Source organism: Porites lutea, chromosome 10, assembly GCF_958299795.1.
Source record: "Porites lutea chromosome 10, jaPorLute2.1, whole genome shotgun sequence".
Classification (NCBI taxonomy): Eukaryota; Metazoa; Cnidaria; class Anthozoa; order Scleractinia; family Poritidae; genus Porites; species Porites lutea.
Window position 1 is genome coordinate 20,129,003 of NC_133210.1, and position 72,089 is coordinate 20,201,091.

General features: G+C 38.2%; 3 protein-coding genes across 6 annotated transcripts in view; 2 read left to right on the forward strand and 1 right to left on the reverse strand.

Moving 5' to 3' along the window:
* LOC140950331 (neural cell adhesion molecule 2-like) overlaps positions 1-1,719 on the forward strand; it is a 7,472-nt gene extending 5,753 nt beyond the window's left edge. The window contains exon 7 of the mRNA XM_073399551.1: positions 538-1,719. Within this exon, the coding sequence (XP_073255652.1) occupies positions 538-552 (15 nt within the window). The 3' untranslated portion in view covers positions 553-1,719. The remainder of the gene's footprint in view (positions 1-537) is intronic.
* A 3,451-nt stretch (positions 1,720-5,170) lies between these two features.
* LOC140950275 (hemicentin-1-like) lies at positions 5,171-21,828 on the forward strand. Its single transcript, XM_073399493.1, has 13 exons — positions 5,171-5,470; positions 7,867-8,205; positions 8,869-9,123; positions 10,444-10,704; positions 11,486-11,743; positions 12,642-12,905; positions 13,783-14,046; positions 14,272-14,541; positions 14,996-15,298; positions 16,445-16,567; positions 18,351-18,381; positions 19,920-20,001; positions 21,324-21,828. Exons 1-13 carry the CDS (start codon positions 5,386-5,388, stop codon positions 21,339-21,341), a joined length of 2,553 nt encoding a protein of 850 aa, XP_073255594.1. The 5' UTR covers positions 5,171-5,385; the 3' UTR covers positions 21,342-21,828.
* Positions 21,829-34,190: 12,362 nt separating this feature from the next.
* Positions 34,191-52,223, reverse strand: LOC140950296 (uncharacterized). 4 transcript variants are annotated; one of them, XM_073399524.1, is made up of 11 exons: positions 52,038-52,223; positions 51,844-51,927; positions 51,381-51,746; positions 47,253-47,513; positions 45,678-45,802; positions 45,253-45,323; positions 42,806-42,981; positions 39,608-39,784; positions 38,701-38,734; positions 36,890-36,983; positions 34,191-35,461 (listed from the first exon to the last, which is right to left on the reverse strand). In XM_073399524.1, the coding sequence occupies exons 2-11, from the start codon at positions 51,920-51,922 to the stop codon at positions 35,381-35,383; spliced, it is 1,464 nt and encodes a 487-aa protein (XP_073255625.1). In that variant the 5' UTR covers positions 51,923-51,927; positions 52,038-52,223; the 3' UTR covers positions 34,191-35,380. The 4 variants fall into 4 exon arrangements, with proteins under 4 accessions (XP_073255625.1, XP_073255624.1, XP_073255626.1 ...); XM_073399523.1 differs by having other exon boundaries at positions 38,701-38,737; positions 51,844-51,923; positions 52,038-52,222; XM_073399525.1 differs by having other exon boundaries at positions 38,701-38,737; positions 42,845-42,981; positions 52,038-52,222.
* Positions 52,224-72,089: the final 19,866 nt, after the last annotated feature.

Genomic DNA, 72,089 nt, shown 5'->3' on the forward strand with positions numbered 1-72,089 from the left:
TGCAAAGGTCCGACTTTGCACGCGCTGTTGACCGCTATATGCGCCTTTTTCGCGTATGAAATGATCAGTCAATCGAATCGTTTGAATGGCTTCCTCTCTGCCACTATTCTCCTTGATCCCAAGAACAGGTGATACGTATCGTTAGCAAAAAGAGAGGTGAGCTTCTCGCGACTTGCTTCAGGCTTGGTATTGGCGAAACGAGTGGGTAATTGCATGGTAGAAGGTACCCCAAAGGATCGTTTGGAGGAGGCACCAAAAACATAACGGACAGCACCAAGTCACCTATTAAATATTCCCTTATGGTCATTCTGACCTAAGGATATATGTCTGGTGCATTAGAGGTGGATAATAGGGAAGATAAGACGTATTTCTTAAACTATTAATTACTGCAGGTTGCAGCACAGCAGTTGTTGTTGTTTGTTGAACTTCATGCTGTCCTTCAAAATGATCAAAAGAAGCTTTGTGGTCCCATATCGTACCCAGTTTTTCACTCCTTTAGAACATGCGAATTGAATTTACCATCTCTTTTGTTTACAGGAGCAACAAGTATAATGGAGAGCTTAGATAAGTGGAACTACAAAGAAGGCTTGTCGGGGAACGGGGTCCCGCCTCAAGCAAGCCTTCAATGAAGATGAAGGACATCGGGTCGATAGACTGAAAAAAGTCATTATCGAGTGTGTATCACAGATTTTGTCAATGGGGTTTAGTTTTTACCCTTATTAGTGAGATCAAACTTTGTAAACACTTTTAAAGGATGATATTTGTAAATATTAGCACTAAGTTTGATAAATATTTTAGAAGGTAAACAGAGGAGAACCTAATTTTACGTGCCACTGGTACGTAACACCCGTAACAAAAACTTTTAAATTGTATTTCTTAGAAGCTACGAGCAAATTCTTACATCTAGCCATGGCATGGGAAAATAACAGCCCCCTCCTCGTGGGGTTTTGCGTTTTTTTGTCCACCTTATTTTAATTCTCATAACTAGAGCAGGAGATTTTCGTCAGTCTATGCAAAACTATGTCTCAGAAGTAAATGATTGGCTATTATTATTATTATTATTATTATTATTATTATTGGAAAAGGAGGTTTGGAAACATAAAATAGCAACGAACAATATACAGGTCGATGTAGAACCCACTACACACAAATATCATGGCTGCACTGACAAAACACAGCAATAATCGTTATCTATTATTCTCATACGAAGGGTGACAAAATAACTATCAATAAAACATTTGAGCAAGATGAGTACCTCCACGCTTATAATTCACCCCACCGACCCTGAAAATAATGTTCATCTAACTTGTTCAAGTCGTTTTCCAACTGAAAGCAAGCCACACACAATATGGAAAATAAACAAAACATGTTGGCATGAGTTTAAAACCTTTGCCACCAATCTTTTCTCCAGAGCCTTCATTACCGCAGGGAAACTGGTAACAGACGCTCTGGAAAAATCAGAAACCGGATCTGCAAAGTCCCGGTTTCGGTTTAATTACTTCCTAAAGGAGTCGTTAACTAGCTACTGACCAAGAAAGGTCCCCAGGGGAATTTTTTTGGAAACCACAATTTGAATAGGCGCCGTAGTGCCGTAATAGTCACGAGCAGATAAATTTACGTTACCTTCGATCGCGACGAATTTAGTAAAGAAAGCATCTTTAGTTAAAGAAGACCGAAAAATATCAATGCAATAACGCGGTGACAAGCTTGATCCTTGTCCTGTAACGACTGAAACATTCGTGAGTCATGACGGAACACATTCTTTGTGTTCGCTCCATTACGGCTGCCAATTGTGCGAATTTTGAAAGCTTTCGTCAACTGAACTGATAAGAAGCAACTTTGGCAGTCACTTGTAATGTGTGTTATTCATCTTTAAGGTTTGTTACTAATCGTTCGGAATTCTCTGACCCAATCCCCCCCAAAATTCTCTTCCCTTGCAGGGAAGAGAATTATCTTGAGCCACCATTTTGAACCACGGCTCCACGGTATTTTTCCCGGGAAAATTAGCCCTATTCAGACCGGGGGTTTTCGAGGCCCTCCCTCCCGCTAATAAGATGGATAACGCCAAGACCGTTTGAGCTTTGACCAACAAAATTAGCCACTATTCCCAGGAGCCTATAACCCGGAGAGGGTTGTGCACATGCAACTGTGTTTCTATTTAGCTCAATTTTCCCGCAATTTTGAATATCAAATAAGTCTTACAAGTCGGGTATCAAGAACTGGAGAATGGAAAATAGTATATCTGATGTTTTGATAGCATCTAATTTTTCTTTTTGTCATTATTATCGTACTATGGATGGGCACACATACGGGACGTTGCTTCCATTTTCCCGGGAAAAAGTACTCCAAAATGATACTGAAAATAAACTTATCTGTGGAAACGCCGTTGCATGTACTAAGTATGGGAGTGGCACTCCTCCAGATTATGAGCGTTTGTACACAGATATTGTTTTTTCCCACGATTACCAGGAGTTATACGGTCTGTATAGGTAATAGCATGATTTGTAGTGATATTTGGTATAAATAGCACGAGTGATGTTTCCAAATTGTTATACGTAATTTCACGAGCCGTTAGGCGAGTAAAATTTGGGACAATTTCGAAATGTCACGAGTGGTATTTATGCCAAATATCACGTACAAATCATGCTATTATTTGTTTATACTACTACCCACAAAGGTTTTGTAATTTTAACATGTAGGTATTTCAAATTAAGCTGAAATACCACTGCTCTAAGCCAATCAAATTACATAAATTTCTCATGTAGTAGTATAATAAGTAAAATAGAATACAGTTACTGAATTCGAAACGGTGGATCCAAGATGACCGATGATTCCAGTTCCTTCTTTTTTGTGATAATAATTGACGTCAACATGAAAGCACTGCTTTTGTTAAAGATTATTAATATTTTAGCCAACTTCTTCATTTTGTCCCACACGTCACTATTTATGTTTCACTTAAAAGGGAATAATGCGGGGGCGAGGCTAATGCGGGTCAACTTCTTTGCAAAAAAAACACTGAAAAACAAACATAGATAATTTTTTGCTGGAAAACTATAGAAATCTTAAAAATAGTAAGATTTCAAAGCTTAAACTTGCCAGTAAGCCAAAAGGTTATCTGTTGTAAACAACAAAATTGTGGAAAAAGCTGATCGTACTTAACAGAAGAAAGGAAAAAAGTGACGAAGCCAAAAGAAGAAGTAAACTTTTTAAGCTTGAAAAGGGTAATTTTTGTTAAAATGACAATTTAACACCAACAACAACAAATTTTATTGAAAATTTGAAAAATAACTAATTACATTACTTTCCCACCCGCAAATAGCTTATAAACTAATCGAGGCGGTGGGGGAGGGGGGGGGGGGGGATGGGAGAGCTGAAGACATATTATTGTTTCGTAGTATTCTATTTTTACTCTTGTGTATATCTGTAAAATGGAGTTTAAACTGATCAGTATATCGTCTTTATAAAATTTAGTGTTTGAGTTCTTGTCGAGTGAAATGTGCGTACGTTTTTGACTGGATATTTTGATAAATAATGTACGCTAGCTAAATGTAAGCTTATGTATAAATAAAAATGCAATTTTAGTCAACTTCGTTTAAACCAATTTAACTTCCTTACAGTGCAAAGAATTTATGCAGAAAGTCTGCCCGTTAGTTTATTTTTTTTTTCAAATACACATGATTTTGCATTCGCTCCTTTAGAAAAAAATGTCAACTAAAAAGAAGGTTTCAGTTTCACTTGCAGGCTTTCGACAAGTAAGTACACTCCAATGAAAGGTAGGCCTAAAGTAGTTTTAACCATATATCGCTGAAAATAACATTAAAATGGCTTCAGGATATTGCCTTGTTTAAGGATTTTGAAACCATCTTCGCATTTTTATTGAACTGATTCACCGACCACTATTTCGGTAAATTTCTGGTTAGTCTCATTTATTTTCTTAGTGACGACGAGCTGATTTTCCTTTTTGCTGTTTGAAACAATGATTTCTAAAGCCTGTAAGCAAGTTTGAGACCTCTAAAACCTTTCAACGTTTCAAAATTTCAAAATTTTTTCATCGATTTGTTAGTCTCGCTTTCGCGCAAAACAAGCGCTCGTCCTAGGTCGCCCGGGAATACGAAACTCGCCTATTCTGGTAGGTGGGCCTCCAAAGCACTCCCTTGGCATGAAGCAAAAAAAGGAAGAAGGAGCCCGGTCTGAATAAAGTTTTAACCCTATTCAGCTAATACAATTTACTCCTCCCATTCTCATCATTGTTCAGACAACTGTGTTGAACACTGTGTTGATATTAGGGAAAAGAATACACAGCCGCTTCGCCATTTAAAAAACTCGTGTTAATACTTTTTATCGGTTAGTTTTACATTTTTGAGTGGAATAATTAATATATCCCTTCAACTGACTCAAAACTGACCATGCATGCTATTTTACACTTTCTAGAATAGCATGCTTGTGTTTGTGTCATGGGTCATCAGCCTTTTGATTATCATAGCGTTAAGATTATGAAACTTAAGATCAACGTAGGCACCATCGTCTGTTTCTCTTTATATTACATGGAGAAGAGAAGGAGGTGATGGTTTAATTTTCATACCATTGCGCGATAGGAGATCAAAGAGGGAGTAGATTCCTTGCTTTCCTCCCATGGGGAACGCTACTCCTCAAAACCTTTGTGGTTTGGGCGCAAACACCAACGTTTAACCTGATCAAAGCTTAAATATGTTGCTATTCTTATATTCAAAGGTCATATAGCGCCTTTATCGACATCGCACAAACAGCAGATAAAAAGTATATATACCAACGAAAGTATCAAGGAAGAATCAACTCTATTACCTAGAAATGCGTCTTTTATTAAAACTGACAGAAAGTTAAAATATATCACTTTTCTGCGGAAGTATTAAATGGTATTAATAACTGAAGCTAGCGAAATGTCTCTAACCGTCTTCATCAGATATCATTTCTGCTGATTGTCAGTGGCAAGAGATGTTAAGGTTGGTGCATTTGTAGCCATTTTAAAATTATGACTTTATGCATTCCTCCGCACAAATGTTTTTCATCTTCCGGGTATCTAATAGTTGTTTCTCGTAATTCCGAGATTATTAATTTGACAAGACACACTTTATAGTTTATTAGACACGTGATCTCGTCCAGACCACCAATTATAGCTGTCATCGCAAACAATACATTAGTTGTTTGAGAGTTCAGATGTAGGGAAATGCAGTTCACTCGGCTGTCAGCTGTTTATCTGCTGATGAAGTATCACATTGCTATGAAAAGATTTTTACTAGCTTTGTCAGAACACTGAGAAAAGAAACACAAACAATGCAGTGAATGCAAATTGTCCATTAATATTATTACTTGGGAGTTTCCCTCGAAGTCCATACCGACGACGAAGTCATGAATTCTAACTTATCTCCTCCAAGAAAACCGTGGAGTCACTCTGTTTTGATGTTCTTGGTCACGCTATTTACCTTTTCCTTAGGTAAGTCTTCACTTTAACTAAATATGTCTTGCACTCTACTTTAGGACCCTTAAGGATCTATAACTCTCGCAATTGCGCGGTTATTTCCTTTAACTCACAAATTAAGATCCATCACGTTTATATAAGGACGGAAACAAATGACATTTGACAGCCCGTGCACACGGGCTTGATACAATACCCAAGCTACAGCTGTATGTCTCTTTTTTGAGGCAATATGAACTATCAACAGTATGTTTTCAGATCAATTTTTGAGCAATATAAAAATTTCTCCGTGATCTGATATCTATACTTTCAAATCCCAAGGATTTTTTTGTGGTCTCTATAGATTTGTTTTCACCCATTTTCTGTAACTGTACTTTGACCCCAATAACTCTGTTATCAATCCCTTTCGAGAATTGATCTGAGGTAAACCATAATCATTTACGTTTCGATAAATATCGTCTGCCATTGTTAATGGTTGATTTATGCAGCTTACAGCACGGCTAGGTATGGAGAAATAATGCATTAGTTTAACCGGAGAAAGCATCTCTCTCCTCCCAATTTTGTTCCTTCTATACTCCCCCTTACATTTAAAAGTTTTGGCATCTGTAAAGCGGTAGTGGACAGCAATAATTTAAGGATTTATTATACCTATGACTAAACTTCTATCAGTTAAGGGCTCATTACTGTACTACGCCTACACAATTCGTATTTTCAACACTAATTGCTGCGGAGCGACCGTAGGGAGCGAGCAGCAACATAATCAGGATTTAAGGGAAATATATAAGGGGCGACGAATTCTCGAATTCATCACTTTTTACCACAATGCATTGCATTTAACCACACTTTTTACCACAATACATTGCATTTAACCAGAGTGCATTGCGCCACGAACAAGTCAAATAAAAACACGGGGAAGTTCGCATCGTTCGCTGCCCAGACTCAGAGTTTTCTTTGTAGCAAATTTTCTACAGCACGGTTAGAGGTCTTACCAAATTTAAGACACGCAGGAGTCTTTCAGATGAGTGCGATGGTTAACTTGGGGATTGGATTTCAATTCAACAGCCTTTGACTCGTCCAGGTGTTAAACCTGACGAGAAGATGAGTATTTGCTCTTCGACTCCGCAACACGGGGGATATACAAATTCCAGCTTGCTAGAAGGTGATGTGAAAGTGAGAAAATGTCATCCATGCTATTCTTAAGAACCTGTATGAGCCGAAAATGGATGTGATTTTGACCATTCGCTTCAAAATAACAGCGGAAATCGAGATAACGGGCGCTTTCCATTTAGGAAAAAAACCCGGAAATTTTGGAGGTAGCAAAAGTGGAATTTCCGATTGGTAAAAAGTTGTTCCATTTGGTCGTAAACCCCGGTATGTGGCGGTGCCCGACCGTGGACCTGGAACTGGTACAAAGTACGAGAAACGTAAATGGAACACGACATTCCGTTCGGAAATTCCAACCGGGAAAACGGGACCACCTTTTTAGATTTTCCACTTTTTCTGGGAATTTTCCAGTGGGACGAACCGATGAAACGTGTTCCATTTACCGCGGAACCGGAAATTCCGGAAATTTTGACTAAATGGAAAGCGCCCAACAAAACATATGTATTGTGTCCTACGTTGCAGACGAGGACGTGTATCGGGGTTTTGAAAAGCATAATTATGTTCTCTCATTCATTCATTACCATGGAATATGCGTTTAAATTGTTTTTTTGCTGTTAATAGCTCGATTAATGCGGCTGGCGATCATCTTGCCGGCGGAAGTTTCACGGAAAAGGAATTAAATTAAAGACTTTTCCCGAAATTACGCATTCATTCTCCGTGGTTTAGTGGTGAGGTGTAGTCGCATTGAGTCGATGGTGCCGGGTTCGACTCCTACTGAACTCTTTTTTTCCTTCTTTCTTTTTTTCTTTTTCTGTTTTTTTTTGTGTTGTTGTTTTCTATAAATATATAGCTAAATAACTGTTACTTAATAAAGTGCAATAAACAGCAAGAAAAGTATCATGTTTCCAGAGAAAAGATAGTACACCCTATATTAAATATATGGATAAACAATCTGAATTTCTATCATTTCCTACAAATTACTGTGGGAAAACCAGAGTTGATAACCATTTGATCATTTTTTAAACAACGTTCCCACGAGTTCTTTATATAGACTGATAGTAATTATTCTAGGACTTTCCAACATGTAAATAGCACATTCAATGTCATTTTCGATTCTTTTAAGTCCCACTGCCTAACTAATGCCAGTATCAACAGAATGTGCCGCAGCATTACTATCTTTTAGATACCCTAGTTGTAACCCTGATAATTATAGAATGCAACTAACTTACGATTTTTCACTTTCAGTGTGTAACATTTTCTTTGAATGATCACACCCTTTTCTTAAGTGATTTTCACGTTTGTGTTTTTAGGTCAGGATATAACTTGGGTAAACCAGCCACCTAATCCAACATTCGGAGTCCGCGATGAAAACGTTACTTTAGAATGGCAATACAGGCTCAATGCTAGTGACAGACTTTCTCAGTTTTTCTTGAAAAGAAGAGAAAACAATGAAATGGAGGAATTGGTTTCGTACGTGGCCAGCAATAATGAAAAGACATATTTTAACAAGAAATTTGTGATGTTGAAGCATGCAATTCCATCCTTCATGTTAATAAATGCTCAGGAAAGTGATGCCACTAAATATTGTTGTAGAATTCTCACAGCCAATGGCAAAAAAGGAAGGAGTTGCGTGGAGCTTAAAATACTAGGTGAGTCTCCCCAGATGTAAATGACACACAGTGCTTTATCTAGAACTTAAGCAGTGATTTTTAATATATTACTTCATTCTTGCTCATTAATCGCCTCCAGAGCGCAGAACGCCTTCTTTTTTCGTGTAAACTAATGTGATTTGGATGGGCTAGAATTTATGGAAAAGCGTAATAGACTTGAAAGAAATGTTGCCACAGTACCTTATGGGAAGTGCGTGCGTATGATATTCTACACGCAGGGGTTGTTGACCCCTCAAATTCGAACGTACGGATGAGATTCTCAAAGAAAACCAATTCCTGCCCTTAAACCACTTTCGGTGTGTTAATTCGTGCATACTGAATGACCTTAAAACAATCCTCGAAGTTGGGAAACCTTGGCAAGAATTTCATCATTTATTTAACTGGATCAGTAGTCTTCCTCCTACCTGAAAACAACATCGTTCGTAGTTCTTAGTTAACGAGCTATTTTTCAACATGCAAATGCTTATCTTCATTTTAAGCGAGTTTTTTTGCAACTCATTTTCAACCGAGACTGCTTTTTAGCTCATAACAAACGTACATCTGTACACGACCACTGTGTATAAGATTAATCTTTACATCTACAAGTGTAGCAGCCTTTTCTTCATCACTCAATCCCCTAACCTCTATTAAAATCTTTTTTAGAACGCCCCATGATAATTTCTATCTCAAGTAACCAAACAGCGCCAGAAAATGAAAATTTGACACTTTCATGTAACGCAACTGGCAAACCACCCCCTGATGTGACTTGGACCAAACGAGGAAACAAGGAATGGAAGCATCTGGGAACAATTCTGTCCATAATAAACATTAGCAAAGTGCAACATGGAGAGACCTACTCGTGTACTGCGAAAAATAATGTTAGTTACGCGATTGCTTCTGTCACGATCGCTGTTAACTGTAAGTGTATCTTAAAGTCTACTCAGATTGCAATGTGATAGTAAGTATACAGCTTAGACTTCACGATAGGGCATTTTTCGTTGCAGTTTATTGATTTGCATTTCAGTTATGTCTGTTTTGTTTTGCTGTCTTCATCAATGGAAAATGAAAACAAAACAGAACAGAACAAAACCAACAAGGATCCGGATCTTGTGCCTGTTATGTAACTAAATAGTTATGGCCTTTTATGAGTTGACTGTTTTTTTTTTTGGAATGGCAAAGCAAAATTGGAAATGATAGATTGAAGAGTGGAAACCGAGGGGGAAAGATCTCTACCCTTTTTAGGAAACTAATAGCCACGGGAGGTCTAGTACTTATTATGCAGGGGCTAGTAGCATTTTAATTACTTATGCGTTAGTCAGTCAGACCTAACAGCTAACATCTTTGGCTGAACCCAGTCAAAGTCTTAATTTTAACGCCACAATGCCACTGAGGCGTTAGCAATAAAGTCTGATGTTAGGTGTTTATGACCTGGATGGCTCCAGAATTAAAGGAGTTGAGAAGTAAGTGTTACTATGGGGACTCTCAATATAACATTTAACAACTATAGAATGAGGTTGAGAATGATCTGAAGAATTATGGAGATCGAGGATGGCATTATTGACAACACCCTCCTCGATCTCCATAATTTTTCAGATGATATGAAAGCCGAATCTAATCATTGTTTTATTATTCATTCAAAATAATTCTAAGTTTAAAAACAAGCTAAAACATGCTTACCTTGGTAGATGTAACGTTTCCGTCTTCCATTCTCCGCTTCTCGGCAAGTTTGGAAGATAAATGGATGTTCAAAATAGCAGATGTCTTCCGTCGAGTCGCATTCTTGCTGTTCTTGCTATGTTCGTAATTCGCTTATTTCCTCTTCGGGAAACGAGTGAAATGTTCTGCCATTTTGTACTGTTCTACCCTCGTCCCCAGGGCTTCTCGGTTGCCAGTCCACTTTTCTGACAATTATGCTGAACTACTGTCGTCATTTTCCACATATCGTAAACATCTTCCAAATTTGAACAACGCTAGCTCGGGTTATGAAGAATTACCCGTGGAATTTGAGCCAATCAGGAACGGAGAAACATTTTGCATGAATAATAAAATACTTTTATATCAGACAGCTAGCGCTCGTTAGTGAATTAGATATGAATAAATGTTTGAAGATTGTTCTTGAGAGACTACCCTAGGTCGTATATAACTTAAGCGGTAGTATCAAATCAGTTTTAAGTATGTTGTTAATATGCTGTCATTTCCTTGAGGTCTTTAAGAAATGTGCTTTTGAAATCATTGTAGATGCACCTTTAATCAGTCTACCTTCAAAGTCATACAACGTTACTGAAGGCGCTGATACAAGGCTTCTTTGTCCCAGTGATGGTAGACCTCCTCCTATTGTCACGTGGTCAAAGATAAATGGTTTCAACAACAGTTCATATCCACCCGGTCAAGTGCTTAATATATCGAATATAAACAGGACTGAAGCTGGCAAATACCAATGTACCGCCAAAAACAGTGTAGGAAAAGAGGCGATTGCTACTATTTACATCAATGTCATTTGTAAGTTTTAGCTGATATTTTAATGTTTCAAAGAAGTTTTAGGACGAATGAAATTGTGGCCTATGTTTTGTTTGGCTTGATATCGTTCTACTAACATGAATCTGTATCAAAGTCGGGAACTACAACCAAAGTTAAAAATCATTTGGAAATGTAATAGGCTCTTTGCAGCAGGTCAGTCACGTGGTACAAATACTCACTGGGACGAGACAAACTGTTTTCACAGTACGTTTCTTGCGCCCCAGCATGGCGCCCCCAGCATGGAGGTTTTGTACCACACGTAATTTACTAGCTGCATAATTCTTTAGATCATCCAAATGGAATAATTAACGAGGCCTCTTTACATTGTCCAAGCAGCGCCGAACCAGCAGTTCTTGACTGACAAATACTCTGTGAAGTCGCGAATCGAGCTCAATAAACGGTTACATCATACGCCCTTAGTTCCGTTAATAGTCCTCCTACTAGTCCGTTCACCACTGTCCTATATGCAAATCAAGGGTCTCTTTTCTTAGAGTGTTAACGCTCATTTCGCATCTAATTATCCTTCACCACTGTCCTATATACAAATCAAGTCCCTCTTTTCTTAGAGTGTTAACGCTCATTTCGCATCTAATTATCCTACATTAAGTCCCTTGAGACCCGACACTACACACTGGAGACCGTTATTCGATAGCAACGCATTTCCGTTTTTACAATTTTCCTTCATCTTGTGACTGAATTCTTAAACAGGCTATATTTTCGTTACTTAACAAAATGTTGATCGCAAGACTTTCCCTATCCGTAGATCCACCTACTATCGTTAGGAGAACCAGTACCCAAATATTGAACGAAACTGGGGAACTGCGTCTAAAATGTTACGCGACAGGTAATCCACGGCCATTCATCACGTGGACTAAAGTACCAGACCCTACAACTCTGGACTCACCAGACGGTGTTCTTACTATATATAAGGCGAACAAAACCCATTCTGGAATTTATCAGTGCAGAGCTAGTAACGGAGTTGGAAGAGATGCAACTGCACTATCTTCAGTAAGATTCAATTGTAAGTTTGTTTTCAATTATTTTTATTCTCGCTTGACCCATTTTTTCATTTTGTGTTATATGCACGGTCTCCCTCGCTCCCGAATTTAAATATGAGGTCCTTTCATTTTACTGTTTAGCGTGAAATGATCTCTAATCAGGTGACTTACTATGTGCGGGAAGACATAAGAGTGACTGGCAGATGGGTTTGTTGAGTGTTACCGTATACTGCTGCTTATAAGCCCTGGGCTTATACAAGTTCGTAAGGGGTTTTAGGTGGGCTTATAAACGGGGGAGCTTATATCCGGATGGGCTTATAAGCGGACGAAAAAAAACGTTTCAAAATGAGCAACAGCACTGTTGATCGACGTATGATTTAAATTTATTACTCTTACAACGGATACAGTTTGTCAAAAGTTTTGTGAAACGCACTGTAACACTACAGGAGAACAATGAACAGTTACTTCAAAGCATTTGGCGATATGTTGAAATAAAGATTGTCAATAATAAAATGGTAATAAAGTTATTCTTCCGTAATCTTTTCCAGTTATTTGTTGAAGTAATAGTGTTCTCTGAGAGTGCTTAATATTAATAAAACAAGAAAAACTGGAGGGGGGCTTATATCCTGATGGGCTTATAATCGGATGTATTTTTTTGTTTGCACGTAGGTGGGCCTATAACCGGGGGAGCTTATAAGCGGATGGGCTTATAAGCGGCAGTTTACGGAGAGGCATATTTGCTGGTCGACTACACTTTTTAAAGATCCCATTCTATTTCATTAAGTGTTCTGGGCTAATTGGGTTTGTGTGCCAGTTAATATGAAATTCAGAAACATTCTTGGCTCATTGGTAATAGTAAACCAAGAGACGACCTTATGGATTGTGATTGGTTATATTTATACTCCTGTGTCTTTTCAACAGACAAACCAGTCGAAACTCGCCTAAGATCAGACACCAAAGATGACAGAGTGATAGCGGGAAACTCTGTAACTTTTTCGTGTACTGCTGAGAGTAACCCACCTCCAAACCTGGAAATCCGCTTGAACAATGTGTCGTTGGGTTTCTTCAAAAACAATACATTCACTCTTCAAGACGTCAACACGTCTTATGGTGGAACCTACGAATGTGTTCCATGGAACATGTTTGGATACGGCCCCATAGCAACTGTCAACCTGACTGTACAAGGTATATGTTAAGCTGCTAAGCAGGAGATTAAAAATGGAAAAGGGAGGGAAAGCTAATACTTCCACTTCATTTCCTTACTTTTTGGAGCCTGCCAAGGAGCCTAAATAATGACTTAACGTTCCACTGTCCAGTTTATCTGCGCTTTTAAGAAAAAGAACGAAGAAATGAAGTTTGGTCCTTGTCCCTTATCTATCAGTATGGGTAACTTTACTTAAAAAATGAGGCTAATTTACCCTTATTTGTTTACCTTTCTCTAGCAAAGTGAAGAAAGCAATTTCTTAGGATATTGAGAAAAAGCAAAAACTTTATTTGCAGTGTGAAAACATAACCGAAAATTATAGAGCGTTTTTACTCACGTGGCCAGCATCTGTGCAAATTTATTGGAACAAAACAAGGCGTTTGCATAAGAAAGGAGATCAACTCTCACGGCATTGGTTTGGGACACCAACATGGCGCTGTTTCTTTGTTTTGGAACACCAATATTATATGGCCGCCGTGAGGTCATGTGAAAACGCTCTATAATTGGCTGTTGTTTCTGGTACACGGTAGAATTTCATGATTCAAGATTAAAAACGATATAAAAGTATAAAGTCATATATTAATTTATACATTATTCTCTTCCTTCTAGAGGTGGTCCGGGGCAGGAAAGGAACAAATACATAATAGTTAATAGCACTGCTGTTGACTGCTTTTGAAGTGTCTATAATTTTTTGGTAGCCCTAGGATTGTCGAAAGTTTCATTGCCTGTTTCTTTTAGGATATCATTGGATTAAACTAGGAACAGCACTAAAATTATCCCATCCTTAATTTTCTTTCCACGGTTCCAAAAAGCTAGAGTTGGATAATCGCTAACATTGCCTTTTAAAATTTGTTTTAGTTCCGCCTTCGATTGACTTTATTTCCCACGAGGTTACTGTAAACGAGACTGAAAATGTCACCATATTCTGCAATGCATCGGGGATTCCAAAGCCAGTGGTCACCTGGACATTTCTGGGCAGCTCATCGGATGGTATGGAATCTGTTAACTTGGAATCTCTCTCGTTACCACGTATCAACAAAAGAAAAGCTGGAAGATATCGATGTACAGCAGCAAATGGCGTCGCAAATCCTAAATCCGCTCACGTTGATATAAAAGTAAATCGTAAGTGTGAACAAATATAAAGTGACATTCACATTTCGCTAAAATCCGCGGTTGTAATTCCCAAAATTCCAGGTAACTCAAACCGGCAACAGTCGGAAAATTGTTTGCCCTTAATTTGACTTCTGATTGCTGAAGAGAAACCCATCGATGGTTGACCATGCTAGAGGCTTAAGACGATAACGGGTACAAATGTCCCTCAAAATATTTACAACTTTTGTCTTTCAGATAAACCAGAAATAGAACATGTTGGACCTTCAAGGGAAATCACCTCTTGGCTAAACCATGAAACTGCATTAACGTGCAAAGCAGTAGGATTTCCATTGCCAGAAATTAAATGGAGTCATGATGGCGCAGTAGAATATTCTGTCCAAGGTTACTCCTGCACCAGTATTCTCAGGTTCACACCCAAACGAGCGAGTGATTTTGACGTTGTAGTGTGCATGGCAAAAAATATTCTTGGATCAGCAGAAGCCAAAGTAACTGTTAAACAACTTAGTAAGAATACGTCCAGTGTTCTTTTTTTATGGTAAAGTTAAAACATATCACTTATTATTCATTTAAAAAAACTAGTATATGGTATGCTCAATTGGACACAAGGGGTATGTATTTTGTAAGACGGGCATAATTTCTTGCCGAATTCCTGTTTGTTTGATATACGTTTGGAAAAGGCGATTATTTGTACGGTGTTTGTGTGTAAAAAAGATCTTCGTTCTCTCGTAATTAAAGAATTTCTTTTACTTTTCAGGAAAACGACAGTTTCTGCTTTAACCAATTAAGAGAAAAATTGTGCCTTTCTCTATTGAAATTCAATTTCAAACAAACTTAATGGAAATTCTTCGAGAATGGTGCGCGTTTGAGAAATTGCCTAACTAAGGCAAAGCAAATTCGCTCGTTTTTTTTATCATACATATTAATCATATGCTAGCCTTGATTTCATTTTTTTCCACAGGTGTTCCAGACCCCCCAAAGATCCTACGAATTGACGAAGGTCTTAATAACCTAAAAATTCACTGGAAGGAGTCTACCGCTAAACCAAAATTTTCGATTCTCGGTTACATGGTACAGGTTAAAGAAAAGGGAGAATCACATGAGTGGATAAACTGTACGCAGATGGAAAATCAAACAGGTTCCATGATGTGTCTCATGGATGAGTTGAAGAGCAACACCGAATACATTGTAAGAATATCTGCAAGGAATGTAGTGGGTTTCAGTGAGTTTACTATGAGGGAGGTTTCAACAAAAGAACCAACAGGTAACGGCTTCCCCTTCATGTGCTAATGCCTATTAGCAACCTTTCAAGATTTTGATAAAATATTCTTCTCCACATTCTTTCCCCAGATAATTCGCTCCTGTTAATTTAAATAGCTAATTAATATCGTTCAAGGCTAGTGCCTTAATTGGGAATGATGACACGTGAGACATAATGACGAGTCGTATTACAAAATACATGGTTCCAAGCGCTGCTAAAACAACAGTGCTTGTATCTCAGTTTAACATTAGCACTTATACGTCCTGTAATTATGATATTTTTCGATGAGCCTAATGTAGTGAAACCCCTAAAGCAATAATCTAGGCCGCGATTTATAAGAATGTGTTAAATAAGTGTAACATGTATAGTTTCTTAGCATCACACAAAACGTTTTTAAAATAGCAATTGAAAGTAATCTTGTAGAACACATCACGAAACATCGAGTTTATAAGACTTTCGCACAGTAAATTCTAGTTTTATAGTGGGGGTAAGGGTGGAGTAAGTCTTTTAATCTGAAGAATCATAGGCTTCACGCTGTGTGATACTACCGAAGAGTTCGTCGTTAATTTCGGATTTAGCAGCCAGGGTCGCTACTTTCGGGTAGCTAAGACGTGCGCCGTACATGGTACAAATGTGAAAACATCCACACTTTTTACTTGGGAAAACTTATTTCATGTTTTTTCGTTTTTAAATACAAATTCAAAAGAACTGTTCGATTACGGTCTGGATATTCAAAAAACGAAAGGAAGACTTTTGGAATTAAAGAAAATAATGTAATGTACCGTTGGTTACATAAACTCTCAGAAGGAGTGTCACAAATAAGATCTTTATAACCTTTTAAAATAATCCTCGGATCAGTTTGGTAAAGTTTGTTGTATGTTTAATTTTCGTTACTTCTTGCGAAAAGGGAAATTATTTTCAGGCGAAGGATCGTTATCTTCGGAGGGTCTCTACCTTTGGTATTTTCACACTTTTGAAATTCTATCGCTGCTTTCGGGGCCGGGTTCGTTACTTTCGGAACTTCACGGTACAATTTCGCTAGTTTATGCACGTTTACCGCGATATTATGTATAGCTGTACACTTTATTGCAACAAACGGGCATGCTTGAAAAAAAACCCAATCAACTAACATGTAAACCTATTTTGTAGTAAAAGAGAAGCAGCAAGGCCTCCCTGGAATTACTGTTCACTGGATAATTGCAGGAGTAACTATCGGCTTCTGTGTTGTGTTACTGTTAGTTGCTGCTGTAGCATTGAAGAGACGCTCTCGAGGTTTGTTTACTCCGAAATACACAGACTAATTAATATATCATTGCGAAGCAGTAAACTATAAACAACTGAAACATGGAGTTTAATGCACTTGTTTTTAAAAATACGAATTTGAATAACTACTACCGGATGCAATTGTTTGTTTAATTTTTCAGGCAAACAATATAATCAAATTTCCTCATCATCATGATGAGATAAATAAAAAAGTTAATAGAAAATATATATTAAATAGTACAAACTTGGAGGCATAAAGCAAGCTTTCATCAGTCAGCGAAACTCGTGTTACACCCTTTTTTACCCTTGCATTCAGTTGTACATTAATTTATTCACCCGAACGTTCCTTGACCAACTGAAACAAATTTAAACATTGTGAAGTGACATCCTATTCAGTACAGCTCTTAAAGAAAACATCACAACTAACTTCAAAATAGATTTGAACCGTTTTGAATTCTACTGACAGCGCCCGTCTATGGGATTAACGATTTGTGGAAAATCAAATAGTCAAAATTATTCTTCAACAATTCAAGGAAGCAAATGGCTTTTTATTGGAGTATCATTTGCATTTTGTTCTATTAGACGGGTTTTTATTTCTATTTTTACTTATTTAGGATTATATCACCCTTAATTTAGCATTATGTCAATTATAACTGCTTGTGATCCAGGCCTTTTAGTGACTAATTTGAGAAAAGAAAAAAAGAAAAAAAAAGAAAAAAAATCATAATTTTAAGATGACCTAATTGCAGATGCTGGGTTCAATTATCAACAGTATTCATTTCTCTCGTTATTTCATACGTTACAGATTTTTTTGGCTTCGTAATCATCCTTTCATACACAGATCAACATTTGTATGACGATTTACCCGGCGAATTGAACGCGTTTTTGATGAAAATGAAGTTCATCTAATCAATTCAAAAGAGCAGATCCAAGACGGCCGATGCTTTTGGTTCCTTCCTTAATGATAAGTGAGGTCATCATGCCATCACTTCTATTGTTAAAGTTTATTTTAAATGTTTTATTCAGCCTCTTGTTTTTATCAGACCCCTAAAACTATTTAAGTATTTTTGTCGCTTTATGGCCACTTAAAGAGGGAATTTGGATTCTACTAATAAATTCAACAATATGACGTCATAATGACGTCAAATAACGTTACTGTGTCAGTGAAGTTAAGCCTAGATTTTGGACATGTATTTATTAAGCAAAAAGAAAAGCCAGTTCTGAACTAGCCTCCTCCGCAGGCTTCACTGTCCTGTTTTAGAGAACGAGTGGCAGAATGGCGCAGAGAACGGAGAGTGACAGTGATACCTGTCAAATATCTACAAGGTGATGACCTTCTTGACATTTTGGCTCGCGCATACAAATCCAATTTGTGTACGGGGATATTTTGAGAGACAAAAGCCGTTTACCGTGACCTACAGTAAGAACTAATAGTTTTTTAGTTTGTTTTCTGGATTTGTAATAATTTGTCTGACGAAAACCCCCAGAAGGGCCAGGGTCTTGTCACTGATCCACAAGGGTGAAGGACGGGGTCCTCACTCTTCGAATTTTGGCAGGCAACTCCATCACATTTTTTCTCCTTTTCTCGTCCTGAGACTACTCACGGTCAGTGTAACCGGAATTGCCTGCAAAGGAGACTAGGTCTTAACAGGGTCAGGAAAATAGTCTGTACCTGAATTCTTTTTGTGTTTAGTACAATGTATATGATTTAGGTGTTTTCTAGTTTAAAGTTGGAGTACATGTAGATGTACTGCAATAACAGCTAATTTGAAACATGTTTTTCTTTTATCAGGACGAGGCGAAGTAACAAACGTTAACGATAGGTTGGTTAAACTATAATCATACTTGATGAAAGTGATCCTGATTATGTTTTCCTTTCATGAGTTGTACGATACCATTACGGCGTTTTTTCTACTGCCTTAACAGTCATGCAGTTTAGTGACGCATACGGACTTATCCAAGACCATGAAAAACATCCCAGAAACGCTCTTACAAACTGAACTCTCTGCTAAAAAAAAGCGCAAAAAAAAGGCTCGTTTGACTGTTGATAAAGTAGCCTGCAAATACAGCCGCTACTCCTTGCTCCTCACCGATAGGAACGTTTCGCCAGTAGGAAAGTCTGCACCTTAGCGACAGAAATTCGACACTGATGACGTAAAATTTGTCCGAAATCTGGTCAGGAGCTCTGAGTGGTCGACAAAGTAGTTACACTGAATGACAGACAAAAGACAAAAGGCCACAAAGGTCAAATTTAAATTAAACGGAGTTGTAAACGTGATGAATCTACTACAAAACAGTTAATATTCCTGGAATATATTCTTCTTTAGAGAAAGCGTCTGAGTTTTGCTGGTGCTCGTTCGCAGTAGAACACAAACCTTTAGCGTAATCGACCAAAAGAAACATAAAATCAAGCAAATTTACATTTGGAACCTCATGAATACCGGAATTATTATGTAAACACTGATTTGCGTTAAACGCATGGAATTTCGTTTACCGGTTTATTAGCCCATTATGTTAACTTTTTTTTGTTTTGCTGACCAACCCAGCCAATAATCCTCAAATGTAAGGGGTGGGCAGTACATGGTAATTACTCCTGTCCCGCGGCGAGGAGCGAGGAGAAACGGCTGTATTCACAGGATATTAATAAAGCGACTGGAATGTTCTTTGAACCGCTTTGTTTTTGCAAAATAGAGCGTTCACTAACCTAAAATTTCTTTTTTAAAAAATAAAATATACAGTGGAAGAAATCTTCCACAAAAAAGGAAGGTCTTCAGCGTAAAAACAAACAGAAGGCAATTATTACGGAAGACCCTAGGTGAGATGGTGGCAACCAGTGAACATAAAAGTCGCAAAGTTAAGAATAAGAATAAGCGATACGACACTGAGACCTAGATAATTTCACTGACTTAAGTAAATGTCGCGAGCAATTAATTATAGATATTCCTTCCGATGCCATTATTTTCCTTCCTAGATTTTGTTAGTCGTAGTACCTAAGTCGGTCCATTCGCACAGTCCAACAAACAATCGTGATTCGAGTCGAAATCCTTTTTTAATAAGTGTTTATTGAACTGCAGTTATTTCTTTGCAGAGTGATTAGTTCAGATGATCCTTTTACAGCAAGGAGCCCAAAAGTGTGACCTCCTTTAATTAACTCACATCCTTTCGTGTAGACGTTAACCAATCAGAAGTCGAGGACAGTTTCCAGCTGGCTCCTGATTGGATTAAATCTGTACGAAAGAATATGAATCAATCAAAAGCGGTGACACTTTTGGGCTTCTTGCTGTAAAGATCATTACTACTTAGAAGGAGTTTTCTCAGTGACTGCCGTGTTTAATCAATGTTAATTCTTGTCTTTACCCAGTGGTTCCAAAAAGGTGACTATTACCAGTTATGATAATCCAACGATGGGGGAGAGTCTGCAGACAGTTGCAGCTGTTATAGAGGTACCTTCTTTTGACCGTGTTGGTATTGCACATTTTATATGACGCAAGTTAATTGTTCTCATTCAAGGGCTCATTACTGGAGTCGGGCTGGCTTGCTTTGCCGAATTGTTCTTTATCTTAATTTACATGAAGCACACCTTCCCGGAGCCGCCGTATCCCGCTGATCCTGGCAAATCTCGCACCCAGATTCCTTCTCGACGACGCTCCTTACACCCAAGCATATGTAGACAAGGCCACTAAAAATCTTGTTAAGAGAACCGGGCAGGGTAGAATTTCAAGCTAATCGATCGATTTTGCTAGTCTTAGTCTCCACTCACCCTAACGATGGGTGAAATGACCCCTGGGTTCATACCATTCACAAAGTTCAGGAATCGAACATTGTTTTCATGCGGAATAGCACAGTACCGCATATAGAGAAAATGTAACGTTATCTTAATGATAAAAAAGTATCGAATTTAACCTTTTAAACTTGAGAGATTAATGTTGTAAACTAGAATTCAGAATCCATTTTAATTCAACGCTACTCCGGATGAAGGGTGCAGTGAAGACTAAAGCTTCAATCGGTAAAACGGGTAACAAAAACGTGTAACGTGTTTTGCAACAATGCTGCAAAACGAGTTGAATAGCGATATTACGTGTTTTACCACCTACGTTCAGTCTGATACCTGATTTGTTGCATGTCGCTATTAAATCTTTTTGCAGCAATGTTGCAAGATGAGTTACATTTTTTTTGTTGCCCGTTTTCCGTATCTTAAATGAAACATTTTAGTATCAGCTCCTAGTGATCCGAAGGATATTTTCATGCTCCGAATCTTCTCTCTCCGTTAGGTTAATTGAAAAGTTATTAGTGTAAAATGCAAGATGAGCGAACAAACACCTAGGCAGAGACGTCGACTGAAAACTCACAAATTGGAAAAAAAATGAAAATGAAATGAATGGGGTAATAATTATAGAATCCCACTCGAATAGAACTTTTTAGCTTGTACATTGTTTTTATCCACTTCTGACCAAGTAATGGTAAAAAAAAGCCAGGAAACTATTTCTTTCAAACGTCGCCCTGAACCCCCGCACACGTCTGTGTGCAAAATTTATGAAAGGAAAAAAGGCAAATTCTCTTGAGAACATCACGTGGTTGAACATACTAGCTGAAATGTTCCGTGAAAAGCAGATTTTAACTTTTAATTCACCTCTTAATTTGTTTCTTTAATTTACTATTCGTATTTATACTCATTTAATAATCTAATTTTATTTTCTTCGCTTTATTCGAGTTTGATAGCGCAAAAAACTTCCAAAAAATGCGGAAACTTTTTTTTAACTTGTAGGGGGAACAAAGTGGATAGCAATAAAACCTGAGTAACAAAATACCGATGTAACAGGAACAGTTGCTGCGAGAAATCATGTTTATTGGCGGCTGGGAAGAGTTCCAGTAAAACCTGGAAAACTGGAAAGATACGACAGATACCGACGCACATTTTCTAGCTGCCACTAGGACAGTTAGTCTTAGGTCAGCGTCTATTTAAAAGGAAGTGTTTGGCAATTCTTTTGATTGTTTTTGTTTATTAACTATTCTTTCGTCCAAAAATTCAACTCTGATAAGAATTTTTGTCACTATGGATAATAGAAACAAGACTAGTGTGAATTTTTTTTCATGATTAAGTTGAGTAAAGCACTTGACATAAAGATGTTTCTTTTACAGCGGTGCGTGTTGTGACTTTTTAAGGTGTTAAAGAGAGAAGGAAAATAACGAACGAACAAACATAGTAGGAACTACTATTCTGATATCTCACACAGCTAGTTATAAGTAATATAATAAAGTTGTACAACAGATTTTGCTGACTTTTTTGATTGCCTTTTTTAATCCAAGCGCAAACAAGAATATAAATATCTCGAAATATCAGTCATTTCCAGTCAAACAATTACATTTTTCCTTAAATAATAGTGCTAGATTTGCCATCCGGACTCCCTCAGTTTATGTTTAAAATGTTTCTTTTGTTACTCAATTCTGCAAAGGGTATGCATCGATCTTTTAGTTGACGTCTTCAAGACACAGAATACTGAATGAAGCGAAAAAATTCCCTGTTCTTTGAAGTCTGTTTACACTTCATAAAGTATGCTATGGGTGTGTTTCTTTAAAGAGACCCCTTAGTTACCCCCTTTACGAATTGATGGTCAAGTACTCGAAACAGCTCGCTCACACAAGGTTCTAGGTTTGGTTATCCCTGACAGTCTGAAATGAAATGAAACGCCCTTTCCGCATACCTGTCTAGTGAAATAGAGCGGGTCCAAATGCGTGCTTTAAGGATAAAATACCGCCGATCTTAATACCAGGAAGCCTTACAACTTGCTAAAATCACTAGACTTGAGGACAGGCGCAATGAACTCTGTATGTGGACTTTTGGCAAAATTGTAAAAGGTGGGCCCTTGCCAAAACATGTAACCCAGATTAGGACTGTCGCTCATGACTATTCTCTTTGAAGTTCTAACTCTTGGTTGTCTTTTAAATGTAAAGCTGAGCGTTTTAGGCGAAGCTTTTTCCCTAGTAATATCCTAATGGCCAACGCATGCAACATCTTTTAAAAGTTAAATGTTATTCTTAGCTTAGTTTACAATTTGTTTTCAGATTAGTATAATTTTCGTAGTAACTATGAGTGGACCATATTCTTGTAATTTTACTAGGTTTTACTCTCTGCTATTTTTAATTATTATATTGTAAACTCCAGTCCCAATAAGGTTTTTGTAATTTTTCTAGATATTGAAGACACATTGTAATTCATTTTTAATGCGAGAATGTGGTGATTAAACACATTTTTTAAAATATTTATCTTTATTTTCTTTCGTGGAAGAGTGGTCACGTGAAGTGACGGTGGAAGACCGTCCGCTGCAATGGTTAAGAAACATTGTCATACCCCAAATTTCGATGCACTGTTTCTTTCCTTAAGTAAGAAACGACAAAGAAGATACATTCTATATCCCTGAAATTTGTTTACTTGAATAACGCGTTTGCCAGTCAATCTAGATAATGGCTACCATTAAGAAAAGAAAAAAAAAAAATGCATCATGTTGCTCATCGGCGAGAATTAAGAAAAGAGGAAGGTACGGGCATGTTCCAATTTTGTCACTAAAACCTTTAATTTTTTTTCTATTTCTTCTAATTTAAATGTTTTATGCTTTTTAAGGACCAATTTAAAAGGCAATTTAAAATAATTAAGACAAGCGTAAGTGTATGACATTCTTTTCCATTTCTAATTTAAATTGTCTTTGCTTGTGAACGAAGTTGTCACTTACGATTCCAACATTTGTTACCTGACAGTGTTAGCTGATAAAGGAGAGGAGAGGATGAGCAATTTTGTTTGGTCAAACTTACGATGCTCATTAAAATCCTTAACACTGATCAATTGCAAATTTACTCCATGATATGGTTATTATTTTTAAGTAAGTTCTATTGACATAGAAAGCGAATTGATGATGAGCACACTTTATTTCGTCAGCCGACTAAAAATATTGCCCGCGGACACTAAATTGAAATTTCCAGTCAGGATCAAAGAGAGTTATATGGGCCAAAATGCTCGATTGACACCGAAATAAATCGTCCTAACAACTGTCATATCATCATCAGGGGTCTTTACTCTCTTAGGTCAATTAAGGGCGTGTTACTTTGACCGTGAATAAATTAACTCTAAAAATCACTTGTTATAGCATTCATTGCAAAATTCACGGTAGAAGAGATGCGTAATAACACTTATATTTAGACTGCAAAACAGTCCGTATTTTCGCGTATTCAAGTACGCTTGAGCAGTCAAACAAAATGTCTGCAACGAGGCTGAAAACAGAGAACGAGACTCGCCTCACACGCCCGTAGGGAATGTGAGTCTCGCGCGCTTCGCGCGCGCGTAAGACTCTTACGCCACGCTCTATCGATTTCTTTACGGATTTTGAGAAAAAATCGACTGTTTTGCAGTCTAGGGTTAAAATGACTTTTTTTAACTACCAAGCGTAGAAACACTTAACACAAATTTTCCAACCAATACTCAGTGCAATCAGCCCCTTTAACTGTGTTACATTTCTAATAGACAGCCTGCAATGAGTTCTTTGAAATCAGTATGACAAAATAAATTGAAGATAAATTGGAAGGAAGCTGAGATTTATCATTAGTGTCGAAAATAATCTTTTCAATCCTTAATATGATTTTTCCCTTTCATAATAAATCGCATCTCAAGTACTGTCGCATTCCAGTTATCATAATATTACCTAATCAACCCCATGGCTCTTGTGACTTTAAATTTTGAAACCATAGAAACCGGTTTTCACTAAACATGGTCATAATTGTGACTAGAAGCATTTAACCCCGGAATAAACGCAAAACGCCTGACAAAGGGCTTGAGATTTTAACGAAAATCGATAATGTGTTCCATTCTGGTGTCACGCCCTTGTGGTTAATAATCTTTTAACAGAAGCCCCTGTATGCCAAAGGGGCAATACTTTTGCAGCGAATTGGCCGGATCTTCGCGTAAAATGGCTCAAAAAGAATGATAGAGTGTAGAAAATAATGTTTAGCAGAAGTTTCACTTCGTATAGGTTTAGAAACTTCGATGCTCTCGCTGACATGCGTACAAGGAAAACGCAAACTCATCACTGAGGGCTCATCAAAAAACATAAGGTTTCATTTTCTGTTAACTGGAAGCCACCACATCGCAGCAACATTAAGAAAGGGCTATTTCACCTATTTTCTGTTTGTCAAGATACCGGTTAAATATTGTTAATTAGTGAAAAGTGCATGATATTGTAAGAGTCTACAGGAGAGAAGACCAAATGAAGACCGATGTACAGCAAAGTTGATTGTTGTTAATAGCTCTCGCCGTGTGATGGCTTTTCGAATATATAAATTCCAGTCGAACGACCAAGAACTAATTTAGTGGAAAACACATGTGCTAGAGTTAAGCAATGCTGACATAGTTAAAGTTATTTTTAAGCTAACGTTTTGATAAAAAAGGACCGTTTTTTGGCTAATAATGAAATTGCTTTAAAATTCGTGACATAGCAGCTGACATTGTGAGACTTTGACATTGTGAGGCTTTTGTGCATTTTTAATCAAGACGTTATAATTATTTTATGAGTTAACAGCTTTTAACTTTAATGAACAGGGTTTATGCTGTTTCATCTCTAAGATGATTTCAAAATATGACAAATACAAACGTTACCTATACTTGTGTCAGTTCAACTACACAAATACATCAAACAAAATAGTTTTTAAATACTAATCTATAATAAGAATTATATTATTTTCCTCTACGTCGCTAAATTGCCTCAGTGGTGGTATATATTGATGAATAACAACAAAATTTCGAACCAAACGAAAATAGACGAACTATACGACGAGCACCATGATTAATATGTCAAATTGGTTAACAAGTAAACAGAAAACCCTTTCGCCATGTAAAGGTGATGAGGATTGTGTCTCCCTATTGTAGGAGTTTATAATGTATTTCACGAAAACCAGTCAATGCGCGCTAACGTATTTTTCCTTTTTGCGGTTAACTTTCTATTCACGAGAAACGAGATAATTCATTATTACAATTGTTGCTTTTTTGTGAATCTTATATTGAAAGCACTGGTTGAGAAGTTCCCTTAAAGTACGCACGATGCTTTTGTTTCCGCCTTGACGAATGGGTCCTCCCTGCTAACGAAGCGGCCCTTTCCAAAGCTTGCTGATGAAATACAAGTCTTCTTTGATCAATAGAAACGAAATAGTCGCGATGGCCGCAAAATGCACACCACATACATAACAACAATCCAGCTATGACCAGCAAAAGCGTTATTGTCGTCAGAAGAGCGTCGAACTCGCTGAAATTGTTCTGGATTGTTCTTCCCCAAGAGCTGCCGTCTGCGTTGTAAGGCTGAACAAGTGACAGAAGAAGACAGAAACCGCCAAAACTTTCGCCTGGTTTGCGCATTACGTATACAGGCGGATAATCCTATACTTGAAGCCAGGAGTTTGTAACAAATTTAGCATAAAATTCGGCGTGACGATGTTAAAAAAGGACGTCGGATTTCTTAATTTCTGCTATAGGGTGTCAATTCCATTCGAGTCAGTGTTCCACACCAGGATAACGAATAATGAGTACGTGAGTAGTTTTCGCTTACGAGAGATAAAAACACAACCGCAATAGAGTTTTTTCCCTCCATTAAGGAAGAAGTGAAAATAAAGAAACCACTAAGCAGGTGATTGATTTTTTTCTCTCAAGAATGAACCTGTTCGGCAGCAAGCCAGCTTGAGTCTTAAACTCAAAAATGCTAAAGTATAAAAAATAATCCTGTATTAAACTTTGTCACCTTCCTGTAAAAAGAGAAAAAATTAGTTATGAATAAAATTTAAAGCAAAATTGGAAAAAAAAACATGGCGAGTCATCAAGACGCCTTGAAGTCGAAATATAAAATTAATTGCTGGCAAGTATTTTAAAGAGTGTATTTTGCCACCAGCTGTAAAATATTATTGTTCATTTCACTCCGTTTATTTGTACCCAAACAAAAGCCGCTTTTTACTTAAAAATGAAACAGTGTTAATTCGGTGTGGAGAGTAATAGGGAAAAATAGAGTTATTTTTAATAATCTTTACATTCCTTATGAAAAATTGATGTTCCAATTCGCAATTAGCGTGGTGCAGCATTAAAAGGCTGAACACAGTTTTGCGGGCGGTCAGCGATAGCGCGTGTTTTAAATTACACAGACAAATATGGCGGCGAAAAAAGTAATGGTACACAGAAGACGATTTCTCAAAATCTACTCTATAAAATTTTGTGATAGTTGGCAAAATTTTTACTTTTATCGTTTTTTTAAATGATGAGAACTTTAAAGGGGAAGTTGAACAGACGAATTTTGTGACACATTTAGTAATTACAGTACAATTATGTTATTGACTACTAAAAACCCCCCTGTTAAAATTTGGTCAAATAAGTTTCAAATGGTAATGATTAATTATAGTAAGCTGTGTGCTAGTTTATAGGAAAATTCTAAAATGAGCGAATTTTATGTAAACTGAGTAAAGGTGAAATTTTAAGGCTGTATTTAATCGTTCATGTTGCCATGGCAACTACGAAAACGTCAAATTTTACCTGTCAGTCAAAATCTTTCATTAGTATATTTTTCACCTGCCAAGTTTAGGCTTGTGAGCAGCAAACTTTCTCTTATCATAATTTGGCACATGACCTATTCTCAGAAACTGCCAAAACTGTGTTCAGCCACCTTAAAATACAAACTTCATTTACACACATCCTCAGTAATTTTCATGAGCTTTCTTCACAAGAAAAAAAATGGGAAAACGTCTATTCAACAGTCCTCCTGGCGCCCGGTCGAGCAATAAATATTAAGTAAAATAAAATCAGAAACAGGCTCACTCTTAACGAGAAGCCAGAAAGATCAGGTCATTTGTAAGCAAGTCATTTACTTGTTGGCGATTTAACCTCATCGGAAGGGTGGCAAGTGGAGGACTAAGCTGTTCATACGAGAGGCCAAGAAGAACTAAGAAGAAAGCTTTTGATTTATTAGGCTTCTAAAGAACCCTCAGCTTGATTTTGATGGTTCTTACTTTACATTTACTCAAATTCTTACTGATTCTCTCTCTTTTTCATTGTTTACAGTTTTTCATGTCCTTCTCTAAATATTTCTTACTTTTTCATCCAGTAATTCATCCAGTATTGTTCACGATGCCCACCATCTTTGCACTCGCGAAAGGGTTGGTGGGATACATGTAATGCCAAGCGTTCTCGTGTCTCAGCGGGGCCAACAGCTTATAAAGGCCTCCTTCAAATAGCACTGGAAACTCCTGTGTTTAGGTTCTCCGCTCACACGGAACCACTTTAATCGTACCAAAATTTTAACGCCTAGTCGTTCAAAAATTTAAACACCAAAGCCAGGTCAAATTTTAAGCCCGCACGGTCGAAAATTTGACTGGCATGGTGTGAACTAATCTCCCATGGAGGCGTTTTTAGGGGAGCTCGTATTTCGTCGCTCCCCTCAAACGCCTGCTCAACCAAGAACAACATTCCTTTCCCAAGCTAAGCCAATCAAATTGTACGTTCCAAATTCTGGAAGGTTAACCTTGACGGCAGGGTAACGGCAGGTAGTGTACTCGATCTGCATGAAACACTAAGAAAGCTTTATGACCTTTAATAAATGTTAGACTTAAAACTGTTGATTGGTCGCTTACCACGCGAATAAAAGAGTGGGAAATGTTGTTCTCGGTTAAGCAAGCGTTTTTGAGGAGAGGCCAAATACGAGCTTCCCTGAAAAGGCCTGCATGGGAGGCTAAATGTGAACATAACCGTGTAAATTGTTGTACAGTGAAGGCGTGGGTGCATTGATGCGTGGAAACTCAGCTGGGAGACGCCATTTTGAATTTGCTAAATCAGCACTTTGCGCAAGGGGAGATGTCAAAACCACTGACAAAAGTTGAAATTTAACTGAGTTCCTCAGTTCTGTTTGAACAGAGCAAAAATATTGAACGGTCTCGTGTGAACGAATTGACCGCTCAAATTTTCATCAGTCGAACAAAACTCTTCCGGTGCCGTTTGATAGCCAAAAGCTGCGGTACAAGAAAATCAAGTAATCACGGCTGAGCTTATTTGTTTTAAATAAATAAATATATAAATGGAATAACAATGAAAAAGACAGGCGATAGCAAAACACAGGTGCAGGTCATCAATGCCTCGTTTTGAGATGCATTTAGCAGATACCGACGAAAATCGATCTGTATATTATGCACGTCTCATTTTGATAGAATTTGAAAAACTGCATCCCGATTGCTTTGGCTTGTGTTCCTGAAAAACTTTTTCAGATATTTTTCTATATATTGAAAGCAATTTTTCAGGCTGCAAACGTGCATTTACCATGCCTCTAGTCAGATATAGCTGCTTCTAGTAAGGTGTTTTCACGACGTTAAAACTGAAAGTGAAACTGAGAATAACATCTGTGATTTTAGTAAAGAACGAAAATTTACATATTCATAAAGTCAAAAAATCAGAAAAATCTTGCTTTAGATCATCGCCTAAAATAGTCTTTTTATCTTTTTAAAGGTGGGATTTTTAAGAGATTGGGGAAACCATTGTCAAACAGGAGGAAGAATTTCAAGATCTCCCACTTGTTAAGGCTTTCTTTTTTGAGGTCACGTATTATAACCAACATATTTTGGAAAAACCTCAACATTACCGGTCAAATATAGCCTGCAGTATTTCATACAGAAATTTGCCAGTCCTTAAAGTTCTAAAAACCTACCTCGATATTCAAACAAAACACATAGTTCACCTTATTTTCAATTCCCAGTGGGTGAGTTGGAAGCATCCAGAACCTGACTCTATGTTTGACACAATTAAATTAGTCTTTTTTTAAAATACTACTGTATATTAATACCTATCTTAGGCTAATTGGGAAAATCTCTCACAGTTTGTTTAATAATCCCAGATGGCGGTCAGGTTGATGACGTCACATTATCGATTAATATCATATTTAGAACTAATCACAGGCTACATATTAAATAGTTAGTAAAAACTCAAATAGGGAGGGATAAAATAGAGGAGAGAGGTTTTACCCCCTTTTAGCCCCTAAAACCACGTTGGGAAAGGGGGGAGGGGGGGGGGGGGGAGGAGCAGGACTGGTTGATTGAACGTCCTGAAGTTGTTTATACACGTTTTACATATTATTTCTTCCACGGAAACAGCCCCACTAACAGAGAGCGTCATACCTATTAATCTTACTGTCAATCAGAGCGACCTCGTAACCTTTTCTTGTCTTACAACCAGAAGCCTTGCTCCTAATGTCTCCTAATATAACAAGAATGGAGAGTCTTCAATGCAGAGCAACAAAATTCATCTTGGACACGCACTGGCAAGACGATATTTCTTATCATGAGCGCCTTTCTCGCCTCAAACTGCTACCGTTAACATACGGGCATGAAGTGAAAGACTTAATTTTTCATTTCAAGTGTCGCGTTGGCCACTCCACATTACCCATAGATGATTACGTCAAGCCTAAAGGCACTCGTCCCACTCGCCACAGCTCTGATGAAGACGTACTAATTCCCAAGTGCCGCACAAAGATCTTTCAATTTAGTTACTTTAACCGTATCGCTAAACTCTGGAATACGTTATCTGAATCCACTCGTACTCTTACTTCTCTTAATCAGTTTAAATCTCACGTACTCCAACGCTATCGGTTGCTTTTCGTACAAACTATAACGTCACTAACTTTAACACCTGAAGTCGATCTGCTGCAAATGAGTAGGCCACGTAATCTTCTATTAGCTGGCAACTGCTGCTACTGAGACTTTTTATCGGCTGCGGGAGTGATTCGTTCTTATCGTTTTTGGAAATAGGATTTTTATACTTCTTAAAATGTTTAAATGTTTACATAGTCAGCATAGTTAGTATTTCAGTGTGTATTTTTCTTAAGGGGCACACTTAATTTGGAGCCTCGCTCCGTTGTGTGTCCCGCACCTTCGTCTCTCGTTTTTGTGCCTTGTTCAAATGTATTTTTTTAAGTCTTATTTTAGCATTGTAATCATGGTGAAACCGGTTAAATAAATAAATAGATAAATAAATAAATAAATAAATAAAAAATAGACAGAAGGCGGTGAGCCACTGATATGGCGCTGTCGGCAGACAGTCAACTTAAACATATCACTAGCAAAGAGAATGGAGGACACACACCACTGTATAGCTTAAAATGGAGTTAGGGCTCCCAGCAAATCTCCACGGCAGAATTAATCGTTAAAAACAAGTGGCAGTTAAAAGATTTTTTATATAAAAGGAATTAAACCTTACCAAGGGATCAAGCGCGGCGCTACAGGCAAGGGGAAAGGTGGGACATTTGCCTTAACAACTTTCAACTTTGGGACAACTTAAAATTGCGCAGGCTGAGACATGCTTAAGTTTTTCAACATCCTTGGACCAGATGATCGTACATTTTATGAGGCGATTTAACTTATTTGAATTCGTAAAAGAAATATTCTGTGACTTTATAAGATCTTGATTCTGTCTGTGTTTTTATGGAGACGACTTGAAGCGCAATTCGCTGCTGCCACAGCTTCAAACTTTGAGAGAATAGCTTGGTACTAAAATGGACTTTGGGTTGAACGATGTAGTGGCATATCTGAGAAACCTCCCCGGAGTTGCTGTTAATTATTTTAACCTTGTGAAGTTACTTCTTGTTGTACCTGCCACGAATGCTGTGAGGAAACACTCGGCCTCTGCCCTTAAAAGACTCAAGACGTATCTTAGAGTGTGTGTTGCAAGAAAGATTGAATCACTGCATCATTATCCACGTTCACAAGGAAATGACTCGACAAATTGAACAAGGCAGATATTGGAAATCAGTTTGTTTGAGCATTAAATCACATGCTGAATCGCTTTTGAACCGTCGATGTCAATTAAAACTTTCCCAAACCATGTATTCGACGCTACAACAAACTGACAATTGATAATTTTCTACGGAAGTATTCAAGTTTGATAATTTTTTTTTTTGCTAAGCTGGAAAAGGTCATTAAGTTTGTCTTACTTCGTTGACCAGAATAAAATCCTGGTGTTTGCCAAATTTTAGCGTTCAAATTGCACCAGATTGCATCCTAGAGTACTTAAATTTTAAAAGTTTCTTGGGGGAGCATGGGCCCGTATTCCCCTAGTTTCTCGTGCCTTCGGCACTCCTCTTCGCCGCTGTCGTGCCAATATTACACATACTCCCAGTTATGCCCCACCAAGGAAAAAATTCCAGTCACCGCTCCTGGGGATTCCGGCAAAAGAACAGGAAGATGTTACAGATAAAGTTGTCTGCAAATGCCTGATAGCCCAAGATGCCAGCTTCCACATTCTTGTTATTCGTAAACATGGAAAATATAGAATGTAACCAGGTTTATAACGATTGTTTATGGTTTTCATTCTCACGAAAGCCCGGGGGTACATCCTACAATAGCCTGTACGGAGAGGCTCCGCCTGAAAAGGGTATCTTCTTTAGGTTGCAGGTAAATAAAAGTGTAGTGGTTTCACTGGTTTAAATACATGAAAGGAGCGGAAAATCTGTCATTGCTATTTGCGGAAGGGACTAAAGGGGCTAACGGCGCATTTTATGGCCTTGAACTATTATCTATTCATGTACAGATTTAACAGACGACCCATTACAGCAGTTAAAGGGGATGCTGCGTTCTAAACAAGTTTGTGAAAGGGGTACCATTTGTCAACCAAAAGTATACACAAAGGGCCAGCTTTTCAAACGAAAACGGTACTAAACAATGCGATTTTTTGTGTTAGAATTTTGCGTCTAATGATCCCTGCATATCCCAGATATAACCTGATTCTTCAACCGATTAGCTTTAAAAGCGACGATAGTTTTTGTGGCACAATATTTTATTTATTACATGCTGTTTGTTGTAGATTATCGTCCAGTATATACCACATGTAATTATTTCTGTTCACCGAATAACACTGCCTGGTTCCACACAGGTGTCGCATTTAAGTGCCCTACGATCAGCAGTCAGCGCCAACATACGTGTTTTACTTCAACGGCAGAATAATCAAGAAGAATTGGTCGGGATATCTCAAAATATGCAACGTTACAAGAGGTCATTCCGTTTTTTTTTTTAACCGGGCGGCTAAAAAATGTCAGTCTCTCGTAAAAAGCCTAGGCCTTTTTACTGGAAAAGTAAGCAAACTCCAGACAAAACTAAGCAAAATGCTGCATTTTGCTTCATTAACTGATAGTTTTATCATGTTAGATGCCAAGCTATTGAAGCCTCTATCTTGCACGCAGTCAACAACAGCTTTGCGGGCGCGTGAATTATTGTGACTTTCAAGAAACTGGCCCCTGGAGATGAAATGTTAAGAATTCATCCATCTCCTGCCTTGATATTATTGTCATAACGTGTTAATTCAGTTTCCTAGTCTTCAATAATCAATTAAAGTCTCTCGTCGTAAACGACATAAGTCCGTAGGTTGCATTTTTTGGCGATACCTCGGGTATCGTCACGTGACATCAGGTCGGTTAAGAGAAAATAAGTTGTTGTATTTAAGCAATAGACCACACTTTCTATGGGTTTACCTGCGTGATAACTTACTTGGGATGTTGGGAGAACACCAGAGAAGCTTGTAAATCTCGAGCCGAGTGATTTACAAGCTTTTCCAGCGTTCTCCCAACATCCCAAGTTATCACGCCTGTAAACCCATAGAAAGTGCGGTCTGTTGCTTTTAGAAATTAATTTTTTACGACTTTACCGGCACAATAAACCATAGGCTTTTAACCATTAACTAACCGCATTAGTTATTTTGTAAATGCCAATATCCTATCTTTATTCAGGATGGGATATAGGCGGCTTTTAGCGCCGATGTATGGCTCCCTTCGCTGAATGAGGACCGTGAGATAACTTCGAAGCTATACATGTACGTTGACCGAACCTTAATAAATCTAAAAAATTATGTGAAGTGACCAAATTGTGCCAAAGGTGAAAAAATGAATATCCGAATTGTTATGATGTATTTGGTTGTAAGCGATGAGTACACGCATTTTGCTTTGTCTATTAATCATGTTAGGGAGCAATTCAGTACCATCCCTTTTTTATATCTCTCCTAGATAACTCACATGGTACAAGACTGTTTTCATCTCAGAAATTCAAGACTATGAAGCGAATCCCCACCTCGTGCTTATACGTTCTACAAAGACGGTGCTGTAATACAGAAGGGGGCGGCGTCATCATATAACACAACTCACGTGACCTATCGTGACAACATAGTTTGGATGTTGACGTCGCAAAGAAACCTAAGAAGATCCCATTCTTAATACTTATCAGAAATCATTCGACTGGGTATGAGAAATTGCTGATGTCTCACAATATCTGATATAAATAATAACGTGGATATTGTTATCGAGGTTATGAAGGAATAGTTGAATGCATGTATTCATTTATTCAATGAATTTTTTTCAGCATGCACTGCACCCGACGCGATGGTCCTTGAAAGAAACGTGAAAAAAAACTGAGGAGGAGGCAGTGGTTTCTCACTGGCTCTTAATTATAACTTCATAGGTACTACAACTCCCACCCTTCGTAGGCTTTCTAGGCCTTTACATAGCTCCATTCTAGAGATATATCACAGTCCAAGCATTGACAATACAGTTTCATTTCAGAGGAAAATGGAGATAACGGTTTCACACCAAAAAGCAGTAACAGCACATTTATTGCTTTTTTTCCCATACAAATCTTTTACCACTAACACAATATACCAATTTGTAAAATACAGACTGTAATTATTCAATAATGTTATGACAAATCAATGGAGAGAATTTTAATTACATGTATTCGTTTGTAAAATGAGTTGATGAATTAATAAACAGTATAATAAAATTTTGATACAAACTTTAGCTTAAAAAATCATATATGGTTTCATTAGCTGCATACTTACAAATATCTACTGCTTGCTTCATATATTTCACAAACACACAATAAAATATTTTCGTAACTTAGACTTGAGGTCTGGTTTCAAACATAGTTAATAGATTGGTGATGATTGATGGTTATGAAACCCGTCAGACTCCTTTGTTATACGTTTTTGTGGACCTGACGGTGCACAATGTTCAATAGCATTCCCATCATTTTGATCTTACTGACCAATAAAAATGTTGCATTAATTTATTCCGTCGCAATTTGCCAACATAAAACAAGGAGGAGCTTGCAACATAAACTGTAGCGCTGTTGTTTTTATATCTGATGTTTGTTCTCTTTCATAACCAGTCTCCTCTAATAACTATGTTTTAAATTGTCGACTATCAATAAGTTTAACTTGTTTAGTCTAGAACCTCTTGGAATATTTGAAAATCAAGAAAAAAATTAGCTTCTATTAGAAATGAAAGGCAAGCGAAGCTTAAACCATGGAAAAGGCCTTTTTATTAGTTAAAAGTCTCTTGTTAACAGTTAAGACTATGATCATGCGCGTTTCGAGCAGATCAGTGGCGAGGGATTACTTAACAGTTGCAAAGTTTTCGCGGTGGCCTTTTTATTTTCATTATCATTATTCTTCTTCTTCTTATTCTTCTTCTTCTTATTATTGTTATTATTATTATTATTATTATTATTATTATTATTATCATTATCATTATTATTGTCTTTACTATTCAACCTCACTTACACTTGCTTAAAACTAACAAGAATAAAACCGTATTTTTTCAGTCAAAACAAGAGTGTTATTAAATTAATGCAGGTTTTTTTTTTCTTACTGCTAAATCTACCAGGACATAGTGAAGAGAGGACTTGCTCATATTTCACCCGTTTTATATCCTCAGGGATCACATTCGTGAACTACAACGCATGCATGTGATGGTCTTGGTTTTCGGTCCCACTTCTATTCTAGAATTAGCACCACAATTCGAAGCCACCCTGGCCGTCCTGTCCACCGCTCCCTCCAGCTGGCAAAGGACGTTTTTCTGGCTCTCCCTGTAAAAAATGATGCAATTTTAAGAATGGCAACAAATTTTTCAAAACAGCTATTATCTTGACGTTCTATCCGCTGGCAGATTGCAGATAAAGTATGCACAATTTGGGTCGGCTACTTGCAGGAATGATCATCGAAAGAGGGCAAAACTATATCATGGGGCATTGGTTGACTCTTATAGCAACTTACCCAGCTTGCACAAGATCGGAACAAAGCTGTAGCCTGAACAAATTCATCCTATTGCTTCGAGTCGTTTTCTCCTCTCAACAGCGTCTGAATGGACCGGCCGTTAATGCAGTCCAGTAACGTCACTCACTATACCCGAAAACCGGGTAGTGATTTTGATTGGTCGATTGTCTAAACATTCACATAATTATGTATAATTATGAAAAATTTTAGCGGGATTGTCGCATGATATTCAGCGGATCGGTCCCTGGCATTCTTTCGTATAGTTCAAACATTTCGATAAGCTTAATTTTTATCTTAAACAGCAAATTGCCCTTGTCTTCAAAACTGAAATCTACATCTACATCTACATCTACATTTATTAAGTTGATAAAATCTTGTAAGACATCACATCAACTGTGCTAAATTGAACTGCGAATGAAGAATCATCGCGGAGAGTCGGTAGGTTTTTCATTTGGAGCCGCTTTGTGGTTTCGACGGCCGGTGATTTTGCTTACGCGAAGTTTTCTGAGATCAATATTATGATTCGACCTTCTTGCTATCTTTACCGTCAATTGCTATGATTCTTTTAGCTTTTTTTTCTTGTTTCCTTGTTTCTTCTTCGTTAAGGACCAAACAGCTTTTTCTCAATTAAAGCAAATCATTGTGTTTTGAACTAAATGTTCAGTGTGTGTGTTTATTTCATTGCGTGAGTGCGACCGAGTTTGATTATAGAATTCAGTACAACCGGTTCAGAGTTGTACTGCATGCAGTTGATAGTTTGAACGTTAAACATGAACTACGGTCGAAAAAAAAAGCAATTCTGTATCATGCAGACATTTCCAAACGATATTTCTCCGTTTGCCACTTGAAAATCGTGTTTTACTTTTTGCACGAATTAAGGAGTAGTGACGTCACTGGACGGCATTAACGGCCGGTCGATTCAGACGTTACTGAGGAAGTAATAACGACTCGACGTAATCGGATGAAATTCAGGCTAAACAAAGCTGTTGATTATATTAAAATTATCAAAATATCCAAAAACTACTTTTTTTCGCTTCGTCAGATAAGTCACGATACTTCAACAGCTTGGGCACAAACTGTGGTTACCAAACAGTCCGTCCCTAAACAAGTGTTTATGTATGTTTTATCAAACAGAGTATTGTCAAGGCAGGCCAGGTGCTTTCCTACAGCCATTGCCGTGTCCATATTTTCCCAATTTTGTGGCAATAAGATAAGGTATGAAATACAGTCGTTGTTAATACCTTTTTATTGGCGGTATTGGGTGGAGCATACATCCTGGCTTCAACAAAAGCTGGGCTTGCTGTCCCTAGTCCTGATGAAGGAGGCTGTTTGTTCCTACCAAAAAAAAAATAAAAATAGAGATTTGCCAATAAACTGCTTTGTTATTCATAGATGTTACGAAGAATAAGGCAGGATTTTGTTTCTGTTGTGAATCTTTCCTCATCTATAAAGATAGTCGATCCGATTAATGCGAGTAGTAGCCAATACGAGTATGGGACCGGGTATTCTACGAGTTTTGAAATTGAAGGTTATAGAGTTGCGTGTTGCGATTTGAGAGTCGCGAGATATAGTTAGGAGTTGAGGACTGCGGATCGCGAGTTGCGAGTTCATATAGATATGGGGAGCGTGTTGCAACTTCAAACTCCAAAACTCGCATTCTAAGCACGCCGCTGTGTGTTACATATATAGATCGTGGAATATTAATACGTTATCCTTTGGGTCGTACTGAAAATACTTTAGAGCGTTTTCATGATAAAGTAAGGTTTTATTGAGACTCATTTAAGATCACTTGTTGTGACGCGGGTTGCTGTGTTTGTAACAAAGTCATGCATTAAATGGTAGCCAGTACAGTTGACTCCCGATAACTCGAACCTTCAAGGGAAATCAAAAAAGGTTCTAGTTATCGGGAGCTCGAAGGAAATAGCCGGGAGTGAGGAAAAAAAAAACGGTTTTTACTGCACAGTGAGCATTTTAATCATATTTAATTGTAGAAATGTTGAGTGCAAATTGAAAGATACTTTTAGATTATAAATCAGAACGTAAAGTAACAAACCGTTGCCTAAATAGAGCATGCATTTTACTTTTTGAGAAGTAAAGCTATTTCACGTTAGGTTTGTGACAAACAACATCAGCCTCCACTATCGATCCACTAGTAAACTATATGCCTACAACACGTCAATGGGAAATTCAAAATTCAATGCTTCGGAGGCAGTACACTTTTTTTCCCGACTTTTTAAGGGCTCAAAACATGGTTCGAGTTATCGAGGGTAAAATTATATAGAACTGATCTGAGGGGAAACAAAAATTACTTCGAGTTAGCGGGAGTTTCGAGTTATCGAGGGTTCGAGTTACCGAGGGTAAAATTACAGTAAATGTATGACGGAAATCCAGGGGAAATCGATTTTGGTTTGAGTTGACGCGAGGTTCGAGTTAGCGAGGGTTCGAGTTATCGGGAGTCAACTGTACTTTCTAGTGATGCCTCGACTAAAACGAGTACCACCGTGCGCAGTGTTATAGTTTTTCTCCACACTACAACTGATTGTGCATGATAGGGCTATATCAATCCATGCATGAAACTGTAGCTAAACAATGATCTTCACAAAGCGATCAGGTATAAGGCAGGTGTCACGTATATGCTTTGGTTCAGTTTTAGGGTATGGCAATGTAAGACAAAGGAAAGTAAGATTAAACCAAGAACAGGTTTTACGCACTACTCGCAGATATCTAGTAAGTAAAAAAACTAGCAAAAAACAAGAAGCGCAGCAATCGTGTTCCTGCAACCAGACCTAGACATATGCTCTTGCTCCTTTTGTTCCCTTACCATTGTGTAGAGAGAGCGTTTCGGACCGAGGTTGCCGCGAGTCTTCATTATCACAACCTTTAGGACCATGGTGGGGCCCCCCTAAGTAAAAAATTCTTGATAGAACTTTAAAAATTTTCACCTTCAGCTCAACAAAGAGTTAACTTTCCCCAAAGTGGTTACCGTGTGTCGGGTCTTAATTTTTCTCCCTTTTAATAGCGAGAGATATTGATTAATATCAAATGTACTTACATGCGATATCCGTCTGCTTCACTGAATGATTTGCCTGCTAAAGAATGGAAAATTTATAGTAAAGCTGGTTGGTAACAGGGATAGCTTTAGCTATATTAAAATAAAGCGGTAGTCAAAATGAAAAATGAAAACGAGGAAATTGCCCTTATATATTCGACTATTACACTATCTATTGTTCTCAATAACAAGTAGATAGCACGAATTATTTCCCTTTTTCTTCAAAATCTAGCCATGGACAAGATTTCTTTCAATCATATAATGACTCAGGGGGGTCGGATTCATTGGTTCAATGCTAGTACAGTTGACCTCCGGTTAACTCGAACCCTCTATAATTCGAGCCTCCAGCTGCTAACTCGAGGCAATTTTCATTTCCCTTTAGATCATTTTCTAAATAATTTTACCCTCGATAACTCGAACTCCTGATAACTCGAACTTTTTTCTACTTCCCTTGAAGATTTGAATTATCGGGAGTCGAATGTATGTCTAAGAATTTTTGGATGATTTTTGAGATGTTTTCAATAAATAAATGCTTAAAATAATTGTTTAAAAATATGGAAAACTAGAGAATATCCTGAATTAAGCTGGGGTTGTTGAAAATTCCCGGAAATAATTAGTGGTGTAGATAAATAACAAACGGCTCACCACAATCAGAGGACTAAGTGGTTGAAGTTTATGCACCCTTTTTTCTTCAACTCTCAATTAAAATATCCCCATTCCTCCAAAACAATAACAACAACAACAACAACAACAACAACAACAATCAAACTTCCCCCTTAACACCATTAAGAAGGCGCTGTCTTGCAATATAAGTATCATGACAATTTCCTTAGCTGAAACATATCCAAGAGGGAATTTTCGATACCTTTGACTGCAAATGGCGAAAACAATCCTATCAAATGAAGCGTACCTTTTTTAGGCTGGCAACGGAAGAAGATAACGAGGCTGACAATGATGAGGATTACAACAAATCCGACTGATCCTCCAACGATACCGCCAATTTCAGCTGCTGATAGACCACTTGATGAAGGACCCCCATCATCATCGTCGGTTGTTGGTTCTTCAGTGGTTGGGTCTGGTAGCATTGCTATATGAAGGTCACAAGTGATGTTATATATAATGTAACGTTTAAATTACACGTGAATTTTTTATCATCATTACCGTAATCGTCATCATCGTCGTGTCATTATTTCAATGGACCGCCTCTAAACAGCTCATAGTGTCTACTGAAGAAAGACCAATCTTATGCATGGAAATCAAACGAAATATCCACGTCATTTTCCAAAGAGGTAGACAAGCCTTTCACTTTTGTTTTCCTCACATCACTTTGAAATAGTTTGAAAAAATGTGATAAATATAACTTGAAGTGAATCCAAAATATCAAAAACGGACTTTTCCTTTAAGCCAATCTCGAACTTCAGACTGTAGACTGCTGTTAAGGTATCTGCACCGGCAAGTTTTGCACATTTTCCCATCATTTTTAATAGTTATTTTATGGATAATATCTACATATCACTACATTGACGGTATTCCTTAGTTCTTGAGGAACTATAATATATCAAAATAAACTATGTTAGCTATGTCATCCAAAAGGTGTTAATTTAATTACCCCCTAGGATGGAACGGAAAGAAAAAAATCCAAATTTCAGAAGAATCCTTAGAATTGTTGTTAAAAAGAAATTCCCGAATGAAATGTAACACAAATAAGGACGTAAGATAGAATAATCCAGTTCGACCACGACACAGCTCCAATAAATCCACGTTCCAGGGCACAATTTGCTGTTTTGTGATTTCATCCACATTTTGAAATCCGAATAATTCAGCTGCACGGCAATTTTAGCTAACCTTTGGTCGAACACAGATCTCTTCATTAACATGCTCTTTGCGTATTTGCCAAATTTCATAAAGAAATAATAATCCATTCCTCCACAAAAGTCAAGGTAAATCGATCACGTAGTAATTAACGGTTTTCTAGTGTAGGTAAAAATTAAAGCTTCTTTTCTTCTCAAAATCAACTGTTTTTCCTGGATACTATCATCACGGACCTTTTCGGCCACCTTTTTGAATCACCGCTGTGTGAAATGCTCGTGGAAGCGTAAAAGAGCGCGAAGTATAACCTCTCTGTAGCCCCCTTGGATTTTGATTCGTGACTAGTTGCTAAATGAGGTGTGACGCACTTCCGGAAGACGCGTTACTCAGTTTCAGTTTTAACGCAATGGGGGACGCCCGAAGTATGAAGATTAAAAAAGAAGTTTTATTCAAAACTGAAAAGAATTGCTTCTGTTAAGAGAAAGAAATCGGCAGAAAAACAGACCAGAAGAATAGGGCCAAAAAAACGTTGTACTCTCCCTGCAAAATTGTCAGACTTTATCTGGTGAGAAAACACGTAAATGTAATTTAAATTTAAATTTACGTTAAATTTTATACAATAATATTAAAGTCCTGGAAAAAGGAGTATAATTCAAGAACATAACGAATTTTGACAATAAGCAAGTATTAGTCATCACAGTTTGAACAGAAGCAAGAAAAATGAAGTTGGACATACAGAGGCTGTAGTTTGTCAACGAATCCAATGCAGTCAATGAATTTTGTTGAGCGCATCAATAGAACTTGATGCTAAAAAGAGGAGTCAAATTGCGCTCCTGCCATCTCCTTCAGTCTCTTTTCTTAGTAACCGAAATTATGAAAATTTTTCTTTAACTTCCACTAAATCGGTCAACTTTTGAGTAGATTTTTTCTTAAATGCAAAGGTATATTCACATATGCATCAATTACGTCATAAGGACTTTACTACCGTAGAAAGATTTTGAGGGCAAAATAAAATGTTGAAAATTTGCCGGTGCAGATACCTTCTCTGTATTTCTGTATGCACTTCGCAGTGTGACTTGACATTTTCGAAAGAGTTAAAAGTATAGAAACAAACATACTGACCAAGGCGGGCATTTTTTTTTTTTTCTTTTTTTGTGAAAGGCCAGTCAAAGAATGTCAAGCCTTCTTGTCGCTAGTCGAATGAATAAATGGAAAAATGATTCGGTTTGTTGATTCAATAATCCATTCAGAAAATGAATAATCCAATAGTCAAGTTGCACCTCGATTGAATAATTAAATATTGATTTGGTTCATGAACAAAGTCTACCTATTCTTTATTCTTGTCTGTTTTGTTCAATCGTATTTGCTTTCCTTTTCCTACCGTTTACGATTGCGTTTTTCATTGCCTTTAATCAAAATAACAGCTAGAATAGACAGACCGCAAACGCGAAGAAACTGACAAAGGCCGAGAGTCGAAATCCACCAATCACCGCACATACACTGACCTCAGTTTGACCATCATGTTTTCTAAGAGGTCTGGGCCAGATTGCATTAAGCCGTCTTAAGATAAGAGGGCTCTTAACTTTTTTTCTGAAACAATAACCTATTGTTTAGAAATAATAGTTACGAGCTCCCTTAATCTTAATAAAGGATTAAATTAACTGCAAAAACCGTGGACGAAGATCCTGCTAGTTGTAAACGTCGGATCTCTAGAAAAGAGATCTAATCAGCCAAAATATAAAGAACCAAGAACGAGAAGTCGAAAGGCTACTGCAAAGCTGATTCAGAACAACGTGTATTGTTTTTTCATCAGCTTTACAGTAGCATTTGGACTTCTTGTTCTTGGTTCCTTAATCTTAAGATGTTTTATGCCACCCGACCCATATCTGTTGCACTGATTTTTGGCGGCAAATTGGCGTACATGTGACAGTTTGTATGGGTTTGAACTTCAGAACTCGCCCGCACTCGACTCTTGGCAAAAAAGAAGAAAAAACAGAATTCTGAGGTCGATTTGAGGAAATTGTAGTTTTTCAAAAAACGGGAATCGAATCAGCATTCTATTTTTAAATCAACAAACGAAATCGTTTCATTAGTTCGTTAGCGACAGCAACGCTTGACCTGCTTCGACTGTAATAAAAATAATAAGAAATGAAATTTGATTGATCCGTATTTCCGTGCAATTTGATGTGGAATTTAGGAGTCAGGTTGTGAGTTTCCCTTTATTATCCCTGTCACGTGATTATAATGTAGTCCTTATCATGTCTGTCACCGTCGTTAAGATTGAACTAATGGTACCTACTGGATTGACTTGGAGTGAATTGATTGGAGCTTGACATACTTGTATTAAGGAGCCGTGTATCAACTCTGATATTCCGCCCCAATATGCCATCTTTGATAGCATCTTCCAAAGGCTTCAAGGGGTCGCTGATGTTTCTTTCAAATCGTAGGCGAACAACAGCAATAGTACTTCCTTCTCTGAAAATAAAATATATCTTAGGGCTCGTTTACTCGGAGGTCTGGGAGCCCAAGTAGGTTTTAACCCCCTCAGGTCGGAACAAAAATAACCCAACCATTCCTCAGTGCACTTATTGATGATTGTTGAATGGTCGCAAAGCACTTGAAAATAAGAAGAAACAAAAACAAAAACAAAACGCAACAAAACACAACACAACAAAAATGGCACGCAAATGACGTGTTTTGGCGGTCAATTCTCTTCTATCACCCTACCTTCATGAAACGTTGACATGGAAAAATGTGACCCTGGTTGAGAAGGGTTACCTCAAGCTGGGCAACCCCCTTGGCGGTCTCTCCCCTCCTATCATTTAAACGCGATGATAGATTTTATGGACAGGCAGGTTATCCCAGCTAAGCGGGTTACACCTAGGGTCCCCCACCTTCATGTAAACAGGCCCTTAACCCTCGGACGTATATGCAAAGTCATACTCCTACCGTGGTACAAGGGGCGCGGGGATGATGGTAGTATTTCGATGCGATTTTGCCTTCAGTGGAAAGCCTTTGATATTGTTTACAAGATAGGTTATGTTTTATGGGTGGTAGCGCTGTTTGAGGTCAGTCACGTCACCAAACATGGTCGCCATCTTGGATTTTATCAAGAGTTAGAAAGCAAGTGAAAACAGTGAGAATTGATAATTTTTTTGCGCTTAACATGTAAAATGACACATAAATAATTACTATGCATCATTTCATCCACAAGTTTAGCTTTTACTGTTGAAAAAAGGTGAAAAAACATGCATATTCACTCAAAAATGGCTTCACCTGCTACTTATGACGTTACTTGCTACTTATCTCGTAACCATAGTAACGGACCATCACTAAACTTTTCTCAAAATGCGCGCGAAGGATAAACAAACAGCTACAGAAAACTTCAGGTGCTGATGTTTTATCGTCTAGGAAAAAAATCAGAAAAAAGGAGGGGGGGCAACGTCCCCCTTCCTACGTCCGAGAATTAAGCAATTATTGTATGCAATCAATTTGAAATATTAATTGTGCAGCTTTCAATTAAGCTTGTTCATTATTCATTTAAACTATGTCTGTTTCTGATTGGCCCAAATCCCTTGGCTAACTCTTTTAACCCAGCAATCACTGTACAAATTTGAAAGACGTTTGCGATATCTGGAAAACCGGGTTTCATTATTTCGGTAGAGCAGTAAAATATGATGGCGGATCATTTCACTCGTTTTTCGAAGAAAAACAAAATATCCCGGTTGCTACTTAAAAACATAGCAAAAACAAAAGAATACAGCTCAACGGATGATATCTGCAATTTAACTAAAGAATATATGTTATACCTAACATCCCTTTATATCTAGCTTGAGAAAACACTGAACAGTCGTCATTTCGTGACACCGCCAGTGGTTTTCCCGAGAAATGACCTAGGGTAACAAGCGCAGAAATTCCATACTTATGACACGTCACTACCCATGAAAAGTGGATAGTGCTTCTGATTGGTTGAAGAAATTTTCCTGCAATCAAAGGCCTTGCCCAGTTTTCATGGGTAGTGACGTGTCTTCAGTATGCCAGCCAATCAGTAGTACTGACCCAGATCTGGATAGTGAGGCGTCATACGTTAGTAGGAATATCTGGGTCCATTCCTTAGACTTTATTTCGCGGAGAAACCAGTGGCGGCATTGCGAGGTGTTGGATATTTTCTTAGGATATTTTATACTCAGGGTCAATTAAGGCATGACTATTTAATTAAATATGCATATTTTGTAAAATGCTATTTAAACCGGTTTGCTTCCATCAGTGATCCTGAAAAGTGAGTTAAAAACGTGTCTCAATGAAAAAAAAAAAACACGTAAAACGTGATTTCATCAGCTGGAAGATAAAGACGAGAACTTAGCATCGATCCAGGTTAAGCATGTTTTAGCTTGTTTTTATGTTTAAGCATGTTTTGAAAGAATAATAAAATTATTATCGCATGGATTAGGCTTTCGGATGATTTGAGAAATTATTCAGATCTCTCCTTTACCTCATCATTATCATACTCATGCTCCATGAATTGCTAGATAAGCTTCCATATTAACAAGGTCATGAATCGACTGTGGTTAAGATATAGCATATAATGATGTAATTAACAAAAGAAGTTGTTATTCTCGAGAGGTTTTAATTCTTTTCTAATGCCCTCCAGCTATCGTTTATTCGTATACAATTTTCTTCTGTTTTTTTTTTCTTGTAACAATTACATGATTGCATGTCAACGATAAATAATTACATATACCATACCTAAACTCCACAATAGTTATACCATATAGTTGCTTTTCGGCACTTTGAGATTGGGTGTAGATTCTTGCAATCTGTGAAAGAAACAGGTGAATTTCCTTCAATACATTTTTTGATGACAGACCGATTAAACACAGAGTCACCCTGTTGATACAAGCCACAAATGTATTATACCCTCATTAATCTAGATCCTGGACGTTCACAATATCACTTAAGTAGATATGTGCAATTTTCCAGTTGTAAGTGTCCCCAATTAGCCGGGTTTTCTTTTGGCATTTGGTTAATTTGGCTCGGGTTTCCCATTACTTTAGATTGTAAACCTGACAAAAAAGAAATTATACAGCCATTGCTTAATAATTCTGTGTTACTCTTTTATTAGCAAATGATAAGGGAAAGCCAAACGACAAAAGCCAGGGTTATTGACTTACTTCTGATGTGACGTTTGATTTCAAGGATTTATATTCAATTGCATTGGAGTTGTTAAAGGCTTGTATCCATCTGATGTTTGTTATTCTAATTCCAAATTCATGATCCTCACACTGGTTTTCTGGACCTATCAATCGCAGACATAAAAAGAGAAAAATAAGTATATTTGCTTTAAAAAATTAGAAGCTTGATGGACTCTACAAGCTAAGAACTGCTTTACCAACAATAGACCTCAACAATATGTTTTACACCGGTTAAATGCTAGCTACAAATATGGTAATGAATTTATGTGACGGTTATTATGAATCCATTACCAAAAATATGAACCTCTCAGTGATACTATTTAACAATTATTCCTCGAGCCCGAATGGGCTCTGAGTCAATAGCTATTGACTCAGACGATTGCAAGCGGCGTACTCTTTTTCCTGTTTTCAGGGGCCTCGTCGTCTTTGAATTAAGGTATTTATCTCTTCTTCTGTATATGTGACGATCGACCCTGGCACTTTCTCCGTTGTCGCTTCTCCGTTTTGTTTGGTTGAACTTTGGCTTACCATTTTCTGGGCTGTGTTCACTGGATTTTCTTGTTTTCTCGTGGTTGCGAACGAGAATTTGTAGTTCACTTCAAAACAAGGAAGAACCTCCGGCTCAATTTTAAAAACGCTTCTGTTTGTTTTCATCTCTTCAAAAGGTGACAATGGTTTTGAAAACATTTCAAAATGACATTGTAGAAAACCTTTTTTGCAGTTGTTATGTCAGAATTTAACGATAGTTGTTGCGTAGATTCAAAACAAAACAATATCGCTTAGCCTCGTTTTCAACTTGCAATTCCAGACTAAATACCTCGTTTCGTTAACCAATCAGAATGCGAGATTTTACTCAATTATGCGATTCTACTCAAAACTGATAACAGTCCCAAAGTATCTTTCTGCAGGCAACTGCAGAGCGTTTCAAAAATCGCCCCACGTTTAAAAGGGAATCCAAAACAGTCTGGTCTTGTCGATTCCAGGTACTCACGCGGAGGCATTCCGGATTCTGTGTCAGTGGAACTTGGAATCCGGATTTCAATCGTTAACGGCATTCCGGTTTCCTTCAACGGTATTCCGGATTCCAAGCAAAAAATTCCTGAATTCCGAATTCGCCACGAGCAAAAATTTCCCGGATTTCGGAGTACAGATTCTCTTACATGGGACGACAAGGATTCTAAATTTTGCAAAGTAATAACACAAAAATAGGCTCATAAATTGCTTTCAACTTTTACGTTTAATTCAATGCCTCTGCCTCAGAAATGAAAAGATAGAAAGGTGTCTGACCTACGCTATACTGAATAACGCGGTTCATCAGTTTTTGAGAACCAGTTTTCCCACATTCATCACTGACGGAGGCAAATGTCTTGGTTAGGGCAAACTTTTATCGCAGTTTCCAAACTACTACATTCATTTTAGCCTATCAAGATAATAGTTCACAAGAAAATAACAAAGCAACTGCACCTTTTGATAGTACCTTGAACGTGTTAATGCACGGTACTGATTACTTCAATTGCACAGCTAACAGTATAATTGAAACTAAAAATTACTTACATTCAACGTTAACCGCGGCAGGGTGAGAGACCTCTCCAACTTTATTTTTTGCTGTGCATTTGTAAGATCCAACATCCCTCCTCGTTACGTTATTGAGATGCAGAACTGGGCCAGTAACATTAAACAGTTGCAGCGTTTGGCCCTCTTTGCTCCATGTGACTTCTGGGAGTGGGTCACCAGATACATTGCAAGTCAGTGTCAAATTGTCTCCAACCCTAACTTTAGACTCCCTCTCTGGCTCTGTTGTAATTCTTGGGGGTACTGTCGAAAACAAAAAACGCAGATTAAAACAAGTGCAATTTCTTTCATTATTCCGGGCGAAAAAAAGAAATGATTACGCCAGCCACAGGAGAAATCAGACCGCTTGCAGGTTACCCATGAACAGAACCCTTCAAAGAAAAGTATCCTTTATTTTAACACTGCTGCATACCCAATTCAAATTCAGTTTAAACCTGTGAAAGGAAACAAGTCGGACGAGCCGTTAATAAGAATTCGAAAAGTCGTACTTCTACCGTTTTAAAAGGCAATTTTATGTGTTTTATTTCCTCCAAGAATTCAGTTCATGTGGTTTTGGTCCTTCTTACCGGCAAATTCAGCTAGAAGGGCTCTCTCAATAATTCTTTTATTTCATGGGTATCGACTATTAATAGTTTAATGTTCGCATAGTGTAGGCTCATGAGTGTCTACCCCGCGGAGTAATTGCGCACTACTATCATTGATATCTTTCCTAGAGGGAGTTATTGCCTTAAAACGCTCTGAACTGGTAGTAATAGAGAACTCAGATTGGCGATTTATGATACAGTTGTGAAACTATGGATACGTTATTATTCAGTGTTCCTCAAATAAATAATCGTTTCCCTATATTGTTTTATTTGTTCGTTAGTTGTTTTTGTTATTTTACACAGCCTTAGGGAGGCTTAGGGAACTTGTAAACACGACATAAATAATGGAAAAAATTGTTCTCAATCTTCATAACTATTCACAGGACTTTTGAACACTATCGAAATCAGAATTTTTTAGAAAAAGATTTCAAGACTAAGGCATCTTTCAATCTTTGTTCTAAAATAACCCCATCACTAAAAAGCCACGATAAAAACCATCAGCCAGCGATGAAGTTCGTGCTTGAAATTCCTTGCTCTCTTATAAAGCCGACACTCAGTAGTTGATTTATGGTTAGTTTCACCGTGCACAACATAATAATTACCGAACGAGTCTTCACTAAAAATGCACTCTTAATTGCCAACAGACAAAAACAACTTGGAACAAAACTCCGGCGGTACCATTTAAAAATAGACAGAATTCGTATTCTCCGACAGTCCTGGGACGAGTGGGCCTTGATCATGAATGCGAGGCTCATGCGGGGACCTTCTCTCCAAGAGGGCAAACAAATATGAAAAAACTGTGGCTGAGTTTGCCGAATTTAAGGAAAATTTTTAACATTGTAAAGTTTCGAAGGGCTTACATACTTGAGAGATCATTATTTCAAACAACAAAAGGGAGATCTGCTCATTATTACCAAGAAAAACAGCGATCCCAACCATAATTATATTGATGAGAAGAGTGCTTGGTGAGCGAGTCTATAATTTAATATAAACAGAGATGTCCTTAAAATCCCCGAAGCCATTTTAATTGTAATTCTCAGTGTCCTTTAAACCGTTTGAAGAATATCTTATATTGAAATGGACGTACTTATCAAAAGCCTGCGATAAAGTTGACGGTGATGTTATCACACCTACTTTGCAGTTTAAATTTTTTAACAGAGCGGATGCAAAATCTTAAATGTGTATTTGAAGTAAAGCAAACGACCCATTCAGTGGATAATTACTTATCAGTTAGGCGCTTAGCGTTCTGCACACAGTCCATGTGCATTTTAAGGAAGTCAAATCGGTTTGAACAAAGATGACTAGGTAAAGTTTATTTTTAAATTTAAGTTACATTATCTTCGATAACAACTGTGCGAGAGTACAAAAACGTGCACGCAGTTGAACACAGAGTTTGGTGCAGACGATAATACTGAGTTTAAACTCCATGCTACAGACTGATACACGCAAGAGAAAAAGAATTATAATAAGAAGAATAAAATTTTATTAAAAGGATTCGAGTATTGACATTTCGACACAATATACCATATTCTTGATAACTTCTTGTTTCTCCTTTTGGCTTCGTGACTTTTTTACTTTTGCTGTTAGTACGACCAGCTCTTCCCACAGTTTTGTTTTTTGAAACAGATATCCCTTTAGCTTACCCCTAAGGTTTTCGCTTTTAAATCTACCAGTTTTTTGCTGATTTCTATCGTTTTGCAGCGATTCAGCCGCGACTAACCAATGTTTGTTTTTGTTTTTGCTAAAAAGGTTCCCCGCTTTTAAATTAGCCTCGCAATCATGCTGTGAAGTCTCTCGTCCCAGGGCCGTCGGGGAATACGAATATCGTCTATTATATACGGTCTCACGGAATCCTTTCAAGACAGATATTGAACAGAGAAAAACTAAATTTCACGATTAAAGTTTTGGAAAAGGAGGAATAACAATAACTTTTACCTCAAGGAGGGTTCTACTCAGCTGTGAATATTATGAGTGAAGTAATACTTCATACGTAGACGTGAAAGGAATCCCATGTAACTTTACAGGCTTTTTAGGAAATCGTCCAATTCATGAATCCAAGAAATAAGTGCTTGTGCTAAAATTAGTAAAGTCTCAAAACCGTCAAGTAGATCACATAAATATGGCCAATAGTTTCAACCACACGGCTTAAACGGTTGAGTAACATTAATGACGACCTCAAAATGTAATTTACTATCTCACAATTACGGCATTGTCAGTGGGGAGAAAATTGTTTAAAAGAAGTACATGAATGAAGTAGACCTGAGCCAAAAGTTGATTATCGATGTGGTTGCTGCACGCCCAAGTTTATAGGATGTTTGTCAGATGTCCGGAAAGGATAAAACGAATGGCTATGTTGTTTTCCTTAAAGTCAGTCTGTACTGACTAGAGTCTACAATCTAAAGGTAGGAACCTTAAAACCATGCCAGTTGAAGAGATCGACAACTGATCTCTTGATGCGCTTTTTTCTGTTACCATAACTGTTTTTGCACGCAGAAACTTCAAATCATATATTTAGCATCCATATATTGTGAACACGACGAAAAATGACATAACACTCAATATCCACTGAGTCGTGGTAGACTCTGTATGCAAATCATTCCATGAGTCACTATGCGTAACTCCTACGCATTTCAGAACTAAAACGCAAGCTTCCAAAACAAGTTATAAAATAACTTCTGATTTCAAAATAATTGGGCGACAACGACAATTTACCTTAAAGCTGCTTCTTTTATTTTTTGCGTGAAATAGTGTGAACATTTTATCTCTAATATGACGCGACCAATATAAGCTTTATTGATGTTAATCGTTTTCGCATGGCCCGAAATTTCTTTTTTCAAAATAATTGCGCTACTTAAAGGGTCCGATCTTTTATGGTCGGTTAATTTACGCAACGAAAAAGCCTTTTCTCTGCTATATAATTGGTATAACTTACTACATGATTGATTGAAAGTAACTTACTCAAAACTGAACCGCATGAAGAAAACGAGTACAGTGTTGATATTTGTCTGCAGTTTGTAGTGTCGTGAAAAATGATGGTTTTGTGATGGAATAAACTATGAATATGCTCAGTATTTTCAAACTTCTCCTTTAAGTCAGCTAATTAAAAGCTTACATAATATAGCCTAAGGCTTTTGACACATTATGGCGCGCGCAGAAATGGTAAAAAAAGGGCAATTACGTTAATTTCAAATTAAAGGCACGCAAGAACGAACGCACGTTCCATTGAGGAAGTAACTGATGCGAAGCTTACCGCAAAGGTACTGTTGAAAAAAGACCGTCAAAAAATACTCATACACCGCTATTCAGACTTTTCTCAAGAGTTTCAGGGTGACGTAGAGAAATTTGGTTTAATAAATCTCTCTCACACTCAATTAAGTCACGATTCAGGGGACTGACGACGCCCGGCTTACCCTAGAGAACTTAAATAGGGGGCTGTTATGAAAGGTCTTTTGAAATACGCTTTATATTAGCCTGAAAATGTTAGAAATAACTGAAAAACGTAGAAGGAAAGACATATTTTACTTACCAAACACTATTAATTGTACTTTGTCGCTAAGACTTGGCGCAGGATTGTTATTATCGAGGAGCGATACCACGACAGAATATGTGAACTCCTCGTCGTTGGTCACGGGATTTCGCAAAATCAGTGTAGCTGGAATGCTTGCACTGTAGTTTGATATAAATTTCGGAAAAACCGTAAACGCTCCTCCTTCTTTGTTGACTGCAATATCTTCTGGTGGATCAGCATCATCTCTTCGAAATGTGACTCTTTCAATAAATTCAGATGGCTCCTTAACGAAAGTCCATTCGAGTTTCAGACTCTCCCCAGTGTTGTTTACTCCTTCAACCAAGATTGTTGGTTTTTCAGGCTGTTTGTCCCATCTTATTGCCTCTAAAATACCCCAAAAAGAAACAATGCATCATTTAGGTATTATTTGGTCGGTAATGACTGTAATTCCAAAATGGACAGAATTTGCTCACTGACTTACCAGATAGCTGCAACGACGCGAAAATCAACATGGTGGCAGAAACCCAGCGAGAAACCCGCTTTCCGTGACATGTATTCATACTAACTGAAAGGAAAAAAATCTCTAGTTTAATAGAATGGTACGGAGATATTTCTCTGTGGAACAATAAGTCTGTCGGTTGATGACAAGAAATCGGTAGTACACCATACACTCACGGGTTGTGATACTTGTTGACGAAGTTGTGCGTAAGCTAAAATATCTCTTCTCCGGCGATGATTGCTCCTTAATTGTTTCAGTTGCTGACTTCCTTGGCTACCCCTGATATAATATGTGCACCGCTCTTTTTAAGGACCCACCCGAAATTCGGCACGTTTCTATTGTTTCACTAATACATAAACTGCCGACGGTTTAATTTTATACACTCGTGTCCCTTATTTCCGCTGATCACATGATAATGACAGCTCATCATCGATATCGCTGCATGCAGAGAAGTACATCACATATCCGAGTGGGAAGTGTGATGACTTCACTGTTAAATTTTATTTTATTTAATTGAAAGCGCTCTAACAGTCCGATCAGAGTTCAATTTACGTCATCGTTAATTCAGAAGCCAGATCAGTCAATGGTAAATGATTTCGCCTACAATTTGGACTAGCTTTGGCTTTTTATAGAGATCTCTAAAGGCGAATTAGTGACTGTTTACAAATGACAGACAATCTTTAATATTAACCAAGAGAAAAATAATGTGCAAAAAGGAATTCATTATATTTTTGAAATAGTATTATTATAATATATATTTTATGTTAACTATTATAATCATTTATCAACCAATATATATTTGCGGTGTCACACAGAGGCTATTTTCTTCAGCACGAATTCAATAAGTTTTTCATAGATCTGTTCTGCCATAGTTTTTGCCATAGAAATAGTGACTAAAATAACTTAAATATCGCAATATTTACTTCGTCATGTAACCACACGCATTGGCTAGCCTTTATAGTCACAAGCTAATCTGAACCCAATGCCAGTTGATCGAGTTTGCGGGAAAAAAAGGCTATTTAAGTTGTAGCAGTTTCATTTTTACCTTTTCGCCATCTTAGACTGCGGATATCCATTTTTAAGAGATTAAGAAGGTCTTTATCGAGCTCAAGAATCCGAAAGTTACGGTTTCTAAGCTATCCGTCCAAGCTGCTAATATTAAAGATTCACGGTGTGCTGCTCATGAAAGTTTCGTTTAAGCTAATTGAAATAATAAACCTTTTGAAGAAGAAAGTTAAGGATTTGTTCCATTATTTGCCAATGAATTTTGTGAGAGTGATCTCTATTCGCCAGCTGTGCGTTTCTCTCCAGCAACGATATATATAAAAATACTAACAAACGCGGTCGCTTTCCGATTGCAGCATATGGCGTATGGTAGCTACAAGTACCATTAGATAATGTCTTTGTATTATGAATGTATGATCGCCCCTTCGAAACTAAAACTTCTTTAACAAATAAACTTAAGAAAATTTGCGTTGCTGATTTACATTTTGGAAAGGTAGTGCGTGTCAACAAGCCCAAGAAAGGGAAAACAGCTGTCAGCGTACAACGCAATTGTTTTTGACACGTAAATCCTGTGAGAAGTTACTAACCAGAGAATCTTGTTTTTAAGAGTCGTAAAACCGCATGTCCAAGCCCTTGTTTTGTGGTGAAACACAAAAAAGAGGAAATTGCTCGACTAGGGCGAGGAAAGGAAACGAGAAGTTGCAAAACATTTCCTCCTGAGAGAACATATTTTTTCATTCACAGTGAAAACAGTATCAACAGTAGACATTTAACTCATTGTTCGCATTTTTCTTGTCTATGTGGAGCTGAAATACTGCGCAACTCCAAATATAGAAACTCTGTCAGGTGTCGCGGATGAAGGTATCAGCGCATGACGTGCTCTGTGTGTAATGCATATTATATAAGATCAAAAAAGACTATGATTAATATACGCACCTGTAACACCAAAACGAGTCAAGGGCTAGCCTTCTTTGCAACAAGAAGCAGCCTAAGATACATCTTCACGTTTTCTTTGTTGACCATAAAATTAGGTATAGCTATTATAGTGTCTTGATTTTGTAGTCCCCTTAGAAGACGTAATTGACGTAACGTTTTGATGGCGTTGTTAGTCATTATTTCAGGTCGATTAATTATCTACTCGGGGCAACTCATTTATTCATCAAAACATAATCAATAAGCATTTATTCATTATCAAGTTGCTATTTTGCTATCTCTGTGATGAAAAAAGAGATAATTAACTTCAAGACCGTCAGGAATGGAAAAAGCTCGTGACCAATTACGGTGCAATTAGGGACCTTAAGCAACGACGACCACGACGGCAGTGAAAACGCCGCTAAAAAAAGCGAATTTGCGTTCTTTAAAACTTAATCGCGTCTATTTGGACCCGTTCAATATGTCAAATGCAGGAGACTTTTCCTGGGGTTGAATTCTTAAGGATTTTATTCAAGTTCAAAAAGAGGAGGGACTATTCGTCGTCGTATGTCCACGTCCTCCATAAAACCTCCAGTTAGGAGGTTTCACGTCGTAGTCGTGCAGTGGACGTCAAAGAAATGTACTAAAAAGCGTGATGTACGTGCAGAGCTGTTGTTTTAATCATTAAACCTATTGTTTTCTTAAAGTTGTCGTCGTCGTCGTAACGGTAGTTGCTTAAGCTCCTTATAAATATTGGACGATGATGATGATGATTATGATGATGATGATGATCACTGTAATTCGCACGCAAACTCAAAGAGTTTAATTATTTTTGTTGCTTGGTAACTATACCCATTAGAGCCTCGACAACGTAAGTGATCAATCCTCTCCCGTAGAGTTGATGTTATGGTATCCACACACTCTTCGATCCGGCTAAAATGTCAATAAACTCAGTTGACCTTCCTGGACTGAAGGAGTGTAGATACAGGGGAACCTCTATTCAGAGGACACCCTCGTGACCAAGGCAAGTGTCCCCTGAATGGAGGTTAGGCTGAGGTTTGTTAATTATTAACCAACAAGCAGCTAAATAAGTGTGTAAAGAAAATCATGATTAACCTTTATTATTATCATTATTATTATTTTATTTTCTTATAAAAACGAGCACAGTTAAAATTAAAGCTAATACAGCTTATGGGGCCGTATATATGATATCAATTAAAAACATGATAATTAAAGTACATGCAGATTGTAATTAAGAACCTATACCTAAAAAGTAAAAATTACTAATAAAAATACTTGTTCTATCAAGAAAAAACATAAATATATCATATGCTAATAAAGTTGGCTTTGAATCATGGATCAAGTAGTACAGTCGACTCCCGATAACTCGAACCCTCAAGGGAAATCGAAAAAAGGTTCGAGTTATCGGGAGTTTGAAGAAAATAGCCGAGAGTAAGGTAAAAAACAGTTTTTACTGCACAGTGAACATTTTAATCACATTTAATTGTAGAAATGTCAGGTGAAAATTAAAAGATAATTTTAGATTATAAATCAGAACGTACTAAAGTAAAAAAACATTATCTAAATAAAGCATGCGTTTTACTGTTTTGACAAGAAAAGCTGCTTCACGTTAGCCTGTGACAATCAACATCAGCCTCCACTAGTAAACTATAATCCTACAACACGTCAATAGGAAATCCAAAATTCAATGTTTCGGACTTTAGTAGACGGCTTTTTTCCCGACTTTTTAAGGGCTCAAAACATGGTTCGAGTTATTGAGGGTAAAACATAAAAAATGACCTGGGGGGAAACGAAGATTGGTTCGAGTTAGCGGGAGTTCAAGTTATCGAGGGTTCAAGTTACCGAGGGTAAAATTACAGTGAATGTATGACGGAAATCCTGGGGAAATCGATTTTGGTTCGAGTTAGCGCGAGGTTCGAGTTAGCGAGGGTTCCAGTTATCGGGAGTCGACTGTATTAATTGAATATTAGAAAATAAAAGACGAAATTTGGGGTGATTCAGCTGAGAAGTTGAGATTTTTTAGGGCTTCAGAGTTTATGGCCATTTTAGCGTAGGCTCTTGTGCTAGCCACGGAGGGATCTTACAAGTTCCAAGTAATGGATGTTTTGTACGAGATGAAGTTCTTCATGTAGTACGTTTAGAAATGCGGAACAGTTACGCGATGGTGATGACGCAAGTCTTACTTGTTCTCTCGCCTCTGGTTCATGTACTAAGCATGATGAAGCTACGTAATTAAATTTATTACAAATCTTAGCCTTGTACATGTCAAATAACGAATCCCACTTGACTGATTTTCGAACGTCTTCAGAGGGTAAGTCGCGGGCAGGTTATATGTGACTCTAGCAGCTCTGCATTAAATAGATTCCAAAGCATGACTCATTCTTATTGGTGGCACACCCTCAAACTGGTAGCACATAAGTTATAAAGGGTAAAATGACTTTAAAATATAGGTCTAAAAGCGTTTTTATGGGTGGGAAGCGAGAGCATTCAATAAGGTTCAGTTTATTAACAAACCCTCTATTAAGCTCTGAAATGTGTCTTGACCACGTGAGCTTATTGTCAATAATAGCAGTTAACAATTTAGTATAGGTTGTCCCCTTTATGTGATGCTGGCCAATTTCTAAGCTACCAAGGGGCCCAATAAAATTATTTCTGTGAAGGATCATACTCTCGCACTTCTTGGGATGCGGCACTAGTGAATCATGCTTACACAGAGTTGGTTAGTTCTCCAAGCGATCTGTTCATCATTGCTGTAACCTTGTCAACGGTTTCTCCTACGCAGTAAATTGTAGTATCATCGGCATACATGTACGTTGATGCAGCATTAATTGATTGCCTTTTATAGGTCTCTAGTGTAGAGGGCAAATAATATTGGCCGGAGTACAGAGCCCTGTGGGATGCCTTGAGTAACTGTAGTACTCTTGGAAGACAAGCCATTGATAACAGTATATTGCTTCCGTTCCGTAAGATAATCTTTAAACCATGCCAGTAAATTACCCGAAATTCCAAAGTTGTGTTGCAGCTTGCGGAGAAGAAGGGAGTGTGAAACGCAACGAAACGCCTTTTAGAAGTCCATAAATAAAACGCACAATTTTTATTCAGGTGAGCGAGGAGTAGCTCTGTAGATCTCCCTTTTCTATAGGCCCATTGATTGTCGGTGACGAGCTCTTCGTTAAAAACATGACTCACAATTGAGTCAGCAACACATAATTCCAAAATCTTACTGGGAACACTCAGCAGTGAGAGGGGGCGATAATTTCCTATTTCCGTAGGATCATCTTTCTTGTGCACAGGAGTTTGTTTAGACATTTTCCAATCGCTATAAACCCAGAATTCACAAGTACTGCGCGTGAAAAGGCTTGTCAGCGGGATTACAACAGCGGGTCCTGTAAGTTTCAATAGTTTGGCTGATATCTAATCCGGTCCAGTAGCTTTGTTTTCCTTTAATGAACTAACTTTTTCTCTCTACTTCATTGCTGGATAGACGAATATCGGATATTTTTGGGACTGGTAAAGTACTGGGATTGCCCTACAGTTAATGTTTGACCGATTGTGGAGAAAAATCTATTCATAAGATTAGCTTTCTCGGTCTCATTCCCAGCTAAGCTATTGTTGTCGCGCCTAAGCGACCTTATCTTCTTGCGTACTTTGGTTGCTTTGGACATTACATCCCCGTATAACGTAAGCCGCAGTTGTCTTCGCCTGGTTAAGTTGATCTCTAAAATAAGCGGATTATGCTTTTCTAAGTTAAAGTCAGATGCTATTTCGTTTCTCAACCTCTTCTAATCGGTCCAAGTGTTTGGATCTTTTGTTTTGACAGCACGCTTGAATCGGCGATTCATTTTCTGTCTGTCTTAAGGTGTTTCGATACAGTTTCTCGGAGACCATACCGATGTTTTTCAATCGCCTTAAAATAGATTTTATCCTAGCATGATCGCCACAAAATTTTTACCAGTGATTGAATATGAATTGAAGTCGGTCAAAATGCAGTTTCTAGTAAAATCGATATCACTATGACAAAAATAAACAAAAAAAATTGAAATCGATTAAATCTAAATTTCGCGCGATCTAGACCTGCTCCTGAAAATCTGATGCTAGGAACTTACAGTGTGGTGTTTAGCAAATAAGCTCCGTGAGAAGTAAAAAATTCTGTATGTTTGAATTCAAATGAAACGTAAATATATTTCAAACCTTATATTTTCAATAGCCGTAATAAATTATTTAGTAAAAGAGTTCTAAATAACTCAAGTTAATCTTAAGTAGCGTCAGAAGGCTGCTTAACATCATATTTCGATGCATGGAAATTTTGGTGTATTTCCTTTCTTATGATCTGAAAACTAGCCTGCTTTGCACCTGGTCCCCTTGATAAGCCATCTGCAACGTTTTTTTTTCCAAAGGCCAGCGAAAGACTGAGATGGATCAACTTCGACCCAGTTCCAGCTTTCAAAAGACTCCAGCGTCACATTGGATAGCGAATACTTACAGAGCTCTTAGCTATTAGTTTTGACAGAATAGACTTTTTTAACATGGCGCATTAGCAATTTGATTTTACTTTCAAACAAAAAGCCTTCGGTGAGCCAATTCAAACTTTGAAATGACGCCTGTCAAATGACTGTCAAATCGCTTCTTCTGCAATTGTTTCCGGTCCCATAAACTGGAAGCATATTAATAAACAGATTATTAGCCTCGTTTTTTGGATCCGTAATGCAAATTACGGAAAAACGAGGATCTGTAATTTACAGTACAGACCGAAAACACTGGTAATATTAAGAGGTATATATTGCATCACTGTACGTCTCAGGAGCCGATTAGTAGTGTGTCATAACCTTCTTCAGTCAACCCTTTCCCTTTAAAATGTATTTTTAGATCTACTGATTTCCCACGAAAATAGTGTTTCCGGAAACATCCGTACAGAACCACAAAACATTATAGGAAATTAACTCTCCATGAAATTAACGCGATTAATTTTGGTCTGATTAATTTATGTTAACGTTAATTTCCGTGCCGTTAATTAAGTGTAGCGTTAATTTCCATGACCTTAATTTTTATTATTTTGACTTCAATTTCTTAATACCCTCTGACACCTAAGAAAGAGGAGTATTTTTATCATGGTGGAGTTCCGCCAGTAACAGAGAAACTGTGTACAACTTGAAGTGGCCTGATTTCTTCCCTTAAACCCTTCGTACGTTTAAGGAAAGAGCCAAGAACAAAGTATCCATTACGGATTTCAAGTTTAACTTTTTTCTTTCCATTCGGCGTCTGAGGTATTGCTAAATGCACTTTCCATTACTCATTTAGTAATCAAAAAGGACAATGAAAAAAGGAAAAGGAGGAAAACACCATAGAAAGAAGTGATGGTCCTGACATTCGCAGCTGGTCATCCATGCACCCAGTTCCCACACCGTCCGTCAGGGCTTATCTTGAGAGACACACTTAGTTTCGCGTCTCACTTTGCAGACGGAGTTTACTTCATAACTTGTGTGCAACACCGCGTTTCGCAAGGGGTTGCGAGATACGTATTTCTCGTACAATAGTTTGTGTCACCCAGTGTGCTACTTACGTTGGTAGTGTATATGATTTTAGCGCCATTTCATACTAGAACGAACAAAATCGCCATTGGGTTTAAAAAGTTTAGCTCATTGGTTCCAAAAATTGTTTTTCGGTAAGGCTAATTTGCTTCGAGCACATCAAAAAAGGTCCAAAAATTGTCCCAGTCGAATCAGCTCACGTACATGACCAGGAAATTTTGGCATGATCTCAAAGCGAAATTTTTCGGTTGATCTAGGTTTGCTTGTAATATTTTCTAACCAGGAACACCCACACACAAAGCCAAATAAACATGGGAGAATCGGCGCGAGGCTTTGACTCGATAGACGTGAATATGCTCCATCGCTGCGGGGAGAAGGGTGGGGTCTGAACTGCTTGCGAGGGTGCCGAGACCTAAACTTTACTAGACTGGCTTAATTATAATGCAGGCGGCCCTTTAAATTGACGAACAATGTCTGTGGGTATGACACCTATTCCCCTGGGCCACCTTGAGAACGACTGGAAGTGCATTGCTGTTAATTTGGGTCTTTTGCGCGTAGTAGTGCTGATCGAGAAAAAAATGCACGAAAAACGCTTGGAGGCTGGGGAGACACGGGGAAATGGAGCCTTTAATAAGCATTGTCTTCAGCCCAATCCAGGTATACCGGCTCCTAGCATACCCATGATTGGTCTATTTTGACAGCCAAGTCAACTCTTACGTCAATCACTTGGCTTTGAGCCCGCAGAATCATACAAAAATGGCGAGCGTGTAAAACCCTAGTACATAATTCTCTGGAAGCGGGCGAACTGGGGTAGTTAAAAAGATGCTGATAGGCTCTCCCATTCTCTCTTCCCGCCGTTTTTCGCTCACTTTTTTTTCCACTCGTCTGTGCTAGCTGCCTGAGAGCCTAGGGCAGGCTTCTGGGGCAGGCTTCTTGAAACACTAGCGAGTGTTGATGGCTTAGAGTGATTCAATAGACCTTTTTAGCTCGTCGGTTTTAGTTTCCCAGTTCAGACCACATAAAGTACTCAAGGGAATTTGCCTCTTGTATTTTCATTATTTGTGCACACATATGCACGTGGATAGGTGCGACATTTTGGAAGAAACAATTTTCGGGGGGATGACAGCACATGGTTGGCAATGGGAAAACAAAAAGGTCTACTGGCTGACCATAATTAAATCTCCAAAGGTCTCCAAAGGGAGTCTAGGTCTTATCTTTGGACACCTCAATGACTTGCGTGTGCCACTCAGGCTATCAGATACTAGAGATGTCGCCGAAATAAAGCAAGCCAAATTAATTTTTTGGCACGACTGAATATTTATACCATCTTATACCCCATCCACACGTATCCGGATGTTTTTGGATCCGCAACTTTTCCTTTCCGGATAGGGCTTCCGTCCACACGTATCAGCTGAATCCAGGAAAACGAATTCGAAACTTTTTGAATCCGCTCTCTAGAGTGGAAATTTTTGAATACGCTATGAATCCGGAATCGTGTGGACGCTAATTCCGGCTATTTTTCTATCCGATGACGCAACAAGATTGAGCCCAGTTCTTAACCGTGAATATTCAAGAATAATGTTATTGCTTCTTTACTTCTTGGACTTTTTCTTTGAGCCTTATATCGTGTGAACAGTTACACCAGCTGTGATTACTGTGCACTTTAATTATATACCAAACGGCGGCTAGACATTCTGAGGCTTCTTTCCATGTCACGAACAAGTTAAACAAGCGAACTAATGCTTGGTGGGACAATTTTGTCAGCGAAACCGTTTTTGAATTTTCGCATGAGCCGAGAATCGGTCTTTACAAATTAGCTAACGAATTGCGAGTGAATCCGTATACGTGAGGACGGGCAAATTGGATTTGAATATGCTAGGTGTGGACGTAATCTGCTACACAGCCGTTTTTAGTGTCGTCAGGAGCCCATAACCTGGAGCGTCTAACTTCCATACTGCGCCTATGCAACGGCGTTTTAACAAGAAGGTTTATTTTTAGATAAGCCTTTCCTGGTGTCGTCTCGTATTGCGTGACGTGCGTGTAGCAGACTAGTATGGACGTGGAAATTTTTGAATCCGCAAAGAAAAAATTGCGGATTCAAAAATAACCGGATACGTGTGGAAGGGGCCTTAAAGCCAGGAATAAGGCTACTATGACTTGTGGGAAGTATTTCGGAATAAAATCAGACTGGTTTTTACCTACAGCTAAAGCACAAGCATAAACATAACAGTCTTGGTTCAAGTCAAGACGAGCGCTGACGAAAACAGTACACTGAAGAAGAAAAAGCATCTGAGCAGCTCAACCATATTCATCAATGTAAGTACATAAGTACATAATTTGCCTTAACCACGAAAGAGAAATCACACGGGTACAAAACAAGAATCGAGACTGTCTTATACTTTCACAAACCATTTCGCTGTTTCGTGACACCGGAAAGTCGTGTTTCTACTATCTTGCAGTGACTGACTAGGGCGTTGGTGAAAAGCCTGAGTAGCAGGATCCCATAATTCTTTCAAGCAAGTTTTAGTTGGTGAAACACGGCGGTTGCCAACAATAAATATACGGACCTAACGAAACTACGACGGCGACGACAAGGAGAACGTAAAAAAAACAACAGGTTTAATGAGCAAAATAACAACTCTGCACGCGCATCACGCTTTTTTGTACATTTCTTTGCTGTCCCTGCACAACTACGACCTGAAATGACCAATTTTTTAGCGGAGCTCTCGCGCGCGCCAGCGGAGCACTATGGTAAGTAAATCTACCCATCCCAGAAAATTTGGTAATCACGTGACCGTACACCGACCGCCCACCGTCCGTCCGTACCACAGGCATACCAATATAAAATAACTCTATCAACAGGTATGGCAACCCAAATGCAAATCGAGGTTATTTTGGCGGGAAATCGCATAGCCACCCGCGTCTTGTAAAGCAGAGACAACTAAAGAGATTAAATGTCATAGCGACGTTCAACGTCAACTAAAGAGATTAAATGTCATAGCGACGTTCAACGTCGCGATCTTCGCATATTTCAGAAGGGCGAGGCGCCAAGTCTATTGTTTTGAACCAAGGGTTATATTACATCAAGAGACCCTAAGCCTATCTTAATAAAGCTGTCAACAATGTTCGTTTTATTGAGCAACCTTTCATCTTGGACACTTAATCCAGTTTATCTTAAGTGGACACCCAACGTAGTTGCTATTCACGTGCACTGTCGAAAGCATAATATCAAAGAGACTTCAAAAATTCTGCATTGGAGCTTCACTCTTCGTCTTTAATTTTAGCCGAGCCACTCAATAAACAATAAATAAGAACAATACTACCGAAAAGTCATAACAACTGAGAATTTGATGAATAAACAATGAAAACAACAACTCAATAATCTCTCAGGGAGATCACCCGCCAAAGCGGATACCCGCGAGGTTTGTTCGGTTTCAACATGGACGGAGGAAATTTTTACATCGTTAGTATTAATCTGGCCTAATTGTCACATTTGATCGAAGAGAGATATTTACGCAAAAAAAAAACTATCACAGTTCACAAATGATTTAGACATCATCTTAATATTTTACCTTAAACTGTCGAAATTAAAGTATTGCCGCCCGCGGACAAAACTAGCTTTTTTCCGGTTTTCGGTGTACATCAAACCATAGTTATTAGAGGACACTGGTTATGAAAAGCGGCAAACATCAATGATAAAAACAACAGTGCTGCAGTTTATGTTGGAAGCACCCTGAAAGTGCACTATCCTTTGTTTTCTGTTGGCAAATTGTTACGGAATAAATTAATGCAACGTTTTTATTGGTCAATACAATCAAAATGATAGGAATTCTTTTGAACGTTGTGCACTTTCAGGTCCACAAAAACATATAACAAAGGAGTCTGACGGGTTTCATAACTATTCCACTCAATTAACTATGATCAAACACAGGCATCACGCTCAATATTATCCAGACTGAGAGCCATAGATCAGAAAAAAAAATTACAATTACTAAATTTCACTTTTGAAACCAACACCATTTGTCGTAAGATTGGGCGCATCGCATAAGAGCTAAAGACTTAAGAGGGAGAGAAAATAAAAATCTACTGAATTATATACACTAACGATGTGTACAAAAAAAAAAAACTCTGTAACGACTAGCTAAAACGCGATCGATTCAAGCTGTGACTTACTTTATACTTTGTCACCGCTTAAGTATGGGCGCGCTGCCTGTAAGCCATTGGGAAGAGGAGAGAAAAATCTACCGAGTTATCCAAACTAAAGCAATGTAAAAAAACTGCATTTACTAGCTAAAACACGATCGATTTTAGCTATGTACTATTCACTTTAAAAAAAACCTCCCTTCACCTCTTAAACTTGGGCTCGCCGCCTGTAAGCCAAAACGGAGAGGAGAGAATAATCTACTGAATTACCAAACTAACACAGCGTATAAAAACTGCAGTTGGCTAGCTAGTAAAACATGATGAGTGTTTCAATTTAAAAAAATCTCTCTTCACCTCTTCAACTTGGGCGCGCCGCCTGTAAGCCAAGAAGGAGAGGAGAGAATAACTAAACTAACACAGCGTATGAAAACTGCAATTGGCTAGCTAGTACAACATGGTCTATTCAGGCTAAGAGTTTTTTACCCTTGAAAAAAAATCTCTCTTCACCTCTTAAACTTGGGCGCGCCGCCTGTAAGCTAAGAGGGAGAGGAGAGAAAAATTTACTGAATTATCCAAACTAACAGCGCATAAAAACTGCAATTCGCTTGCTAGCTAAAACATGACGATTCAATTTACGAGTTTTTTTACCTTAAAAAATCTCTCTTCACCTCTCTTAAACTTGGGCGTACCGCCTGGAAGCCAAGAGGGAGGGGAGAGAAAAATTTGCTGAATTATCCGAACTAACACAGCTCATAAAAACTGCAATTGGCTAGCTAGTAAAACATGGTCTATTCAGGCTAAGAGTTCTTTTCCCTTGAAAAAAGTCTCCCTTCACCTCTTAAACTTGGGCGTGCCGCCTGTAAGCTTAGAGGGAGAGGAGAGAAAAATTTACTGAATTATCTTAACTAACACAGCGCATGAAAACTCCAATTGGCTAGCTAGCTAAAACATGACGATTCAATCCACGAGTTTTTTTACCTTAAAAAATCTCTCTTCACCCTTTTAAACTCGGGCGTGCCGCCTGTAAGCCAATTGCAAGAGGGAGAGGAGAGAACAATCCACTGAATCATCCAAACTAACACAGAATATGAAAACTGCAATTGGCTAGCTAAAACACGATCGATTTAAGGATCCGAGTTCTTTTTACTTAAAAACTCTCTCTTCACAAAATGCGTTCCTATAATCCATTTTTTTGGAAATTTGGACCTGTAAATCACTATCGGTGAAAATTTAACATCGTGCAGAAAATACTAAACGAGCTGGGCCCAGGGTGACAAAAATTGAAGGAGACCATCAGATTCACGGACAAAAGAATATCGCCTTTACCTATTCAGATTCAGGAGGCACTTTGGAGAAGAATAAACAACCTAAAACTCTTATTTAGCCGCAAAGGAAGAGATTTACTTTTCAAAAGAGGTCGAAGAAATCGCTCTTGCAAGGGTAAATCACGCCGATCAGAAACAATAACCGCGGAAAATCAATATGCGTGTCATGACCTCTCAGTATGAAACAAGCGGCAAAATTCACATTTACTCATTCGATTCAAAGAGTAGAACCCAGAATATAATATACCCACCAGAGAAAACAATTTTTGGAACAAGCAGCATTTTGGCACGAGGTAAAAGTCGTGTGTTGCCTACCAGCCCCCTTTTTAGCGGAGCTCCACGAGCGCGCTTTGAGCCTCATTGCTAAGTAAATCTAACCATCCCAGAAAATTTGGTAATCACGTGACCGTACCAGGGCGGATAAAGGTTGGGCGGTGAAACGAGCGCGTCCGAGCAAAAAGGTGTGATGCAGTGGACTGGGACTCTGCTTAGAAATGTCGCTTGTTTTCGACTTTGGTCAGGGCTTGCGATGTGGTTTGTACATTAGACACTGCCGCTGTCACTGAATTTAGCGGCTTGATTTGTTTTCTTGCACTTCTTCCTCGTTCCTTTGTGCTGGTACGCTGTCTCCGAGAGGCAAAGGTTGCTATTTTTTGCGTGAGGTTTAGTTGGAGTAGACAAACATCGCTTTCAAAGGGTTTCTTTTATTACTTCCATGACTCTACCACTGAATTATATTTTCGTTCTGCTACTCGCCAATGTCGATGTTATTCCAAAACAAAAACATCTAAGTACTGTCTAAAACACGAGGGAAAATCTCATCCATATCATCCATGCCAAAACTAAAAGGCAGCAGATCGTGTTTCATAACTAGATGACGTGTATTTTATAAATGCGTGCAGCTCGTGCAAGGTGAAATTATGCTAATTTCAATCACCATCATCCTTCTTTTTAATTTGGAAAAAAAACATCTCACACGTCTTTCTGTTTCTTCGAAACTTCAAAATTAGTTTCACCCCAGTTTTTACTGTTTATCTTGTTTTGTTTTAGAGAGAAAAACGGAGAAAAAACCTTACAACTAACCTCAATAAATTTTGTTTACCTGCGGTTACCGGATTTGTAACGCATTGCGCGAATCGCCATGGCGCGTTGCACCCGAGAAGCAAAGTTTGAAGAAATATAACGCCACTATATCAATATATATCAATCTAATTTTTTGTTATGTTATACAAAATTTATCTCCCTTTGACATATGTAAAAATTGAGGTTAAGAAGTGTTAAGCTTTTGCAAACGAAACGGTGAAAGACGATTAGGTGATATTTAGTGGAAGGAGGAGGTATTCAACACTTTCAAATTAAACTCAAATTTTGGCATTATACGACCAACAAGTTTGACTTATAGACGTACAGACACAAACATATGAAACTGTTTGTTGATATTGTTATGAAACGAATTTATCTATTTAACATTGTAGCCTGAAATTACAGAAAGAAAATAGGATTTCCGGTTTGCAAAAAGGAAAATTTCGCCGGCCTTCAAGCGCACCGGAAGCGCGGAAAGAGCGCTCGTGCCAGTCCTACTCCGCATCACACATTAAATGAAGAGCGGAGCGCTCGTTTCATCGCCCAACCTTTATCCGCCCTGGACCGTACAGCGACCGACCGCCCGCCGTCCGTCCGCACCACAGGACAACCAATGTTTACTCTCACACTTTTAGCTAGTTTGGGAGCCCAAGAGAAAACTAATTGCACAGGCTGCACATCAATATTGTGATCAATTGACAGCTATCAAAACAGGGCATCCGCTGACAAGTATCACCTGACCGTACCGCGGGCTCAAGTGTAGACCCATCGAGGTCGAGTATTTTTTTAGAGTTATCCGCTGACAAATTACCAGTTTCAAATGATCGCAGGCTCAAGTTTATTTTTTCCAAGGATTCATATCAAATATGTTGTGTTTATGTCACTATAGCCCCGCAATATTAGGATTTTGATTTCAAACTGACTTCGGAAGCGAAAATTCATCCGGTTTTTCTAAAACTACAGGCAGGGAAGACCTTATCTTACCATGGTCACGCGTTGGTCACGCTCTACGTCCAATTTTTATACTCTGATTGGTCAAAATTTGACAGGTGAGTTTATGCGGAAAAATTATGCAGCATCTTGAAAGTAGTTTACTTTGACAGCTGAAGCTGACAGAGTTTTGTGTCAACTTGTGATGTTTTTAACTGTCTTTTTCCTCTGGAGGTACAAAATGAAATACAGTTGCTATCAAGAGTCTTCTGTTATTCATGGCTGGTTTGTTTACTGGGTTTTGGTTGAGAAATGCGTCGCTTGTCAAAATTCGGTAATTCGATTTCGGATGGCATCGTTTTTGTTTTTCACCTTGCTTAATGCGTAAGAGGGTTTCAAAGACTCATGCAACTGTGGCCTCCCTTGACAGCTTTCAGGAACTGAATCTCGAATGGTAAGCCCAAGTAATTATTGTATTTGATGTTTGTGTTTCATGAAGTCTTGCACAGTTCACGCTGACAGTTTATGCGACAAGTTTATGCACGTTTGCAGGATTTGAGTCAATGATCTGACCTAGTATCAGGTTTGATATAAGCTTAGAGAACTTTAAAAAGCCTTCAGATATACTTGCTCACCACAAATTAATAGAAAGAAAACGTTCCGAAGGATATTTAGTTATAAATTTGGCTGTAGAAAGAAAACTTTGAGCGATTTTCTTGCTTCGAGGAGTTCACCTTCGAAAACAGTAAACACCGCGCTGGGAAGCCGGCCAAAACATAAACTTAAGCTTTACGCTTAAAGACTCAGGAGTTTTAGAGACACTTTAATACTTGTCTTCGTGAATGAAAATTGTTGTCTCTGTAAATGTTTCACGGAATTATATCTCTTTTTTTGATTGTTAATACACGGTCTCTCTTGCAATTTTAATCGCTTGTCCGTGCCGTTTGTTTTCATTGTTTCTCTATTTTCCAATTCCCCATAATACACTCTGTTTGCCCCCCAAATTTTGCATTTTCCCAAGAGCATTTTAAGATAATAAGTTATGCAAAATTTGGGGGGCAGGCAGAGTGTATTATGGGGAATTGGAAAATAGTCAATGGCCATCGCTTGCAGGAGTACTCAAAAATGTTGCGCGTATCAAACGCTTTATAAGTACACATCGTTATAACTGAAACCATTAAATAACAAAATAAATAATAATAAATTCGCTATTATGTTGAAGCGTAACTCTGTTAAAGTTCATTCAGACACTCGACCACACTGACAGCTCGCACTATAGAAACGAGAACCAGCTGGCCGTATGGGTGATTTTAGAAATTTTGTGAGATTTTTGAACGGTTTGGCTCGTCCTGAATATTGACTGAGTGCAATTTGTCTTGAAAAATTGTGAAATACCGCATTCTGTCCGAGCTCTGTATGATAAATAGTACTGTTTCACCTCAAATGTGGTGTATAAAAATTATAAAAGGTTGGTTTAAACACCCCCATATTCGTTGGCAAGAATTTGTAAAGTAAACCTGTCGAACGCAAAAAAATTTGGCGTGATTTGTTTTCCAAGAATTTGTTTTCGAGGCCTAATCTACTGTGATCTTGAATGTGATCGAAGATGTTTGCTATTTTTTGGGTGTACATACAAGGTTATCAATTTGATGTAAGATGTTTCACTCTAAAATAACTTAGCCTTTCCCTCAAAAGTCACATGAATGTGCCCTTAAGTTAAATGATTTGTGGATTAAAAGTTTATTGTTTGATTTAAATCATAAATTTATTAAAATTGGAGCTTCGCTTTTAGCCGTGGCTAAATCTATATATTACACTCTGTTAGATGGTTCGTGCTTTTTGGCGAGATCACGGCTCTTTTGGCGCGTGTTGTAAATACCCTTTGAATTATAATATTTGCTCGTTATTGTATAGTGATCGAGGATATACATAATACCAAAGGCAAGTAAATATTTTCCTCAGTTTGCTTTTTCCTGGAACCACGATTTCTGTGTCGTCAAACCAGTTTTACCGATTTGCTCGAACTCCGCATGCGAGAGCCATAACAAGCTGCTCCTCTACCTTTTAAATAATAAAGTTCTCTCTTACCTTATATCGGCGAACACAGTTTCTGTTCTTGGGACATAATGCGAAATAACATCCAGAACTCTTCACGGTGAACTTTTGAAACCATTTCGGCGACAATATGTAACTTACCAGGTAACTTACTGAATATTACTTTGGAGGGTTCGAATTCGACCTTCATAAAGCGCTAGATTTTGCCTTTCGCTTAAGTAACGAAAAAAAAATTCTTTTTTTCCAAGACTTTGCAACAAGACCCTTTTTTAACACCAACCATGAATTCAATTATTTTCATTAAGCGATTTTGACGAGAACTATAGCTGAGTTAAAATATCTCGCTCCGATGGGATAAATTCGGCGCGCAGAATACAAGCTCTGATATTTGACGCAAATTTGTGTCCTGTCCTAAAATGAGTTTATTGACAGATGAACTGACAAAAAGGTGCGTAAGGAAATGTGTCAAGACTAACGCCTTGTAGTTACTTGAGTCCAGTTTGTGGGTATCTCCATGGAAATTAAGGATCCCAGGTGGGTGCACGAAAATCGACCTTGCAGCTCGTAATGCCTTTCTCTTTTTCTCTCTCTTTCTCTTGCTCGATAGTTTTTTGTGAGGGTCAATGTATTTAGCACGAAAGTGCTAATTGGGGACACTATTTTTACGTCTCCTAATGCAGACGGGACCACCATTTTACATGGTCACCCGAGCCACGCGAAGGTCTCGCCGCTTGCAGTGCAAAGGAAGTACCTTCATTTCTCAGTCATTTTAAGACCCTGAGTAATGGTCCGGCCCCGGGAATCGAACCCGCGACCTCCCGCTGTGCAGTCAAACGCTCTACCGACTGAGCTAATCCTGCCACGGTTAGAAAGACAGAGAAAAAGAGAAAGTAGGCGGCAGGCAAGCGAAGCTTAACGAGAAAAATGGCGACAGAGATCTAGGGCGAGAGATAAAAAAAGGAGGCATTTCTTTGTTGGAAGAACAACAAGAAAATTTTGTAGCGACGGTGAGAAAATGAGAAATGCTAGCGGCCACCAATGCAAGGTGAAAATGAGCGGCAGTGAGAAAAAAGTGAACGAGAACACGTACGACATTTCCTCCAAAAAACGTGTAACTAAGAAGTTCCTGGAAGTTTCACGTTGTAGTAGTGCAAAACAACGGCAAAGAAAAGTACAAAAAAAGTGTGCTGCACGTGCAAAGTTGCTTTTTTGCTAAATATACCTATTGTTATTTTTCACCGTACCCGGCGTTGCCTTCGCCGCTTAGCATTACACGATTCTTTTTTTTTGTTTGAACAAACTTGAAATATTATCGAGAGGCTTTGCTTTTAGCCCTGGCTAAATCTGTATATTAGTTAATTAGTTGAGAAAGGGATCGGCAAGGGGATAAATTCTACCATTTCTGTCTGTGCCGTCCCCTCTCTTCATCTCCAAATATTCCCGTTTTTCAAGTATTTAAAGTAACATGGTAAATTGGGATAATGGTGAAAAAGTTTAAAAGGATGCCAAGTCTATTTTTCAGCGACGTGGTCATGGACGTTGCCGTTGTCGTATCGTAACTAAGGTCCCTAATCTTGTAAAGTAACTGCTACAGTTTGCTGGTTTTAAACTAACGGCAGGCATGTTTGTTGAAAAGAACAATAACGTTTTTCTCCGCTGGAAACTTACAAATCTTTTATCTTGTAAATTCTGCGAAACAATTCTTATGGCCGTCTTGTTACGTGGTTGAAAACCATCAAATACCAGTCATTTTTGCACGTAGCTTGCGAAAACATCCGTTTCTCCTCGCTCTTCGCCGGCGGGGACGTTTCGCGAGAAGGAACGTCTGCGACTCAGCGGCAGAAATTCTATACTGATGATGCAATCCAATGTTTACATAATAAATCCAGTAGTCATGGTGTTCCAAATACAAATTTGTCCAATTTTACGTGTCTTGCGGTCGATTTTGGTAGTGTTGAGTTCATCTACCAACGAGCTCCAGCAAAACTCAAATGCTTCTTCTAGAGAAGACTATATTCCACAAATAGTGACTGTTTTGTTAGAGATTCTTCGCGTTTACAATTCACCTTTGTGACTTTGCAACAAGACCCTTTTTTAACACCAACCATGAATTCAATTATTTTCATTAAGCGATTTTGACGAGAACTATAGCTGAGTTAAAATATCTCGCTCCGATGGGATAAATTCGGCGCGCAGAATACAAGCTCTGATATTTGACGCAAATTTGTGTCCTGTCCTAAAATGAGTTTATTGACAGATGAACTGACAAAAAGGTGCGTAAGGAAATGTGTCAAGACTAACGCCTTGTAGTTACTTGAGTCCAGTTTGTGGGTATCTCCATGGAAATTAAGGATCCCAGGTGGGTGCACGAAAATCGACCTTGCAGCTCGTAATGCCTTTCTCTTTTTCTCTCTCTTTCTCTTGCTCGATAGTTTTTTGTGAGGGTCAATGTATTTAGCACGAAAGTGCTAATTGGGGACACTATTTTTACGTCTCCTAATGCAGACGGGACCACCATTTTACATGGTCACCCGAGCCACGCGAAGGTCTCGCCGCTTGCAGTGCAAAGGAAGTACCTTCATTTCTCAGTCATTTTAAGACCCTGAGTAATGGTCCGGCCCCGGGAATCGAACCCGCGACCTCCCGCTGTGCAGTCAAACGCTCTACCGACTGAGCTAATCCTGCCACGGTTAGAAAGACAGAGAAAAAGAGAAAGTAGGCGGCAGGCAAGCGAAGCTTAACGAGAAAAATGGCGACAGAGATCTAGGGCGAGAGATAAAAAAAGGAGGCATTTCTTTGTTGGAAGAACAACAAGAAAATTTTGTAGCGACGGTGAGAAAATGAGAAATGCTAGCGGCCACCAATGCAAGGTGAAAATGAGCGGCAGTGAGAAAAAAGTGAACGAGAACACGTACGACATTTCCTCCAAAAAACGTGTAACTAAGAAGTTCCTGGAAGTTTCACGTTGTAGTAGTGCAAAACAACGGCAAAGAAAAGTACAAAAAAAGTGTGCTGCACGTGCAAAGTTGCTTTTTTGCTAAATATACCTATTGTTATTTTTCACCGTACCCGGCGTTGCCTTCGCCGCTTAGCATTACACGATTCTTTTTTTTTGTTTGAACAAACTTGAAATATTATCGAGAGGCTTTGCTTTTAGCCCTGGCTAAATCTGTATATTAGTTAATTAGTTGAGAAAGGGATCGGCAAGGGGATAAATTCTACCATT

What these genes read in the sequence shown, in the direction of transcription:
- LOC140950275 (XM_073399493.1), top strand. Translation starts at nt 5,386, where the DNA reads ATGAATTCTAACTTATCTCCTCCAAGAAAACCGTGGAGTCACTCTGTT. An exon ending in CGTGGAGCTTAAAATACTAG is followed by an intron (nt 8,206 to 8,868) that starts GTGAGTCTCCCC and finishes AATCTTTTTTAG; the next exon opens with AACGCCCCATGATAATTTCT. An exon ending in GTAACAAACGTTAACGATAG is followed by an intron (nt 18,382 to 19,919) that starts GTTGGTTAAACT and finishes GTCTTTACCCAG; the next exon opens with TGGTTCCAAAAAGGTGACTA.
- LOC140950296 (XM_073399523.1), bottom strand. Translation starts at nt 51,922, where the DNA reads ATGAATACATGTCACGGAAAGCGGGTTTCTCGCTGGGTTTCTGCCACC. An exon ending in TGCCGCGGTTAACGTTGAAT is followed by an intron (nt 45,803 to 47,252) that starts GTAAGTAATTTT and finishes TGCGATTGATAG; the next exon opens with GTCCAGAAAACCAGTGTGAG. An exon ending in ATAACTATTGTGGAGTTTAG is followed by an intron (nt 42,982 to 45,252) that starts GTATGGTATATG and finishes TTTTATTTTCAG; the next exon opens with AGAAGGAAGTACTATTGCTG.